At 43.5% G+C, this 72,089-nt stretch overlaps 1 protein-coding gene and 1 long non-coding RNA gene across 2 annotated transcripts; one reads left to right on the forward strand and one right to left on the reverse strand.

The window, feature by feature from the left end:
* Positions 1-38,655: 38,655 nt before the first annotated feature.
* Positions 38,656-39,400, reverse strand: LOC124649394. The gene is made up of 2 exons (XR_006986624.1): positions 39,295-39,400; positions 38,656-38,812 (listed from the first exon to the last, which is right to left on the reverse strand). It is a non-coding gene; the product is annotated as an uncharacterized LOC124649394 (long non-coding RNA).
* A 4,200-nt stretch (positions 39,401-43,600) lies between these two features.
* On the forward strand, positions 43,601-44,484 carry LOC124649393. The gene has a single exon (XM_047189041.1). The coding sequence runs from the start codon at positions 43,708-43,710 to the stop codon at positions 44,482-44,484; it is 777 nt and encodes a 258-aa protein (XP_047044997.1). The 5' UTR covers positions 43,601-43,707.
* The last annotated feature ends 27,605 nt before the right edge of the window (positions 44,485-72,089 follow it).

Raw genomic sequence — 72,089 nt, forward strand, 5'->3', positions numbered from 1 at the left:
GTCGGGTACGATCTGGTGTGGCCCAGAAGTCGGAGCCATGATCCAAAGCAAGTTTGACAAGCACGTTTGATCTTGCGTCAACCTGTTGATCCTCGACAACAACATCCACAAAGGAGCCTACATAATAGAGGTATCATAGTAAGACAAAAGCAAGCAAATAAAGGGGAAGAACATCAAGTTTGCGAAGCATACCCGCCATATCTTGACTAGCAGCGGTCATCAAATCAAGCATATAATTCTCTCGAGAAGAAGCCTGAGCAACATCAGCGACCACAGTATCTTTTAAGGTTAAAGCTTCTTGAGCTCGCTGAAGAGCAATCTTCTCCCGGTCGGATGATCTTCGAAGTTGTTCCATCACTACAAGTGTTTGTTTTTTCATCGACTGAAGTTGTCGTCGAAGTTCATCAAAGTCCCGTAAAGACTCAGGATTCGAAGAATCTTCAACGAAATCATCAGCGGAAGTTTTTCTTGAGTACGAGGAAGCGGGCAAAGCATCTGAGGAACGAGGTGTCGCGGTATAGTTGTCAAAAACCAACTGAAAAGAAAATCTCGACATTAATCATTTTGCAAAATAGCATTCCATTAATCACTCGGATATTTACACGTTCATTACAAGAATTGGTTCTTATCGAACCAATGGTAAGATGCCGCAAGATAGTACTAAGGCGGAAACATCAAAAGAAGCGGAAAAAGAAAAAAACAAAGACAAGATGGTCTACTTGACCTCCGGCTTGGCAGAACTGGAAGGAGTAGTTGGCTTGTATCCGAGGAAGGAGAGAATCTTCTTCCAATGCGGTTTGGTAGCTTTGATCAAAGTTTGCCACCTCTCCTTGCCGATCTTCTTCGTCTCGCCAGCCTTTGCCCAGTCGATGCTTTGTTGGCTCTCGGCAACCAAAGCTATGGTGCCTTCGACGCCAATCTTCAGGTTTTCCTGCCGGAAAGCTAGCCCAAGATCTTCTTCGGGAGTATAGCACTTTGCAAGCTCAGAGAAGGGCTCCGGTGCGCTTTTCTTAGGGAAGAAATAGGGAAAAAGACACGTGAATGCAGGTCGCGCATCAGCAATACTGCGGCGCGCCAGGTCCCCATGAATCTCAAGGAGAGAAAGGGCGTCAAGAAGACGGCCCCCTTCAGGCCTTTCAAGTTCAAAATCTTGAACCATCTTTCCTGCTGAAACAAATTTAGGGTGATTAACAAATACAGGGAGAGCTAATCTTGAAAGGGATCTGAAGAAAGGGATTAATTAACTTACTGACAAAGCGCCGATTTTGCGACTCCAGGCGGCCAATGACATCTTCCTTGCGAGCAGTTTTTTGAGATATATTCTCGCTTAAGGCAATTTCAGCTTGATGGAGTCTCTTCCAAAGATCTCCAACAGAGGCAGCATATTGTTCGCCTTTCTCGCGAGCTTTCTCACTCTTTTCAAGCTTGTTGGCGAAGTCATCGGCTTGCTTGTTAGCTTTGGCGAGAGCCTCTGGCGAAGGGAACATGGTAGAAGTGTTACGATATACATCAAGATAGATCATTGCGTGAAAAATAAAGACAATAGAAAGGTGTACCTTTCAAACCTTCGACAGTATCTCGTTACCCAATAAATTGAGTACCGAGGCTGATGAACTGCTTCATAAGAGTCTGTCGGAGAACAAAAAAGAGAAAAGTTCAAAAAAAAAAACAAAAACTCGACAGATGATAAAATAGTTGCAAGGATACTTACGTCATCCAAAGAAGGAGTCGTCGAGCTCCCAGCCAAGAGGCTCGTTTCTTTGCCAAGTTCAACCCTCGCCCTCTTCGGCGAGGGGGCTCGGGGGCTGGCGGCAGGAGTCGACGCTTCCAGATCTTGTTGAGAAGGCGAAGTTTCTTCAGTTGCGCGACGAGTTTCCGAAAGAACCAAAGTTTGTGACATGCTCGTGGGAGCAGTAACATTGGGAGCAGGTTCTTCTTCTTCGTCACTATCCACAAAAGATAGTATGAGAAAATGCACAAGTAGTATGCAAAAAAAGGAAACAAGGCAGGGTAGCTTACGAGCTCACGAGGGCCTCCTCGTAAGGATTGAAGGCCTCCTCCCCCTCAGGAGCAGTTTCTTCGACAGGTGATCTGCCGGCTTTGGAGGTGCTGGAGTCTTCGATATCACCCCTCTTCCTCTTGCTCCGGGGGGAAACAGCGGAAGGGAGAGAATGCGCTGACTCAGAAGCCTCCGATTCAGTCTCTCTTTCAGAGGAACCCGCGGATTTGTGAGATCCAGCGATTTCACTCTTAGGGCGAGAAGTACCCTGTGCATCGTCGGCAACGATGGCTCGATCATCGACCTCCCCACCTCCAGGTAAGGGAGACAAAGAAGAGGTGATTTAGTGGTCCTGCAAAAGGGAAAAACAATAACAAGAGACAGTTGAGGACGGAAGTCAACAACAAAATAACAAGATAGAAGTCAAAGTTTGAATCGCAGTCGAGAAAGCAATATAAGCGACATAGGAATCAAAAAACTCGAGAAGCATGTTACTTACTTTGGGGAGAGCGTGGTTACAACTGTATGGTTCCACGCGGCAGGAGGTTGGCACTGAATCCTTTTTTCTTAACGATGAAACACGTCGAACAAGCTTCTCCAAATCCTTCACAGAGAGATCTTTGGATAGGCGGTCGACATCTTTCTTGCCAGCATACAACCACATAGGGTTTTTGCGAGCCTGTAGAGGTTGCACCCTAATCCTAAGGAAATAGGCGGTGATTTCGGTACCCGACAATTCTTTGCCTCGGGTATTCTGCAGCTCATGGATTCGCTTCATCAGCGCCTCTGTCGCCGTTTTCTCTTCTTCGGTGGCCTCTGCATCCCAGGATCGGCGGTGAAGGATTTTTGCGCTACCATCAAAGGGGGCAATGTTGTATTCCAGCGAGTCGGAGCACTCCTCGCGGACGTATAGCCATCTCCTGCGCCACCCTTGGACGGAGTCGGGGAATTTGACGTTGAAATAATCGACGTCAGGACGGACACATATAACAACACCACCTATATTGTAGGCGATGTTGTGGGAGCTATTGCGGCGGATGCAGAAAATGCGCTTCCACAGGGCCCAATTCGGTTGGGTCCCGAGAAAGCACTCACAAAGGGTGATAAAGATAGAAATATGGAGGATAGAGTTGGGAGTCAGCTGGTGCAGCTGCAGTCCGTACACGAAAAGCAATCCACGAAGAAATTCATGGATAGGGGCGGAAAGACCGCGGATGAGATGGTCAACGAAGGTTACCCGATATTGGATGAGAGGCGTCGGAAAGCTTTCTTCACTGGGGAAGATCAGCGCCCCCTCCTTCTTCGTCAAGCCAAGCTTCTTCATCAAGTTTGCGTCTTGATTTGAGATCTTAGATCTCTCCCACTCGGAAACGCCCAGATCTTGCGTCGCCATGCTTGCTTCGGGGGTGTTGTGCCTTGTGAGTCTCGCCCGCGGTGGCATTAACAATGGCGCTGGAAAGAGTGAGGATGTAGATGAGCGCAGGAGCTTTTCAGTTGCAATGGAGGTTTTTGACAGAGAGAGGATATGAGCGCGACGCAGCGAAGGGGACAGCAAGAGGAAGAAGAAGATTATTTATAGCAAGCCAAGCGAAATGTCGCGCCGTTGGATGATGAGAGAATGGATTTGATGAATTACACGTGTGTCGAGGGGTAAAAAAGTATTTTTACTTGGAGGTAACTAAACAGGCGCCACAGTGCGCGTGCCAGAAAAAGCGGAGGGCGTGTGTCCCCCACTTGCGTAACGTGTCAAAAACCGCAGACTTTCGGTTCCACAGGTTAGTGACAGGACAGGACTCGCGTTTTTCTGATACAACGATCGTGGCCATCGTCAGCACTGATGTCACTTTAAGGAAAAACTTCGCCTACGGTGTTTTAAAGATTGGCGGCAGAGGAGCATCACAAATAATTTCGAGAGCCTTTGATCAAATACAAGTTTTTGCTCAAATGCTCGGGGGCTACTTTTATAAGGAGTTTGTTAAAAATATGATTCAAAAAAAGACAAAATAATTGAGCCTACAGCTAAGTATAAATACTCGACTGTAGCCTCGGGGGCTACTCCCATCGGGAGCGCCGGTCGCGCACCCGATAAAGATGACATTACTGAAAACGATTAACAATATAGCGACAGAGCTATTGAAGAGGTGAGCCTACAATCAAGTACAAGCACTTGGCTGTAGCCTCGGGGCTACTCCCATCGGAAACGCTGGTCGCGTACCCTATGAAATTTAAAAAGACATAGTGAGCATATGTTCAAGTTATGGAACAACTCTTCATATACTCCCATCGGGAGGACAAAATAAACAAAATACAAATCATCAATTGACTCGAATAAATGTGCTATTCCAACAGCCGAAAAAGGCACTCGACAATATATTCTCAGAGCGCCTCAGTCGCGATTTAATCTCTGAATGCCGCAGAACTTTGCGAAGGTAAGACCCTGGGATCCGTTTGGCGCGGCGTGGCATCGCCTCTGACTGTGTTTTGCTGCTTTTTTCCGTATCAACAGATACAAAGAAAAATCCTAACGGGCGCGTTAGGTACCAGATAAAACATAACTGGAATTCGACATCTGGTAAGACCTTAAGCGGCACATGTCGAATTACGCCAATATCCCGAGATCATGTCCAAGGATGTGATCTTGAAGTAGGTTTTTGCGGGATTGCCACAAGAGCAGTTAACTGGTACCTGATCCGTCAGATGAACCAGCCCCAATTACCGTTATCCCTGTACAATATACGATTGTTTTATGAAAGTTATTTAATGACTCGAAGAAATCATATGATAATTGTAAAGATGGAGATTTTCCCCGATTCTTTGATTCAAGCAAAATCTCGGGGGCTACTGACATAGACATCCCCAATGGGCATGCCGAAGATGGTACCCGGGGTTTGCTGAAGGCCCACAACCCGAAGTTTATGAAGCCCGGAAGCCCAATTAAGAGATAGTTTGAAAATATAGAGTTGTATTAGGAATACTTGACTTGTAACTATTACAGGACGAACTCAAAGGGTCTCCCGGACTTTGTAAACTTGGACATCACGAAATCCTCGGCTCCACCTCCTATATAAGGGGGAGTCGAGGGAGAAAGAAGGGATCGATTTCATTGTCAACATAACCCTAGTTGTCTAGCAGTCGAGTACTTTTCCGGCTGAATCCTCGAGATCTACTTGCCCTCTACTTTCTACTAAAACCATAGTCTACAATCTGTAGGCATTGACAAGTCGATACCTTATCAGGTAGAGCTAAGTGGAAGATGAGTTTTTTTAAAGATAATTAGTTGTCTAATTGGGCTGACAAGTTGGTTAGTTCTCAGACCACTAGGTTTTCTGCCACATCATCACTTACAGGGGGTCCCTTTGTTCGGCCATGCATTGTTCAAAGTCCAAGCAAGTATGTACTCCTTTTGTCCGTGTCTTGTTTTAAATTTAAGCTTTGAAATTTGATTAATCTTGTAGGAAAACACAACGGTATTTATGACAATATATTTGTATTATTAGATCCACTTTAAAATGTTGCTCACAATATACTAACTTGAAATCAAATATATTGCTACTATCTATAAAATTCGTCATTTTTTAAAAATAATTTATGATAAAAGCTAGAAATACATTTATCCATAGACCAAAGTTAGTGTCCACTACTTACTATATCCTTTTAAATAGGAAAATTTGAAGATCTCAACGGACCGAACAAACCTAGTCTTGGGATCTTAGGCTAGACGGGCAGGGGCGGAGCTAGAAAAAAAATGACCTGGTGCACTACAATAGGCTAGGTGTAGAAATGGGAAAAATGACGTTGTTTAGCTTGATTCCAGAGTGAAATTGTCATCGTTGGTGCACTTATGTTGAGTTAACCTGGTGCACACCGCAATTTTTTTGAACGAGTTAGTTGAAATTTTTTCATCACCCTCGTGCATGTGCACCATGCAAGGCCTATGTAGCTCCGCCCATGTAGACGGGTACAATCCAAGAAAGCACCAACTTGGGATTTCGGATGGCAGTGGGTGACCCATCACCCGTTAACCCGGTAGGTACCCGCATCGAATGGAGGAGGGTATGGTGTGAAAAAAACCCGGGTCTCTTAACGGTAAATTCTTTGACCTAACGGGTCTGGAGGAGGCGGGTATGGAGGTTGAAAACCCATACCCGTCAATCCGGCTCAGACAGGTGGATCCCACATGTCACTCACTAAATCGAAACCCAAACAAGACACACACTCTGCCCAGTCCCCAAATCCCCAAACCCAAATCCAAACCCCATTTCTTGCACCCCGTGGCCCATGTGCCACCTTTGTCTCCTCAACCCCGAACCCCAATTTATGTTGCTCTTCTCCCAATCTCCCTCCAGGCCTCCACCCTACTCCCCACTGGCCATCATCACTGCCATGGAGTCCGATCTCATCGAGGCCGAGGAGGGGAGTGACGACGGTGCAGCACCGATGCCACGACATGAGAACCAATCGCCTCCGGAGATCCCGACGCAGGGGAGTCGGGAGCGGCTAGCTTCCTCCTCGGGCCTCGGCGTGCCGCCCTCCCGCTTGAGCCGCAGAGGAACGGCAGGAGTAGGCGCAGGCCAGCGTGTCAGTTTATCGCTGGTTGCTGCCGAAGTTGGCACTGGGAGCAGTCGGAAGCTTTCCCGTGTCCTCACCGATGACGGCCGACATTGGCGGGTTTCCGCCGGTTTATGGGTACACGTCACGTGGCAGTTATGGTGGCGTTCTTGACCCGCCGGCAAGTATGGAGGCGGGTGGTGGTGGTGGGGAGAGGTGGGCGGGTATGGAGGTGATAAACCCGCCTCCATAGCCGGCGGGTTCCATCCGGAATTGGGATCATGTGCGCAACGGTTGCTGTAGATGGCCGGCCGGCATGCGCGAGCTAATCTTGTGGAAATTGCCGCGGTGGGCTCCGCTTTATCGAGAGAACGATTAGGATCAGGGAGGAAGCTTTCAGTTCCAGTATGATAATAATTGGCCAGCTCTGGCCATTTTGGTGGCAAAGCGTCACGATGCTTCAAAAAAGATTAGGCTTAGCTAATCACTTTCTCCCTGTGACAAATAAGTCTCTGATAGCCCGTGGTACGATAAAGTTTAGACAGACATCGCAGTAAAGGAACACAGCGGTACTACCTTTGTCGACAGTCGATGCAAGGAAAAAAGGGACCTTTGTCGGTAAATAATGGTAGAAATAAATACTCCCTCCATTTTCGTTAGTTGTGGAAGGTTAGTTGTGGCAGATTCAGACATATAGATATATTTAAATAGAAGTGGCGGTTTTAGACTACTCATAGTGGGAGTAATATAGCAACTAACATCATATAACTCAAGGCATTTTTGTGACATGACATGACAATGCATGAAAAAATAGAGTAAGGTGGTAACTAGCTTACCATAACATCATACGTACATCCAAGACAAGATAAGTTACTACCTACTATGGAGGTAGTAACTTAGATTAGTAGGAGCAACTCCAATAATGAAACCAGTTGTTGACTATAAGCAAGATATCATGTCATCTATAGTCAACTTGTAGCCAATAAGTATAATAGTTAGCTATAAAAATACACTAACTTCTCAATGGATGACCCACCTTTCATTGACACAACTTGCCTAGGAGCACGTGGTAGAGCTAGCTCTTGCATGAGAGTCCACTTACATTCTCTCTTCTCCAACTAAACATAAATATATTTTATTTTAATCCTTGTAGCTAGCTGACTAAAACTAATATATGTCATGTTAGTAGTCTAAATTAATTTTCAGTATGACTAAACTAGTCTTAGGGTGTTGTCTTTACTTGCTTCGGCGGTAGAGCCAACAACTTGGAGGGTGCATGGTCTTGGGATCGGCGTGAGTTTCGCTGATATATCGATTTTCACCAGATTTTTCGTAATTAACTGGGTAATTTTTTTCTTAATCGCCAAGTCTGTCTAGCAGCAGCACAACACGATGGAGAAACAGAGCCGTGCGCCGGTCGATCGGAGGGGACCAGCTACCGAGCTGAGCCGGTGACGGCGCCGCCGGCCGGCCGGCCAAGCGAGCGAACTGATGTGTTGGCCTGGAGACCTGGCTGGGCGCGAACGTTGGAATGTGTGGCATTCCGTGGTGTACGGCTGTGTGATCGATGCAGCACTGTGCTAGATTAGGCTGCTGGGCAAGGTCCAAACTGCTCGGTAGCGCGGCTGTGGGCAAGGTCCAGTTTAGTTGTTTCGTTCGGTATGCTCAAAAAAAAAAAAGTTGTTTCGTTCGGTGGAGCGCACTATTTATGTGAAAAGGATATAAATGGTGAGGACGTAAAGACTCGATCCTAGGTGTCGTGGGTGAGGAGAGTGGTGCTAGCCACTGGTCAGCTGTCTTTATGATTGTAAGAATAGTGCACATCACTATTTATTAATGTTCGGAGGCGAGATAAACCACTCTCATGTCTTCCGATTAAGGTGGTTCTGGTGGTACCTGTCGTTAATTTGTTTCTTCGTTCACTCTTGCACTTTTTCGTGATGTGAGCATTCTTTTCTTGATATGTGTTGCTTCTAGTTTTAGATATAGATTTTTTATTACTTTTTTCTTTTTATATATGTTTATTGAACTCGTTTTTCTTTCTTTAACATGTTTTTTGTTCCCTATTGGTAATATATTTATTTTAAAAAGTTAGTTTTCTTTAACTTGGGAGAAAATATTTTTGTTTGCTGAATATACAAGATTTGTTCCCTAGACGTGATGTTCGTGTTCCTTGCTTAATGAGATATCTTCCTCGAACGTACTATTCTTGTTCCCTACGTAAACCGGATGTGTTTCTCAGATGCAATATTGTGTCCCCCCGATTAGATGAGATGTGTTCCTCGGACGCAATATTCTTGTTCCTTGAGTAGACGAGATTTGTTCCTCATACAGAATATTCTTGTTCCCTGAGACAACGAGATGTGTTCCACATGTCTAAAATGTTGTTCCTCGTGTGAGTTCGATTTGTTCCACGAGCCTATCAAAATGTTGTTCCCCGGGTATATGCGATTTTGTTCCACATATCTCATTGTTGTTCCTCGTTTAGATGTGATTTGTTCCAGCAGACTAAACTGTTCGTTCTTTTTGCACATGCAATTTGTTCCACATGTCTAAAATGTTGGTCCAGGGGTCTTGTTCCTCTTGTAGTTGTGATTTGTTCCATGGGTCTAAAATGTTGTTCCTCATGTAGATGCAATTTGTTCCACTGGTCTTGTTCCTCGTGTAGATGTGATTTGTTCCACGGGTCTAGAACGTTGTTCCTCGTGTAGATTTGATTTGTTTCACGGGTCTAGAACGTTGTTCCTAGTGTAGATGCCAGTTATTCCCTGGGTAATTGGTTTTTTCGGCTTCGGTTTTTGGTTTCGGTTCGGTTATGCCATCAAACAGAGCTTATGTACCAACCTAGTGCTGATGGTAATTCTATTCCTTCAGGAGGTACTTGGCAATACAATGAGAAAGAAATTAGGGAAGCATTTGCTCGCATGATAGTAGTCGATGAGCTGCCATTCATATTTTCGGAAAAAGAAGGTTTTAGGTTCTTCATGTCCAAAGCTTGTCCTAGGTTCATTGTTCCATCTAGAACAACTATGTATAGAGATGTTATGGCTCTTTACAAATCTGAGAAAGCTAAGCTCAAAAAATATTTCATCGATTCCCGTCAAACTGTTTGCCTCACAACTGATTGTTGGACATCGTCAAAGGCTCAAGGATACATGGTTCTTACTGCACATTACATCACCCCTGAGTGGAATCTTCATAAAAAAATACTTAGCTTTGTGTTGGTAGATGGGCACAAAGGGGAGGAAATTGGGAAATCATTAGATAAACTACTAATGGAGTGAGGCATTGATAAAGTGTGCACTATTACCGTAGATAATGCTTCTTCCAATGATACTTGCTTAAATTACATGAAGAGTTCTTTGACAAATAGGGGCTGTACTATGGCAAAGGCTAAACACCTTCACATGAGGTGTGTGGCTCATATTCTTAATCTTGTGGTTGGAGATGGGCTAAAGATAATGTGCCATCCAGGTTAACGTAGTTCGAAATGCTATCAAATACGTGAGAAGCTCTCCAACTAGGATGACTTTATTTAAAAAGTGTGTGGTAAAAAGCAAGATAGAGAGTAAAGGTTCGCTTCATATTGATTGCTGCACTAGATGGAACTCCACGTATCTGATGTTAAATAGCGGTCAGAACTTTGAGAGAGCTTTTTGTCAGTATGCACTTGATGATCCTAACTTCAAGAGTGAGCTAGCAAAAATGGGTTCGGATAAGTTTCTGCTGAACGCGGTGCTCCAACTCATGGTGATTGGGTATATATCCGTGAGTTTAAGAAGTTCCTCAAATACTTCTATGACCTCACCAATAAGGTTTCGGCACCAAGTATATCACTTCCAACACTTTCTTTGAAGAGATTGCTGCTTGTCGGCTATTTGTTGGGTGAATGGAGTGAACATGTGATTTGTGGTGATGATGAAATCTTTAAAACCATGGCTATCAAGATGAAGGATAAGTATGATAAGTATTGGGGTGATCCGGAGAAGATGAACAAATATATATTCATTGCTGCCATCCTTGATCCTAGGTATTAAATTGCTGCCATCTTTGTCAATATATGGCTATTGTTATCTTTAATTGTCTGGCTGATTATATATTCTTTGCTGCCATCCTTGATCCTAACTTCTCTTTTTTCATTATTTATGCAAGGACCAAGGAGTCTCATTTCTTCAAGGACCTACTTGAGGACACATATGGCAGTACTAAAGGTAACTCAATATTGACTGCGATACACACAGAATTTGTATCTCTTTTTGTAGAATACAAACAATTGTATGGTGCTCCTTCTACCGAATTTGTATCACAGTCTGAAATTACTCAAAATGCTCCTGAGAATTCTCTTATGAGAGAACGATACAACAAGAGAATGCGACTTAATAATGTGGATGGTGCAAATAGCAAAACTGAATTGGACAAGTACCTATCTGAGGATCCAGAAGAGCAATCTCCTGAATTTGATGTTCTTTGTTGGTGGAAGTGCAACTCTGCTCGTTTTCCCGTCCTTTCAAAATTGGCACGTGACATACTAGCAATCCCCATCTCGACTGTTGCATCTGAATCAGCTTTCAGTACTAGTGGTCGTATTCTAGATGACTTCAGAAGCTCTTTGACCCCGATGACACTACAAGCCTTGATATGTACACAAGACTGGTTGCGCCGTAAGCGTATCAATATTGAGGCTGATCTTGCTGAGTTGACCAAGTTAGAGGAAGGTAAAAACGGTGTGCATTTCTATTGTTTATGAATTATACAACCTTGCATACTAATTCTATTCCTGGTGTTATAATGTAGATTTTGGAGTCCTCCAAGTGGATGATGATGAGATAATACCTCTTGAATGATCCTCATGTGTGGAGACGTGGTGGTTGGATGCTACAATCTGCATGTTTGTTCAAAGCAATATAGAGAATTCAATCAGCCGAATCGTTTCTGAACTAGCACAGAGCCACAGACACAAGCAATCTCATGCATCTGCCTGTCATCTTATCTCCCTCCTTGGAGAATATATAATCAGATTTGTATATTCGTTGGAGAATCCTGGCAAGCACGGCTGTGACTGTGATACATGAAACTGTGCTATTTGCTATGTAGTAACTACTAACTAGTATGTACTGATCTATGATGTACTGTGTCTTCCTCATGTTTGCTTGCTTCATTCCCTGTTACTTGCTATACTGTGCTATTTGCTATGTAGTATGTACTGATCTATGATCTATGATGTACTGAAGAATCTGTGATGTATTTGTATGTTTGCTTCATTCCTTGTTACTTGCTAGACTATGAATCTGTGATGTATCTGTGAATTTATTTGGCACAATATCTGTGAATATATCTCTCTTGTTATATATTAGCATGAAGCAAAAAGGTCATGCCAAAATTTTCACTTGACCAATGCACCATAGAAAAGGACATGCGAAAAGTTGTCTGCTGTTCAAAAAATCGCGTCAACTTTGGTTAATTTGGTTATTACCGAAACCGAACCGGATGTTATTGGTTATTACCGAAACCGAATCGTATTCTCGTATAAAACCGTATTTACCGAAGTATTGAAATCGTATTTACCGAAAACCCGTATAAACCGAACCGATTTAACCGAATGCGCAGCCGGAACGTTGACGTGCACATGTGCAGTTTGGATACTCTAAAATTTCACTAGTGAACTATTTCTTTTTGGTACATACTACTATATGACTAACAAATCCAATCAAATACCTGATGATGTGTACCGCTATTTATTTCCTACTAGTAGCAAGCTCTAAAGATTAACTCAATCCGTAAGTACCTTGTTCAAGAAAAAATCTGTACGTACCTAGTACTAGTCAAACATGTACGTGGCTACAAGCGGGTCCAGCCATAAAAGCAAATTACCGCACGCTCGGCTCGGCGTCACCACGCGCCAGCACCTGCCACCTCCATTCACATACACAAGTTATACACAATTTTTTAGTCCCACATCGCCCACGCATGAGAGAAACTAGCAGCTTAAATAGGTGGTTCCGTGCGTCGTAGATAGCGTACAGCTAGGAACCTCGGCTGCTTGCTCACGTAACATTTTAACGGACAACCATTAAATGGGCCGGCCCAATAAAACCAGCTGACCGATTGAAGGCGGGCGCTACGCGTCGGCGGACCGATCCGCGCATCGGGTGGTCCAGAATAAGTGCCTGCTTTCCTTGCTTGCATGCATGCTCCCTGTCGCTTTCAACCGATACCTGCTGCCCTACTGTCTCACGTCAAGCATCGAGTGCCTGCTTTCCTTGCTTGCATGGTACTCTTTTTTTTTTAAGATCTTGTGCATGGTACTCTAACCAGGTCACTTTGCGGGTTGAGCCTGCTCTTACACGGTCATGGCGCCGTGTGTACAAAAAATATATACCATTACAACAAATCATCGCATGATATTATATATAAAAAGCAATGCTACATAAAGTTGTTAGGCAATAATTTTTTACTACAATTGGATTTACAATAAAAACTAACAACAATTTATAAAAATGGGAAACGAGTACAACAAAAATTGCAGAGTATAAGTAAGTGTATAACAACCAAAAATGCATATGTTTGCAAACAATGCAAAGTGGTCTAGCAACAATTAATTTTCTACAGATTGATTTACAACAAAAAAAAAAAATTTTTTTACAAAAGTCACAAACGATTACAACAAACAAAATCTGTATGTTTGCAAATAATGCAAAGTGGTCAAGCAACAATTAATTTTCTACGAATTGAATTACAATAAAAATCACCAACTACTTTTTTCAAAAGTCACAAACGATTACAACAAAAAAAACCGTATGTTTGCAAATAATGCAAAGTGGTCAAGCAACAATTAATTTTCTACGAATTGAATTACAACAAAAATCACCAACTATTTTTTCAAAAGTCACAAGTGATTACAACTAGTTGAATGCCCGTGCGTTGCCACGGCCTCTCGATTCCTCACACCAAATGTCGGTATAATACACGTGAAATTCGTGTGTATATAACATTAGTCACATGATATTCCAAAAAACTTAAGACTTTATTTTGATTCGAGTGTAATTCAGTAGAAGTTACTCCATATAATTTAACATCATATGAATAGAAAGAAAAACCTGATTTATTACTCCTTCCATCACATAATATAAGGTCTTACTACAACCGAGTATATTGTTTCTTATAAGATCTTATCTTATGAAGCGGAGGGAGTATCCTTTATTAAAGCCTATATGAATACAAAGCAAAACCTGACTAATTAACTCTTACTAAACAAAAAGAATAAATCTATATGGGCCCTTCGTTGTATAGTTTTTAAGATTGAGTTTGTGATATCAAACTGTGATTGTGTAACCTTGTACCGCTCAACAATTTTTCTAAAGTATGGATCAAGTTTTCATTGCAATATGAAACTGAAAGGTATATGACCCATATACCTTTTGTACATGACAACATAATTTTTTTTAGCTTCTTGAAGAGGACTATACATTAACTGATGTATCAACCAATGTACTTGGTCAGAAAATAACACACTAAGATTTTATATATGCTCGAAAGAGCACTTGTCTCACTAAGTTGCACACAACACAAAATTAAAGGCAATCAAACCAAAACAGCCGTAGCATAATCTGAGAAAACCCTACAAAGTATGACTTGTATGGACATACAAAGATTACTACCGAAGCAATTGCCATGTGCCGCTGGTACTGCACGGCGAGTAGTTGGCGCCTGTCGTAGCTGCAAAATTTTCACACCACACTAAGGCAACTACTCCTGGAGGCTGGATCCATGTCCCTCAGAGCCGAGATTATATTGAACTACGCTAATCTACAACACTGCACAGGGCTGAAATTCCTAATAGTTGTAGGTAAAAAAACATGAGAAAGAACATGAGTAAATTGAATATGAGCAGAGATTATACTGGAAGGTGTGAAATTAAATCAAGTAATCAACCAGACAATATTTCAGCAAAGAATAAAAAAATTTCTAGCATCACAAGTATTATCAACTATACATATACATCTGCTCTAGTTTACCCCGAGTGACTGATTTGTTTTTGCAGTGGTACCCATCAAAGATACATTTGCTATAGTCCATACCATGGTTGATTCTTGGTGAATGTGTTCCCCTATCTCCTATATTTTTTTAGAGGACAAATATTTCATTCTACTAATTCTCAGGTACTGCAAAACTGATAATTGACAATTTGACTCGTATTTTCCTATATTGGGAGTTGAAACCACAAATAATATATATTGTCCAAACAAATTCACCAAATTGCTTTATCAATGACAATTCTGTAATTGTACCTTTTCTTCATTGTGACGGTGCAGGCAATCAGAAATCTCACTCCAACATCAGGATCACATGCATCAGCTCCTACCGTAGCATGCACATCTGCCATAGCACATACTCTTGTCGGTTAATTGGACAAAGTTCATACAGGAATCTGTGGAGATCCAACATCTTACCGCAGTGCTGCATATGGAGCACGGGAGATAGAAATAAAATGTTGCAGTGTTGGGCTTGGAAAAATAGAAGCAAATGTAATATGTTGGAGATCCAACATCTTATCTGTTACCATTCGCAATGCCCGCCGGCGCAAGAAGGCATCAAAGAGAGAGACGAGACATGAGAGTGATGTACCTGTGACAGTGTCGAGGTAGTTGTAGCTCCTCGAGCTCCTCCACCGGTAGATGGAAAGGCAGCGCTACAAACCCCCGCACCACGAGCCCCACGACAAGAACGGCAGGAGCGCCACTCCAGAGGTTGACCGTGGCCACTACTGGATCATACAAGAGAAGGGGAGCTTCGACTGCTCCTCTTGTTCCCCCAGAGATGGAGACGACACTCCTGGTGGCGGCGCGGTCCTCGCGTGGGGGAGATGGCGGCGGTGATCACACGAGAGGAAGGGGTGAGAGGACTGCTTCCTATTTTTCGGGGCAAGGCAGAAAAGATATTTTTATTACTCCCTCCATTCCCTAGATAAGGCGTAAAATTATTTTTCTTTTTTCACCACAAAAACAAGGTGCATACTTTCACCATTCGCCTGTTCCTCCAAAAACGGACGTGCATTCAACGTCTCCTTCCTTCTACTCCCAACAAATAATTAGTGCGCCCCTTTAAACTGGCAGCTGATTGGGTGGGCTTGCTGTGCATGCGTACAGATAGTTATGGAGGCAAGTGAGGCAGGTAGAGATAATCGAGGAGACTCAACAGAATACATTAGTGAGGCATTTATGGAAACGGGAGATATTCTGGGCAAAGTTGGAAAGTATTTGGCTGCAAATCTCTTCTTATTGTATTGATTGGCGATTTGGTTACCGCTAGCATGGGAAGTGCGGGACGACTTGAGTTAAATTTGATCGAATGATTGTATGTTCAAGCGGAGTCCTTGATATTAGATTTGAGGGTCAGGATTGTTTTAATGATGACCACCAAAGTGCGTTGAGTGTCAAACGACCAACTCACATTTAATAGTAAAGATAAAAAAATCCGTATGTTTTGCAAATAATGCAAAGTGGTCAAGCAACAATTAATTTGCTACGGCTTGATTTACAACAAACAAATTCAACTTTCTTCTACAAAAAATCAAATGATTACAACAAAATCAAATAACTCAGTTATTAGCAATGATTATTAACAACTAAATCCAACAAAATATTTTAGCCGTTTACAACAATAGTCAATGGCAATGTCAATATTATTTTTGGTTGTTTACAACAATAGTTAGTACTGATGAACAACTACTTCCGTAATAATTAAATTCCAATAAATAGTCATCTAACGTCAGAGCATTAATCCCGGAGACATGTCAATTAATTACGGAAGTAGTTGTTCAGGCTGGTAGAGGGTAGCCTGGTGTTGTCGGTCTTTCAGGCTGGCCATAGTGCTAGTATCTTAGGTAGTATCATACATCTTAGGCCCACAAAAATGCTGATGTGGCATCTAATTAATGAGGGGAGACAAGATTAGAGTAACATAGGTGGATACTATATTATAGCGCACATTACGAGAAAAGCTAATGCTAAATAGATCTTGTACACACATTTTGTATTGGGATTCTATAAAACAATAAATTTAGAAGATTATGATACTACTCTATAATACCACCCACTATAGTGATAGTATCATAGACAAGTATCATATGCATGATACTACAATATGATACTATGCACTATGACCAGCCTCATTGCTGCGAGTCTGCCATGGTACAGTGCTTGCATGCAGCCAGGAATGAGGGTGAAGCAGCTAGGCTGCTGCTAGCGCTCGCACAATGAGAATCTAGCAGCTATAGGCGCGCGTGCATGCAGTATGACTGCGGTCTAGGAAAAAAAGGCCCACCAATGCATTCGCGCGAGAAAAGCTGGGTCGCTGCGCGCGTGGGACGACCGATCTTTTGCAGCGAATCGGTCGGCCGAAACTAAGCATTTTTCCCGATTGAAACCATCGTTGCTCGCATCCTCTGTGCGAATCGAAAGAGCCCTGGCGCCCTCAGCTCGCGTGCGCCGCAGCGCCTCGCACGCCCCTGTTCGGCCGGTCCAGCCGCCTAGAAATAGTTTCTCGAGCACTTTTCCAGATTCTAAAAATTTTAGATTTTGAAAAATAAAAAATCAAAGCTGAATATTGTTCCAAATATGAAATTGTTTTAATTTGGAAATTGTACGAACATAGAAAATTATTTGAATTTAAAAATTATTTAAATTTGAAAACCTTCACATAACCAGAATGAGAATTGCGCATCGCATTAATGGGCCATGACCCATGTGGCCACCCCGTGTGTGCGGGGGCATATTCCTGGATGCACAAGTGCGATAAATAGGTCTTTCCAACCTGATCGGCATTTACGGGGCACCACACACACCAGCGACCAGGTGCGGTTGGTTTAGTCGTGGCCCATGATCAGGTATGTTTCTTTTTTCCTTTTTGTTGTTTCTTTTTTGATACTTTTTCTTTCAATATACATTTTTTGAAAAAAACAAAATATTTTCTTAGAACAATTTTTTCAAATGTTTAGTTTAAAAAATGAAATCTAAAAAGTGTTCAGATTTTGATTTTTATAAATTACTTTTAAAATCTAAACATTTTTAAAAATTTGGGAAAAAATATTTCCCCCCAAATTTTAACATTTCAAAGTGTGAACATTTTTCAAAGTTGATCGTTTCTCATATTTGAACATTTTTAAAATTTAAACCTTTTTTAATTTTAAATTTATTGAATCTGAATAATAAGGCAAGAGACCCCTAGTCAGGAGTCGGAAGAGGGACTCCACCAGCTGGAGGTGTCCCCTCGTACTCCTACTCGATTCAAAAAAAATCTCTTTGGTACATCGGAGCTCTTTAAAAAAAACTTATTTGGAAAACTAAAAAATATCTGAAAAATAGACAAGTACATGCGTGAAAGATTACTTTTTCTGATTTTTTAGACACCAAAATAACATTTTTTTTGTACTTTTTAAATATGAAGCTCCATGCGTGCAATGCAACCTCTCTCTATCCCTAGTTTCTTCTCTACACTTTCCGCCGCCATGAGCAGTAGAGCATGGCGCTCGAGTCGCTACCCCTCCCCTCCGCCACCGGCTCACCTGCGCTTGCGACCCCCTCCATGGGCTCCTTCTACCCCTCTCCCCAGTTCAACTACCATCGGCACATTTCAGTTCCACCACCGCCGGTAACTCCTCCCCCTGTAGATCAATGAACCAGTGGTAATGACCTCAGCCATTTGGTTAATTTTAGTGATTTCACCAGTATTGTACTTTGAGAAGAGGATTGTTACTATTAGTCCAATATCTGTACCCAGTGGCGGAGTAGAGCATTCGGCAACCGGGTGCCTATGGGTGCCACATTAGATAAAAATCGTATTTTATAGGGTGCATACATGGTGAAAAACATGCTTATTCACAAAGAAAGCAACATATACCGGATGTCATGTGCACCCCCCCTAGCTACATGTTAGCATCTTGAATCTTTATCACTACTTCTATGGATTACTTGCTGGTGCATCGTGTTTTGAGTATCTGCTTTACACAAGTACTTGTTTTCTTATCTTGCAGATGTTTCCGCTGCTGCCAAGATTCTATCTATCTCACATTGGCTTTTGTTTGTGATCTGCGAAGATGGTTATTTTTCACCGGGTTTTTAGAAATGTAATTGTGAAGACAATCAATTGTTCGAGCTTTGGAATGCCATGTCAGGCTGATGCCGCAGTTGGCTTCTCCGTTGGTGGCTTTGTGTCCACCATTTGTTCAGATACTACTGGATGCTTGCATTGATGTTCTGCTGCCTATGTGTATTTTGTTGTGCCATCAACATCGTGTGTGGCCTTAGCGTTTGTTTAGCTGCAAACTGTAGGCTTCAACAGTGCGGCAAAACTAGAATCTAGATGGATGCATGCATAGGTCAACTAGGATCTGAATGGATGCATGTGAACTGAATAGATGCATGTGTGTACGTGATCTTGACTCTGAATGAATGCATATATGAGTGCGTTACATGACAACATTAAGTTTTTTTTTTGCGAGAGCAAGCACCGGTAAGCTTTAAATCTATATATATTGATGCTTGTGTATGTACATCAGTACTTGACCATGTATTACTTCATGCCACAAATTGGGTACAATATGATCATGCAAATGATGCAGCTAGGATCCAATTATTAAATGGGACACACCAAACAAATGTTGCGTTGGGATAGTTTGTATTTCCAGGATATTGTAGACAACGCAATCTGGTGATCTGGTCAAAGTACTGAAATTTTCTTTCGGAATTCATCCAAATATTTCAGATTTATTGGAATTCATGTGTACTACTGAAACATTTGAATTTTTATGACCGAAAGGCAATCATTTTAGTGTCTACCGAAATACCCAATTTCAGTGAATTTTGATAAAATCTCGTGTCTTAAGCCCATGTATTAACTGCAATTCGCTGTATGCTTGAGATGTTATTAATGGTAAGAAGAATAGGCCCGGTAGTATTCAGCCCTCAGGAGTAGTGGATCGTGTTGTGCTGCTGCTAGACAGACTTGGTTGTCAAGTTGCCAGGTAACAGAACTCGACTCGGATTCCAAACATCAAGCCGCGCGAGCCCTTAATCGATTCGACTCCGACTCCAACTCCAACTCGCACAATATTTGTCGATATAAACTCATCCAGAGACGTAACAGCCAGCCAAATAGCCAGGACTCGAATCGCAAAGCCACGTACGAGAGACTCGATCCCATTGATTGATTGATTCGCGCAACGCTCCACGTCGCCGGCCGGCCGCCATGTGTTCCGCCGATCAAGCCGACCGAGCAGAGCCTTGGTGGCTCCGCGGGAACTTGCTCCCGTACCTGGAGCTCAGCGAGGACCTGCCGGTGCACTTCATCGACGAGAAGGCCGTCACCGTCACCGACCTGGACGCGCGCCAGAACCGGTTCCGCCTCCCGAACCACGGCGTGCTGCGCAACCTGCGTCCGATCCTCACCGCTAAGGAGCGCCAGGCCGCCAACCTGCAACCGTCCGCGGCGGAGGGGAAGAGGAAGCGCGGCGGCGGGCTGCCCGTGCAGGTGGTGGACACCCGCGCCGGGATAATGGAGCTGGAGATGTCGAGGTTGGAGAGCAGCCGCGGCACGAGCCTCAAGGCCGGGGGAGGGGTATATGGATTTCATCACCGAATGCAGCTTCACCGTCGGCGACGTGGTCCAGATCTGGGCCTTCAAGCCTCCTTCCAGCCCCTTGTATCTCGTCATCGCCAAGAAACCCAGACAACGCACTCTGCCCTAGACTCTTCTTGATAGCAAGATCGACCACGTTTGCACGTAATACTCACTAGTTAGTTCCTTGTAGCAGGGACGTGTTCTGGAAGCAAAAAACATTGACAGCACTATTGTATCACCACTGTTTATTTTTATAGGTACTCGAAAGAGTCATTCTAATTTTCCTCTCTTTGGTGTTGTACAATGCGATACTTCTGCAACAGCCACGTACTATTTGCACAATTGCACCGTTGTTTTCCATTGCAGCAGCAGCAGCAAAGTCGACTGAGTCAGGGCCCAAAGCTTTGACAAATTTGTGTTACAAATTAATCTTTGGATGAAAACTGACAACCAGGAGCTATGTTTTCGTCAGCAAAATAATTTACGCAGCCAAACAGCGAATCAATACGTTTCAAGATCGAGATAGGGAGAAGAAATAAACAGAGCTCGCCTATCTCAGCCAAGCCGGCGAGTGTGAAATCCATGGCATGGAAGCCATGCGTCCGTCGATATGCTTCGGATTCAGTCTGGCCCATACACAAGCATCAACATATATAGATTTAAAGCTTACCGGTGTTTGCTCTCGCAAAAAAATTTAATGGTGTCATGTAATCGCACTCACATATGCATTCATTCAGAGTCAAGATCACGTACACACATGCATCTATTCAGTTCACATGCATCCATTCAGATCGTAGTTGACCCATGCATGCATCCATCTAGATTCTAGTTTTTGCGGCACTGAAGCCTACAGTTTGCAGCTAAACAGACACTAAGGCCACACAGGATGTTGATGGCACAAAAAAATACAGATAAGCAGCAGTACAAAAATGCAACATCCAGTAGTATCTGAACAAATAGTGGACACAAAGCCACCAACAGAGAAGCCAACTGCGGCATCAGCATGACATGGCATTCCAAAGCTCGGACAATTGGTTCTAAAAACCCGTTGAAAAATAACCATCTTCGCAGGTCACAGACAAAAGCCAATGTGAGATAGATAGAATCTTGGCAGCAACAGAAACATCTGCAAGATAAGAAAACAAGTACTTGTGTAAAGCAGATACTCAAAACACGATGCACCAGCGATCTCCTCCTGAAACTCGAGCCTCGACGGGCGGGCGACACTGACGTATCTCCTGGACAATCCTGCTGATTCTCACAAGATCCATGTGGTGATGTGACTTCCAAGATCAGAGATCGTCGAGTGTCGGAGCACATTCTTATTTGGAGCATGGTCCTCTGCTGAACTGTAGCTAAATTAGTTGTACTCCTGCTTATGTTTCCGTTTTTCTGTAAGCTGTGGTGTAGTTTTCTTTTGTTGGTATTTCGGGAGTGACTGGGATGACAGTTACTCCCTAGCAATTTTGAAAACTAGGTCACACAAAACCAAAACTTTAGTCTACCTTTCTTTCCAGGTTTAGTTTGAACTCTGTTTTCCTTTCCACGTAAAAATTGGCTTCTTTTCAATGAAATTGGAGCCGGGAGAGATCCATGTTGATCTAAAAAATGTCCGACTCCAACGTTACTTGTATCATGTATCATGGAGACTCCACAAGCTAGCTAAATTTTCCTAGACCCTTACAAATGTGGGATACGACTAGCTCGATGTACCAAAGACAAAGCTAGTAATCATATAGCATGAAAATCCATAGCATGTGGAGACCAGATTTGTTAAAGTATGCAGCTCGACAAACTTGTCCACCTTACGGGGCATGGCTGCGGCCGCTCCTCCTCTCTAAAACCGTAGCACCGGCCGCCTTGAGCGCTGGCACATGCCACCGCCTTCCCTTGCACGGCTGTTGCTATCAAATCGTCATTGATTACACGTTATGTGGCAACCCCCGTATTATATAGGAGGACTAGGTTATAAGAGTCCGGCTCCAACGCTATTCGTATTCTACCCACGCCTAATACAACACCAAGTCCAAACGTAACCCAACTCGTACACAATATTTGACACAAACTCAATATTTTCCTCTATACAAACTCGCATATATGAAGATTTAGTCTCGTCTTGAACGGAAATATCGATTTGTCGATCGGTGAGGTGGATCAACCTCGGTTTTTTTTCCTTCCCTTCTTCATTAGAGTTGTTTTTGTGCAAATACCTCCACGGTTGTTATATAGAGTTTTTTTTTTGTGTGTGCAGATTAACTGTTCAATAATTGAACTAATGAAGTGTGGGATGATCTTAAACTTAAGCTCACCTTTAGAAGGACACTTGATGATATGTTAATGATGCAATGGGTCATCGTTGGCTGCTTAACAAAAGAAAACTCATTACTAGAGACAAACTTGCTAAAAAAGACAAGTTGGTGATATGGTATGCGTTTTTTGATATCAAACCAAAATTTCTCACCATTTGTTTTTCGATTGCAAGTGGATCAATTGTTGTGGAAGGAGCCCGTGGTACCATGTTTGTGAAATTAGGATCTGACTATGAATCTAATGCTAGACTATGGTTTAGTCCTAATAAAATTGGTCACATAAACACGAGATTCCTTCTTCTGTCGTAAAATGTCTTTTTACCCGAAACAAGATTTGTTTTCGGGGTCGCCAGTGGAGCAGTATCTTCCATGTCTGGTGTAGTTTAGTTTTGCTAATTCATCGATGGAAAACACTTTACAAACATGTGTCAAGGCGAAACTAGGCCACTGTAAAGGTCTTTTAGTGGAGATACCAACTGCTATTTCAAAAATTCAAAATTCATAGTTGGGTTAACATCTAGTAAATAAAAATTGGTAAATATTATTTGGGTTAAATTTAAAAAAGTAATATTTAGTACATGGTAATCCACTTGGAAGGATTTTATTAGTTTTACCCATGTTACCATCTGCCGCTGATCCCAAACTAGTTTAGTCCACTTGGATGGATTTATTTGATTCTAAAAATAAAGTAACCCAATATTTACATGAGATACATAATTAGTTCCTGACAGAGTTTGGATAATTTATTATGTGATCCAATGATGAAAAAATTTAATCTATTTATAGCAAACTTTTTTAATTCGTCGTATTTTTCTTGTCATTGAAGTTATGTTGTTTGTGTCGATCAAAATCCGTTGATATACTCATGATACCTCGTTTTCAGATTGAATTTACATAATAAATAACTGATTTAATTATGTATGAGTACACTAAAGTATATATTAGTTAAAGAACTCCATTATTGAAGGTTACAAAGGCATTATCTGGGCTGAGTGTTGAAACTGTATTGTTTAAAAAGAATTAGTTTGGGGGTTTAAGATACTCCCTTGCTATGATGGATTTGGATGTATATCTAAACAACAATACGTTGGTAAGTATTTTGTACCTAAAACTTGGTAGATTGTTTAGACTGTAAGAATCACGCAAATAATATGTGAGAGGATTTTATAGGACAATACTATCAACTTTATATGCAACAAAATAGGTGATTCTAGAGACTGTATGCAGTGCCAATTATCAGCCAATCCTCGAATCATGTCTTCTTGTCTCACTTGGTCGGGGAACAAAATACTTAGCCAATGATACATGTGTGTGATGTGATTTCTTATGACTGTATCACTTCACTTTGAATTTTAATTGCATGTAATCTATCCATTAGGACTAGTATACTAATAACTAATAACTGTTTGGATGTAGTAGTACTTTCTCTAAGGTATTTGTTTTACAAGATTTTTCCTGAAACATAAAAAATCCAACAAAAGCCCTATGTTAATATAGAAGGATCCAGAAAATAGGCAAATGGGTGGCCAAGGAGAGGTAGCAAGGGCCCACACCACCTTCCACATCGAAGCAGTGAAGTGGCCAGCCCGCATAAGTTTGGATGTCGTGCGGTTGGCTCAGCCACCACAAAATGTTGTCTCAAAGAAAAACCAAAGCCCAGCCAGGTCTCTAGCCCGACGCCTCGATCTAGCTAGGGCCCGTTTGGTATCCTAGATCAGTTTTGGGTCTCACTGCACTAGTGAGATGGAATGCCTTTTTCGTTCCATATGAGCTTTGGGATAGAAAAGCCATGTTGTTTGGCAGCCCACGAAGTCATTTTATGCACCGAAGAGGGAAGACGGGCCCCATTATTTGGTTGCCTGCTTGCAACCCAATATGGACGAACTGAAAACACAATTCAGCTGTTTGGTTGCACATATCACAGTTCCATAGTCTTACCACATTTCAGATTGGGTGAGAATACCATGCCATAGCATGCTACTGATCACACACCAAACAGAAGAATAATATTTTCATGATCACGATGATCGGGAAGACGATAATGAAATCTTTGACCCTTCTCTCACGTACCTCCGGGGCTCCTTGTAGAGCAGGCACTACCTCTAGCGGTAGTTGTCGGCACTGGCTGATTGATGGCCTCAATTGCCATGGACTCATCATCCTAGAAGTTCTGGTACTCTTTTTCTGCCTTCTCCAATGTTTCATACCCTATGTAGTTGTTGTTCGAGTAGTCGTTGACTTGGTCTTAACAGATCCTCCATGAGTTGTAGATTCCTGGAACCCTTCCTTGGAACACCACATACCACTAGCACAATAAAAGAAGAACAAGAAAGGTTGTTTATCGATCACAACCATGAACCAAGTCATAACAGAGCAACACAAGTACAAATAAAGTCATAAGAGAGCAACACAAATCTTGACAGGAAATGATAACTAAACGGAGGCATGCATGATCATTGCAAACGTGGATCACAAGTTCATCCTACACTACTATGGTTTCATCCTACCACCACAACAAAAGTAGGTCTCATTCTAACACCGCAAGGTCACCATCACATGGGGGGTTAGTATCTACCATCTCATCATACTTACAAAAGGGGGCCATCAAAAGTCTGTCATCCCTAGCTACAACCAAAATGTACACCATCATCATCACCATCATCATAGTCATTAAGTCATAAGCCAACTCCATCACCTCCATCCATGCATCCCCTCACCCACGCCCTCAAGGGAAGCACTACAAGTTGTAGTTGTACTTGGCAAGGTAATTCCTTAGCTAGAGGGTGCGGTGTGGGTCATTCATGCCCACAAAGCTGGAACCCTGGGCCTTGTGGTTGATGAGGTGGCTCAGTTCTGCCATGAGATCCTCTTCGGTGAAGCCAACCAGGTCCATGACCGCGTTAGGGTGCATGTTTGTGGCCTTGTTGTCCCAGATGGCATGTGCGACGTCCTTCACAACGACAGTCATGTTGGTGAAGGCCGCCAACCCATCGTTGGTGAAGGCACCTCTCTTCCTCTTGTCGGCGTTCAACTTTTCAGGTGCGTCGGTAGCCTTCTCAGGTTGCTCATCGAGGATGACCGTGCCAGACTCCTGAGTGTCATCGTCCTTAGTTGAAGGCGCAACTGGAGGCGTGCCTAGGGGCTCACTTGATCCCATGGTGAACTTACCGGTGGCGAGGCCGAAGGAAAAGATGGCATCCAACTCGTCGTAGTTTGCAATGGGTGAGTTCAGAAACTCTGCGTCCCTTGGCTGATCCTACCATATGAAGGGGCAATGATGTTAGTTCTGCACGTTTGTAATGAAAAGAGTTAGTGAGGCGGACAGAGTGTGCTCACCACGACATGCCCGTGGTAGTGCTCAGCCTCAAGGATGATGCATTTGCTCTCGTCGCACCACTGAGCTCCACTTAGATCACGGAGCCTGCTAATGATGAGCCACCTCTGCCGCTACTTTCTTAGGTGGTTGTACACCTAAGTGGAGCTAACGTCTACACCACAATGTTCAAATAGGGCGGTTGCCACAACAATCAGATGGACTTCCCTGAATCATTTGTCAGCTCTCACTCCGGTCTTGATCAACTTGCACATCTTCTCCAAGATGAAGCTAGACATGAAGGGAGCCATTTCATGGTCTCGTTCCCCTTCTGCGAGGCCTTCACAGCCTTATCTGCGTCAGTGCGATTCTTGGCATTGTCCTTGTCTGTGACGGCTATCCTCGCCGGCATCTCTGCCGCTACCTGAGCCACAAGATCAACCACATGTTCATTACTGGCCTGCAAAGGGGTGACCAACACATTGTTCTTAAAGAGCATGATAATTAGCCTATTTGGGACAAACAAGAAATGACAAATGTGGCCAACACAAACTCTAGCAAGATCATGATAAATCGCCCTATTTAGGACTAGGGTTAATTATTGGTTTGCCACTACAGCCCGCGCAACACTTAGTTTTGCCACTAGAGCAGAATGGTTCTCAGTTTTGCCACTAGTATGTGTGCAACGGCTCGTTCCGTGAGCTGCCGTTTCATTCAAGTCAAACGTCCATGACTCGGCTGTTTCAGGTGGGACCAGGCGGAGACGCGTTTGAAAAGAGGACCGTTGCTGGCCGTTTCACGTGGGACCCACAAGGTTTGGCTTTGGGCAGATGAGAAGGGTGTTTAAAAAAATGGTGAAAAATGAACAAACAAAAAAAGGGTGCGGTCGGGACTCGAACCCAAGACCGCTTTGTTTGGTAGCGTGAAGAATTGCTCTAGTAACCAGTGGGGCAGATGGAAAGATATTGAAAACCGAAAGGAAGAAATCTAACTATAGTTAGTTCTAGTTCGTGACTTGGTTTATGGTGTAAGGACGTATATGTTTGTTCTTTGTGTTTATGCACGCTGCTTAACCAAAAAAAAGGGTGCGTCTTTGTTATTTGAAGCATTACGTGTTTGTGGTTTAGGTTGAAAAAATAATCAAACAAAAAGGGTGCATCTTTATATTCTTGCGGGGAAAATGGTGCATTTATCTGATTTCAAGCATTGCGTGTTTGTGATTTTTTGTTTCATACTATGGGTACCCTAGTTATAATACATCAAAGTTCATACTTGGATCCATGTTTGTGATTTCATGATTCATACACCCTTGATATATTACGTCGAAATCATAGAAAACTAAGATATATGAGATGCAAATATTGGTAGCCAGATCATCACGCAAAATAACTTAGATAAATTCGATACATAAGATGCTTAGTTCCACCATTACACGGAAATAACTTAGATAGATAGATAAGTTGAGTGACACACGACTTGACACGACTCAACACGGAACCACATAGAAAATGAAAACGTAAAGCTAAAAAAACATGACAAGGTTGACGAGAACACATCTTGGCCGCACCACCTGCCGCACCACCTGCACCGCACCACCTTCTTCACCGGCGTCTTCACTTGTAGTACGGGAGGCAGTGCATAGGTTTCCCGGAGAAGAAGATGGCGTCGCAATCGGTGAAGACGTTGTAGGTGGTGAAGAAGATTGACTCGCAGCCGCACCGAGAAGACCTCACCGAGGAGGGCGTACGCGTCAAATCGGTTGGCGAAGGTGACCGTGAGCAGCTTGAGGGCGACGCCTTCACGAGACTCGTTGACGTAGTACATGACGGGCGAGCCCGGTGGGAGGTGGGAGAAGCCCTCGTCGAGGAAGTCTCGAGTGAGCTCGACCTCGGTCCTCCACCTCGACTTTGCCCACACACGGAGCGTCTTCTCGACGAGGACGTCCGCCGGATAGAGTAGCTCCGTCGTGGTGCGCGGACGGCGGAAGGTCGGTCCCGTGTACTGCATCTTCGGAGAGGCGAGAGAGGCTCGCTTGGGTGCGTGGTGCTTTGGAGAGGGAGAGGAAGAGAGGCTCGCTCGGTTGGTGTGTGGGAGAGGAAGAGAGGCCCCTTATAAAGAGGTTGGCTCATAATTGGGTGGTTCCTAATGAATTAACGCGTGGCTAGCCGTTTTCCAAAAATAATTAAGCGTATTGACGATGGCAAAACTGATGCCGCTGCATCGGCTGCGAGAGCTGAGACGATGGCAACGGCGAGACGCTGCGTCGATGCATTAAAAGGCGTCGGCGAGTGAGGTACGTGGAAAGGGCCGTTGGCGTGGCGCACCGCATGGCGCATGCATCGCAGGCCTAGACACGCGGGACGGCCCAACGGACATTTCAGTGTTCTTATAGCCCACCGTACGCGTGGAGAAAGGAACCAATGAGGTTGAAGAACGAGGGTTTCCATGGATCGGCCCCAAAACCTTCTAGAAGGCTAGATCGGACGGCTGGCGTTACCGCGGTGGAACGGTCCACAATGCAAAACGAGCAACCCACGGATCGGTCCGGTTTCCTTCTAGAAGAATAGGGTTAGGCTGGTCAAAATTAGGCTTTGACCAAACTTGAAATGAGCATAAAAAATTCAAAAAAAATCGAAAAAATGGAAATCCTTCTCACATAGACTTTTTATGTCATATAGTACCGATTCTAGTTGATAAACATGGTCTACATACTGTTCAACAAAAAAACCATGTGTCTAATGTGATATCTCAAACACTGGGGTACAAGTTCGAGGGTGAAGACAAGAGGTTTAGGGTTTGGAACATGAAAAGTTTCAAAAACCTCACCAAAGCTTCATTTTGGAGTGAATAACAAGGATCCATGCTTAGTTTTACAATTCCATGTTTAAAACTTGATAAAATGATGGTCAAAGTTAGGTTTGACTAAATTTGAGATGAGCATAAAAAATTCAAAAAAAATCAAAAAAATGGAAATCCTTCTCACATAGTCTTCTTATGTCATATACTACCCATTCTAGTTGATAAACATGGTCTACATGCTGTTCAACAAAAAAACCATGTGTCTAATGTGATATCTCAAACACTGGGGTACAAGTTCGAGGGTGAAGACAAGAGGTTTAGGGTTTGGAACATGAAAAGTTTCAAAAACCTCACCAAAGCTTCATTTTGGAGTGAATAACAATGATCCATGCTTAGTTTTACAATTCCATGTTTAAAACTTGATAAAATGATGGTCAAAGTTAGGTTTGACTAAATTTGAGATGAGCATAAAAAATTCAAAAAAAATTAAAAAAATGGAAATCCTTCTCACATAGTCTTCTTATGTCATATACTACCCATTCTAGTTGATAAACATGGTCTACATGCTGTTCAACAAAAAAACCATGTGTCTAATGTGATATCTCAAACAACTGGGGTACAAGTTCGAGGGTGAAGACAAGAGGTTTAGGGTTTGGAACATGAAAAGTTTCAAAAACCTCACCAAAGCTTCATTTTGGAGTGAATAACAAGGATCCATGCTTAGTTTTACAATTCCATGTTTAAAACTTGATAAAATGATGGTCAAAGTTAGGTTTGACTAAATTTGAGATGAGCATAAAAAATTCAAAAAAAATCAAAAAATGGAAATCCTTCTCACATAGTCTTCTTATGTCATATACTACCCATTCTAGTTGATAAACATGGTCTACATGCTTTTCAACAAAAAAACCATGTGTCTAATGTGATATCTCAAACACTGGGGTACAAGTTCGAGGGTGAAGACAATAGGTTTAGGGTTTGGAACATGAAAAGTTTCAAAAACCTCACCAAAGCTTCATTTTGGAGTGAATAACAAGGATCCATGCTTAGTTTTACAATTCCATGTTTAAAACTTGATAAAATGATGGTCAAAGTTAGGTTTGACTAAATTTGAGATGAGCATAAAAACTTCAAAAAAAATCAAAAAAATGGAAATCCTTCTCACATAGTCTTCTTATGTCATATACTACCCATTCTAGTTGATAAACATGGTCTACATGCTATTCAACAAAAAAACCATGTGTCTAATGTGATATCTCAAACACTGGGGTACAAGTTCGAGGGTGAAGACAAGAGGTTTAGGGTTTGGAACATGAAAAGTTTCAAAAACCTCACCAAAGATTCATTTTGGAGTGAATAACAAGGATCCATGCTTAGTTTTACAATTCCATGTTTAAAACTTGATAAAATGATGGTCAAAGTTAGGTTTGACTAAATTTGAGATGAGCATAAAAAATTCAAAAAAAATCAAAAAAATGGAAATCCTTCTCACATAGTCTTCTTACATGGAATTGATGTGTTGTGAACTTATTTGGCCAATTTAGACAAGATCAAAAAAACTTGCTTAGAAATGAGGCCATTTACCCTACCTTTGGAGCTCTTTTTTAGCACATTTTGACATGAGTTTCTCAAAACATGTAATCTCATCATTCCAACATCATTCAAACATAGTTCAAACATGTACTCTAATAATTCCAACATCATTTTGGGAATGTATCTGCCTCTTTTTGCTTGGCCACATTTCTATGCATAATTTTGGGAATACTTCAGAATGATTATTCAGAAGCATGTCACATTTTGGGAAATCATTGAAGAAAGCTTTAATCCATGTATTTGGCTGCAATTCCTCCACCCATGCCCAAGCTACGCACTTGTCCGCTTTCATTTTTTCCATATTTCTTTCCCAAGTTGGAATATTTGTAGACCTTGCAGCTTGCCCATAGATTATTCGTCGAGTTTGCCCGTTGTGTTTCTTGTGAAAATTCGGTAAACGTGTCTCACACGGTGCCTATGTTACGAATCGGGGAAAACTTTCTTCACTGCATTGATGAGGCCCTGTAATATAGAGACAATGTTAATCGAGAGAATATTCTTGTGAATATGGCGAGGTCGGTCGAAAAGTTAATTATGCCCAAGCCCAATATAGAGAATATTCTTTTCCCTTTTACGGCTAGACATTACGGATCAAACTCAAGGACTTGTCTATATGTGTTCAGCTAGTGTGCCTTCGTTCAGCTCGTGTGCTTGATGCCATTGTCTTGCATCCTATAAATGGCATCCATCTACTGAACCGAAATGCAAACAAAGATGGACAATGCCATGAGTTGGAGGAGGAGCACGGCTCTGCTGGTGCCTCGGCTCCTAGAGATGCCTCTCTGTCCAGAAGTGCTTCCATGGCTAGGGCGGACAAGCACTTGCTAGTTTATCGTAGGAGAACCTTGGAAGAGAGGAAGGCTGGCTGCGCAAGCGCGAGGAGGAGGAAGAAGGCTGCTGCTAGGCTGAGGGAAGAGCAACAAGCAGGCTGTTACCACTGAAGCAGACTAGGTGAGTGCTTTAGGACTACACGGGTCATCCAACTTCCAACGGACGAGACCAAAACCTACTCCCAAACCGAGAAGGTACCATGTGTCACCAAATCTTGAAGAAAAGGTGAAGGCTGGAGTTATGTTGTCTTTGGTGAAGAAGGGCATGAAGAAGATGAAAGAGACAACGAAGATTGGTAGAGGCAAGGACAAGGGCCAAGTTTATCATAGGAAAGGTTAAGGGTTAAAGCATGGCATGTAGTTTGTTGCTTGTTTCGGTCATGTAGTTTGTCCGAATAAGAATGTAAGGCCGTCGCCGCCACTAGCCATTTCGTCGAGCGGGTGGAGGGCGTGCGGCGGAACGAGCGACTACGTCGAAAGATGGTGGGGCAGAGCAGGTGCTCCTGGAGGTGGTGGCGGTGGAGAAGGTGTCCACGCGGGACGGCTGCGCGGCGGCGCAGGTGGTGGCGTCGCGAGGTGGTGCCTGCAGGGGCGCGGATGGTGGTGGGTGCGGTGGATCGGTGTGTGGCTGTGTGGCGGGAGCGAGGGTAGTTCGGTCTTCACCTACACCTATTTGTCATTGCGCGGTCCTACCTGTAAGATCCGGCCCCACTTTCGGTAACGGCGAGAGACGGAAACGTTTGAAGCCTGGCCATTTGGCCTCGATGGAGCAGCTGCGCCAGAAGCGGTGGCAAAACTGAGCACCATTCTGTTCTAGTGGCAAAACTGAGTCATGCGCGGACAGTAGTGGCAAACCAATAATTAACCCTTAGGACTAACCCTACAAAGGTCAAACCCTAGGCAGATCTGACAGCCTCTAACCAAGATCTAACCATAACCGAGCAATCGGGGGTGAGAGATTCCTTACAGTCATCGCCGAGGTGAAAAAGTGCTGCACGGGGAAGAAGATGAAGCTAGCCGAGATCCGGTTGCCGCTGCCGCCGACTGGAGATCTATCTGCCGCTTATCTGGTTGCCGACGGGAGGTGGAGCTCAAAATTTGGGGAGCGAGTGGTGGAGGGGGTAGAAATAGAGGAGGGGGCGCGGCGGGAGGTGACGGAATTATTTCCGTCCCCTTTTCGCCGTTGCGCACCATAGCTTGCACCATCTCCCTCTTTATCCCCGCTCGAGTAGCAAATGATTCGCTTTTGCATTAGCTCCATGCGAGATGGCTCGTTAGAAACGGTCGATTCGGATGTTCCTTTCGAGTTAGGCCTAATAATACTTTAAGAACCACGATATGCAACAACATCTATGAACCCAGTCAACCAAACAGGCTATTTTTGCACCACTCATACGAGCAAAGGGGAGGCCCAAGCTATCAAACACGCCCCTACCTCCCGGCCGTTCTGCCGCGCCGCCGCTGCTGGCCACCTCCGATCGACCAGTGCACTGCGCACGGCTCCTTTTCTCCATCACGCGGCGGCGCGGCGTCGCTTTGCGTCTGTCGGAGGCGGTGCCGCCGGTACGTACGAACGGATTTCAGTTCGGTTCAATCAGAGAAGCGTACGTGTCGTTGTGTTTAATTTCTTCGTACGCTGGGTTCAGTTTCTGCTAATGCGCATATGCAGGTTGCTTGAGCCGGCGCTTTCGTACGTGAGAACGCCGTGTGGGAACGCATGTGGCCTGTCGGTCCTTAATTATGCACGAGAGCGCGATGCTGATCGATATCGATGGGTCGATGTTTTGATCCTGAAACGTGTCAACAGCAACGGATCGACGAGATTGCTCCGGCTAGCTATATAGCTTAACTGTGTCTGTTGATGATCGGTCAATCGTCCGGACGACGGTGATCGTGGCGGGAACGAGGGATCAGGAAACGTAATTGCAGTGGAGGGTTAACTGCAGCAACACGAACACCAACAATCTTCTCTTCCTCTTCTTGTTAATTAGCTTCTGGATGTGTAAAATATCATGGAAGCTTTATAACCATGGTGTGAAAGTACATTCACTGATTCACCCGAATAAGAGACCATGAATGTTTATACTCACGGTATCTCTCCATTAGGGAAAATTATTATTGGGAGCAAAGACTGAAGCTAATTATACCCTCTGCACTATGAAACTTGAACGCTGACGTTGAATTCTTCAGAACATGTTGCTGCGAAATCATCCTCGGCAATGTTGAAACATTTCTCTGTTATTTTTCTTTGTTTTTGAAACGGAGGGAAAAGCTCTGCCTCATCTATTAATTAAGTAGAAAGTGCCCAATATTTTGGAGAAAACCTAAAACAACAGGGCTATCATGGATTCATGGTATGTGGCCAGCTGATACGTAGCTATCCTGGTGATTGAATTGCACGGAAGGTTGTTGAACTTGCCAATTTAACCACAAATCCAAACCGGTGAAAAGAGATTAAACAGTGTACGTAGTTATATTCAACACTCCTCACGTCTGGCTATTTTAGTGTGGTTCGATGTGTGGCAACTGCTCAACCCTAATAAACCTTGTAACACATTTTTTGAAGAAGAATGTGAGAGAGACGAGTGGAGAGAACAAAACGATTTGGTTGGGTCAAAGAAAGCCACTGACATTCTCTCCTCTCTAAATTGCCAGATTTCTTTTGCTATGTCATTTGATCGTAAGAAATGAAAGACTCAGATTAGATGGTCCTGCAACACTTCCGTGCTTTTATAACTAGTGGATCTAGAGAATGACATTAATCTAGTTGAGAGAACCTATTTTTCTACTAAAAAACCGGTGTATGTCTTGAATTATCTACCGGCTGGCTACTTACTAGCTAAGCCTTTGCCAAATTTTATTCATGAAAGGAATTAGCGGTACAAACCTACCTTTTTTTGTTCCGAAAAAAAATCAACCGATCTATTGATAAATATTCATGATAGTACAAAGAATCTAAAACGTAATCAAAATCACAAATAAGTCTTTAGATTACCTCACGACGAACTACAAACACTAGCATGCGCCAAAGTCACGCCGCCGTCTTCGGCCCTCCATCACCAGAACCGGGCAAAGCTTATCGTAGTAGAGCGTATTGTAGTAAACAAACGGAAAGTCATCATGCTAAGGTCCCAAGGACCAACGCACCAGAGCAACAACCATCGATAAATATGAGACCTGTAGATCAGAGTAGCCAGAGCAAAAACCACATCAACAAACATGAAACCCGATTGGATCCCAGGAGATCCGCGGAATGCACGTCTCCACACACCCTCCACCGGCGCTAGATGCACCACCGGAGCAAGGATAGGCAAGGGAATACCTTATTCTTACTTCAAGATGTATCCGCCGCCTCATCATCTTGAATAAGACACTGAAAGCAGCTTGAAAAGGAACGGGAAACCTCCTTTCGTCGAGAGACCATGATCCGCCACACATCCAAGGCCCCAAGGCCATCGGAGGTGGAGCGGACAAGCGTCATCGCCGACGAGGGGGACGAACACCCAAGATGGGTTCTTTTTGCGCCCGATCGCCTCTCTCCCTCACGATAGTCGCATAGTGAAGGTTGGTAGTAGATACATAGGGATCGACCAAAATGAGATAAGAGAAAAAAGATAGATTACCTCTTTATATGCACTGTGTTGCTTTGTATACTTTGAATATGTTTTAGCGCCACCACGAACTCACCTTCAATATTAAAGACTTTTTTCATGATTCGACATATAAAGGGTAAATATGGTGGAGTATATCTATATCTATTTAAACGCAACACATACTACATCCCTACTCTCCCGGTAAGCCTATGTTTCCACCTATTCATCATCCGCCTCTAATAGATCCATGTTCTAGTATACAATATTGTTTCGACACATGGTAGCTTTACATCTTGTTTAATCTGTATTGGTATTTTTGTCAGTTTATTACAATCAAGCTTCTGATATTTACATATAAATGTACATATTGAGGCTCTTGCAAAACTAGATTAACATTATAATATTTCAATGAAAAATTAAAACTTTTCCCTATGTATACTAAACTTTTTTTTACTTTTGTAACCATAAAGCTTGAAAAGGTAGGCTGTTTTTTATGATCACCATCGTTTGACATAGTATCATAATACTATTTTTAGATTAAAATAGCCAAACTTTTGTTATTACGTGTGTGTACAATAAGATACATATTTCTCATAACATACTACCATCCATGGTTACAAATAAATTTCCTAGTGCTTAATTGAAACCACGTAGTATATTTTTTTGGATGTTTTTAAAATACCCCTCGCTAAAATGGTTTTTGAAGTAAATACATGCAAGTAGCAATATTACCATTTGGTGTTTGTATGTTTTTCCACATAATATATAAATGTCTGCAAAACATGAAGGTTGTTTTAGAGTGTATGAGTGTAGCAAATAACTTGGGCCACCTTTTTAGGGTACAGTGAAGTATAGATGGTTCTAGAATGAGTGAAGTGCCAACTATTAGTTAGTCAACGAATTAGGTCTTGTCGTCTCGCTTGCGTGGGCGTGTGTTTTGGGCTAGCTTGCAAATACCTCCTAGAAAGCAGTATTTATCTCTAGGTCACTAGGATGTCATCTATAGGATTTTTTTGAAAACATGAAAAATAAGAAAATATAAAAGTACATGCATATTTAGAAGGATCTAGGCTACGCACGATAGTCACCGAGAAGCAGTACTAGAGGCCAACGGGTGCCAGCCTAGTGTTCCCCATGAGATTAGCCTTCCAGAGCTGTTGGACCATCTCGAATGGGCCTCTAGGGTGCTCACGCCCCCCCTCCAACCCCCACTCCGCCCAATGGAAAGGACATATCCACCTTGGGGCATTTGTGTCATTTTGGCTATTTTATGTACATAAATTGTAACACAAATAAATATTCAAATGACATAGCTCACACAATAAATTCAAAGTTGAAATCTAAAAATGAGGAGTAATCGTTTTCTTTGTAGATCCAAATTTTCTAGTCCAAATCATTTTTAAGTTAACGTGAGTATCCCGGTCAAGGATTTCACGATGCATATGGAGGAAATTTTCAAATTTTTCAGACCCCTGAAAGCCCTACCCACCTAGTTTATTAGCTGCGTCATGCTCATCCTCCACATTATGTAGTGCATATATAATCACATAAGCAGTCATCATCTCCCCAGAATTCTTGTTTGTTTGTTGCTTGTATGTCATTACGGCCTTTTAGTCTAGCCATCCCGGGATCGGAGGATGCTTGAGACCTAGGGTAGCTATATATCTTACTCGTAGTCAGAGTTTTTCTTCGATTTTCTAATGAATAAACTGTGTTTGTGTGGTCGATTGTCCTGTCTTCCCTTGCAAACCGAGCCAAATTCTATTTATACATATACAAATGGAAGACTTTGAAAAGGTTGTTAAAAGTAGTAGTTTTCTCCATAAGGATCACATAGCATATCGGTATTCAGCAAGTTGAACAACAATGTCAATTTCCATGCCATGATTTTGAGCAATCTCGTAAAAGTTGATGAGTCAGGTAGGCTAATGTGATCATACCCTTATTTGTTTTTAAAATGGGGATAAACACTGGTCCTACATTGGTTGATGCACGCAAAGCATCGTCTCTTTGATTTTCCTTGTCTCCTTCAACAAATTAAGACTATCCTACGACTCTTATTGTATAGGTTGCCATGATTTCAACAATCTCACAAGAGTTGATGAGTCCGACAGATTTATCAAACTGTTATTTAATTTTTAGAGGAGAATAAACGCTGGTCCTGTATTGGTTGATGCACGCAAGCAATCTCTTTGATTTCCCTTGTCTTCTTCTTCTTCAACAAATTAAGACTATCCTACGACTCTTGCAGATTGCCTCGATGGCTAATCTAGAGTATATAACCCTAAAGGAAGCGTGGTACTGCCCTTTAACGAACTTTTTTCCATGAACGGAATCACCATATCAACCTGAACAAATAACAATGGTCGTTTCCAAATGCAAGCGATGTTTGGAAAAGGAGACTTGGAGTCCAAGTGAGGAAGGCCGCTTTAGACTCGAGTGGCACCGATGGATGATTGCTCCCCGCACACACAAACACAAGTCTGGCGCAGCGGGGCCTGCAGATTCATCCGCGTCGTTGATTATTCCCGCCCGCGTCCACGGGTCAGTCTTGCCAGTTAGGTCGTCGTCACTCGTCACCGATATATTGGTGGTGCCCAACCAGTGGTCATTCAAAGTTTCAGCTAAACAAACCCCGGCACCACGGTCAAATTAAGAACACCTAATTAAACAACTCGAGCATGCACCTCTCTCACACCTAGATCGTCGACCGTTAAGTTGCAGATAAAGGACACCTAAAATCAGTTATCCGGTCTCATGTTTGCTTGGTAACCGTACTAGAACTTGTAGATTTTGAAATAAACGACTTCGTGGTAGAATTCCGAGCATTCAGACGCTCATACAAAGATGCATACATCGATCAGTTCATAAAACTACCAAAGTGCGGCTCCAAGATACCTCACCGAAGCCTACGGGCTCGGTGGCGATGCGGTTGGTGATCTTCACTCGCTCGCTGTTGGAGCTGAGGTTGACGAAGATCCACGCCTGCTCCTCCGCCATCCGACACGACTCTTCGTTGCCAGCCAAGTTCTCCTTCGACGAAGAGAAGGTTGTCCAACTCCTCCTCCTTGCCACGACGCTTGGCGGCCCGTCTATCCGCCTACCTATGCTTGGAAGTGAGACATGACCTGATCCATGTTGGCATCATCCACAAAGTCCTCCGATCCGATCTTATCGTCGGCGACGTCGTCGTCGGTGGAGGCCCGTCCTTGATTTTTGGCGGCAATTGTGGGGAAATGTGCCTCGACACGGTGCGCGAGCTCCCCGCCTCCACGGCATTGGCCTTGCGATGAAAGAAGCCTATGTAGGTGTGGGGCCGAGGGTGGTGCAGCGCCTCATGCCTTGCTTTGAGCGCCGCTTGTGTTCCTCATCGGAGTGGTGGGCGGAGGGATTTTGTGACCGCACGAGAGTGCGGAGCAACCCACCCGGTAGTCCCCCACTCCGACTCACGAGTTCCTCGACCACATCGCACTGCATGAGTGTTGGATAAGAGGTGGGGGAAGCAGATTTGGTCAGCGGCGACGGATTGCCACGAAGGCGCGGAGGCGGCGAAGGGGGAAATGACAGGTCGTGGGCACGTGACCTATATATCACCCTCCGATCTGTAGATATAGCAGCTAAAAGCTCACGTGCGCTAAAAAAAAGCTAAAAGCTCATGTTTTCGTTGGCTCACAAAACTTTTAAAAGTTTGTCGAGTGAACTTAGTTGCAGTACTACCAATTCTTACATGATCTGCTACTATTGACATGAAGCCCTCCGTATCTTCTTTACCTGAAAAATAATGCGTGGTCTCATGGCGAGAATCCTTCTAGAAATCGCCGTACATACTGTCTTAGTAGAGGTGTGATTAGACCTGTATCATTTTTATTTCTCTTTTCATGACCGAGCAGGCTACTGATCACAAAAAAGTAATTCTATGAAGGACCTAGCTACACAGCGGCGCCGCATATTTGCTTTGGCGTGCGGCGGCTGGTGGTCCTCTAATCAGTCTCGTCTTGCGCGTTTGCAGCCAAAGCAACCATGCTGTGACCGCACAGGTAAAAAGAATTAAGCATGACATTGAAAAATGCTTAAATACAGTAAGGTGCACATCGATAATAAATGTCATGGCTCTAGTCTATTATTACATAGGTTCAGTCTTGCATCATTCTACGACATTATCAGCAGATTTCCCCAGTCTTTGATTTTGCTCCGTTGCTAAACATTATTGCCTACAAAAAATCAACATTGTATTTGTAAGAAGCAACTACGAGATTATCCGTAACAAGTATCAGATAAATTAGACACAATTATCAAGTTAAATATGAGGTTAACCTGGTAGCAACTGGCCATAGTTATCAGGTTAGATATCTACAACTATCATGCTCTTTGGCAAAAGCACAATTACCAGATTAATTATCCACGATTGCCATATTAATTAACCATAATACAGATTAATTATCTACGTAGACAATTACTGTATCATGTTCTTCAACAAAACAAATACCAGATTAATTAGTCATGACTGCCCTATTATTTAGACACGATTGCTAGATTAATAGGTTACTAAACAATTACTATGTTCTGTGATAAAACAACAACCAGGTTATCAGTATAAGATTGCCCGATTAGTACAATTAACAGATTTCTGCTATGCAAAAGTATCAGGTTGCATCAAACAAGTTTAACTAGCAGGTTTCAACAATACAATTACCAGATTAAATCCATGTAGAAAATCCCCCGTACTCAGCAGAGACGCGAAAACAAGTTACATGGATGAAGGCGGATGTGAAGGGCTTGAACCTGGGGAGGAATACGGCGACCTCAGAGAGAGCCCCGATGTGAGCTCGGCGGCGGCGTCCCGGCGAGGAAGCAGCCGTCTCCTCGCACTCTTTGCGACAGCTTGAGGAGCCCTCCCCGCTTCATGCCCGTCGACGGCGACGTCCCGCAGTAGGGACTAGGGACGGAGGTCCTCTCTCCTCGCGCTCTTCACGGCGACGTAGAGAAGGCCTCCCTGCGCCGCGCCTCTCGAGCTCAACGGAGGAGGAGCCCTCTCCGCTATGTGCTCATCGTCGCCGGCGTCCCCGCGGTAGCGGCGGAAGCCCTCTCCTCGCGCTCGTCCTGACGGCCTATCGGAGAACTCCCTGCTTCATCTCGTCGGCTCGCAGCGTCCCCGTATTAGGGATGGAAGTCATCTCCTCGCGCTCGTCGCGGCGCTTGGCGGAGCCCTCACAACGGAGCCTCCTCGAGCTCGACGGCGGAGGAGCCCTCCCTGCTGCGTGCTCATCTCTAGCGGCGTTCCCGGCGGTAGCGACGGAAGCCCTCTCGCTCGCGCTTGGCGGCAGCAGCCTGGCGGTGCTCCTTGTGTTCGTCGGCGACGGGGACGCTCTCCCGTAACGATTATTTCACATAGAGAAAGAGAGAAAATGAGCGGACAGCAAGAGGATAAGGCGAAAGGGGAAGAGCTTGGGTCGGGATACTCTTTCGCGAATCCTAAAGCGCCGCCGCACGAAGAGACAGACGTGCGGCGCTTCTGGTTAGAGCATCCCCACTCGTTGGCGCTCCCCACGTCCAAATCCGGTGAAATTTTCGTCCGGATTGGAGGAAGATTTGGCGTGGGGAGGAGTAGTTTTCCAGTCGTGTGCTCCCCAAGCGGCGTTTCTCGGGGAAAAAGAGGATGGCTCGGGGAATCCGGACGAAAGAAGAGACACGTGGGCGTGGACGGTTGGTTTAGCTTCATCCGGAGTCCCCGGGAGACCCCCGGGAAACCGAGGATGGCATGGGGAGTCCGGACGGAAATAGGCTCAAATCCGGACGAAAACGAGGAACCGGGGGCGCGACTGGGCCGAATTTCGCCTTCCGGATGGAAAAAAGTGGCCGTGGGGGGCTATGTGGGGAGACGAGTGGAGATGCTCTTATATTTTCCCTTCTATGAAATCTGATCCACAAATTCACATGTGTGAACCGGGTCTCCATCAGGGCCCCAAAATTTCTGATTTTGCGTTGCACCGTCGATACTTCAACATCTATTCACAAAAGCTTTTCAGGCCATTTGGTACTCGTCCATGAGTGTTGATGTTAGGATAACTTGGATTAGAAGATGCAAGACCGAGTTTCTGCACGCACCTTCTCCCTTTCTGTATTTTCTCCTATTTTTGCCACTTCGACTCATGGCTGCAAACCAAGCTGCTCTTTTTTGATAAAGGGCGCTTTATTACTTGAAGAATCAAGCATTACATCTAGCCTTTGCATAGCTAAGATACACACAGCCGTTTATGAATCCAGTATTCAAACATAAGAGTAGAGAAATGATAAAAGGAAAAGAGGCAACTAGTCGACAGTTTCATTGGCTTCTATCCTACGGTTATGCAGCCACCCATGTTGGGTAATAAAATCCTTGGTCATATTCTTCAACCGTGTAGATACCTTCATAAATAGGTCCTCGAAGCGTTGAAGTGGTGACCATGAACGGAACATAGTCGTACACCTGTAAATAACCTGCATAATAGAAGAATTTTTGTCATTAAAAACCTTGTCGTTTCTACACAGCCAAAGCGACCATACAACTGCAATCGCTCCCACTCGGATAATCGTTTTATACCTAGCTGGAATCCACTCCGTTTAACCAATTGCCAAAAATATTGGTAATACTATGGGGTGCGTACAGGGTAGAACCTATCTGAATGATTGACCATATAGATCTAGCAACCCGACAATTGAAGAAAGGTGTTTTATTGTCTCATCTTCGTGACAGAACACACATTTTTTACAACCGTTTTGCAAGGTTATCTTTAGTAAGAATCACACCTCGACGAAGATACCATGCAAAGACCTTAGTTTTTAGTGGTATCTTCATCTTCCAGATGGATTTATTGTTTAAAATCGATCGAGTAGGAATGCAAAGGGCTTTGTACATGGAGGCTACCGAGAATACACCATTCTTGGTGAGACTCCAACGGAATTCATCGGTCTCCGTAGATAACTGTATTCAACCTAACCGCTGAGAAGCAATTCGTTCCAAGAGTCAAGGCGGGGACCAATAAGATCATGTCTGAACGTTACCGAGGGTGGAGAAGATTCCATCACCTTCTCCAAGGTGTCCCCTTTATAACGAACAATATTGTACAAGGCTGGATATTGTTCACGAAGAGTGGTTCTTCCCAACCACTGATTCCCAAAAACGTATCTCCGCCCTATTCCTGATGGAGAAGGAACCAAATGGAAAGAAGTATTTCTTGCCATAAGAAGTGTGAGTCCCCTGGTTTCCAAAAAATCTGGGATATCGCATTTGAGCCTACATACTTTTTCCGTAGCAGTTGTTGCCATACACCGTCCTCCGTTAATAACATAGCAAGCCACTTGCCTAGTAAGGCCCTGTTTTTAACTTCTAGATCGTGAACACCTAGTCCACCTTGATCTTTTGGACGGCATACAACACTCCATTTTGTCAACCGATATTTTTTCTTCCCGCTATCCCCTTGCCAAAGAATCTTGATCGGAAGTAATCCAATCGATGTAAGACTCCTTTGGGTAACTGGAAGAAATAAATCATATACAGTACCATGTTTGTGAGTACTGAATTTATGAGAACTAATCTTCCCCCAAGGGATAGGATCTTTCCTTTCCAACTAGTAAGGCGTTTCTGAAGTCGGTCTTTGATGATTTTCCATTCAGCCAGACTTAGTCTCCGATGATAAATCGGAATACCAAGATACTGATTGGAAAACAACCAAGCCCGCATCCGAATAGCTCGACATAAAGGTTGGCATCATCTATGGCCACACCAAAACAAAACAACTCACTTTTATGGAAGTTGATCTTTAGACCTAACAATTGCTCGAATGCTAAAAGAATTAACTTCAGATTACGGGCCTTTGCCAAATCATGATCTATAAATAGAATTGTATCGTCGGCATACTGAAGAATTGATAGGCCCCCATCAACTAAGTAGGAAACCACACCTTCAATTTAGCCATCGAACTTAGCACGCTCAATTATAATTGCAAGCTGCTCTGCATGTATAAAACGCACTACCTATTCGTGAAACAAATTTCCTGCTTCAAGTTTTAATCATGTCATAAAAATTGTGTTGAGCTATCATAATTCTCACGTTCGAATTAATGTATTAATCACTGCATTTTCAATTTATAAATTTCGAGTTTAGATTGATATAGTGTTATTATTGCATTCCTCTTATGAGGATAGTTCTGATGTGCTTATCTATGTACATGTACTTGTTGGGATACCTTTACATATAGTATAATGTTTGAAATTACGCAAGTACTTTCCTATTTCTGAAACCCAAACGGTTCAAAGGTATCGGTACCTTTCGGTCTGGTGCAGTTTTCTTTTTGCCAAACCGATCAGAACGATTTTAGAAAATGGTTTTGCCATGTTCCAGTTAACTTTGAGATTTTCTTAAGTCTAAGTCACTTATAAAAAAGTGTTTGAGTTGAACTTTTCTATTTAAAAAATGCAATTGCATTTTTCTGCCAGAAATATGTAACTGAATTGAGTTACACTTTTCTTTGAACTACAGTTGCATTTTTCTGAGGTGACTGAGACTTAATAAAAATATATGTTTCTCTTAAAATAGTGTTTAATACTATAATTTTAAGACGGCTTAAAATCTACGGGCATGGAGCAGTTCTTCAGTTTAAATATCCATCTAATACATATATGTTATAATTGTTCACTAGTTATACTTTTCTACTCCGAAGCTTGATTAGCCTTCATGTTAGAATTTTGCACACGAAATTCCCGCGAAATTCGCCCGTCCCAGACTGTAGCTCAGCTGAAATGGAATCCGTTGGTTCACGAGGGAAAGAAATCCAAGCAGAGTCCACCCTGCACCAAACTGAGCACTAGCGACCATCGAGACTCGACTGGAGGGAGAGGGTCTTCTCGAAGCGACGGCGATCGCCGCCACAGAATTCAACCCTCCATCATCCTCACCACCACCTTTATAAACGCCGCTCCCCCATTGGCCCTCTCCTTCCTTCTTCATCCTCCACCCGGAACGGAACCCTCCTCGCTCCATCTCATTCTCCTCTCCCCCGACGTACGCTCCACACCACACCACACACAAACACGTTGCAAGTCGATCGTAGCACCAGCAGCTGCAGCAATGGAGGAAAGGATCCACCGGCGCCAGGAACCGCGAACCACCGCCGACCCCGCGCTCTCCTCGGGGGACGACGAGTCGACTGACGGGGAGTTCGAGTTCCCCTGCTTCCTCGGCCACAACCACGGATCACCCGCGCTGGCCGACGACCTCTTCGCCGACGGCCGCATCAGGCCCGCCACTTTCTACCCGGTCTTCGGCCGCCGCTCGTCGGTAACCCACGGCCTCGCCCCGGCGCCGGCGCCGGCGACAGAGCGGAGGACGAGAGGGCAGCTGGGCCGGCTCTTCCTCGAGGAGTCCCGCGCGTGGAACAGCTCCTCGTCCTCCAGCACCGGCTCGTCCGCGTCCACGTCGTCCTCCGCGGCGACCGACGACCTGGAAGGCGCGGCGCCGGAGAGCTACTGCGTGTGGGCGCCCGGCGCGTCCTCGCCGCGGCCCAGGAAGAGCGGCTCCACGGGGTCGTCCGTGGCGCGCTGGCGCCGCATCAGCGACCTCGTCGTCGGCCGCAGCCACAGCGACGGCAAGGAGAAGTTCCTCTTCCTCCCGGCCAACCCGCCCCCGGCGCCGATCAAGAACCCTGCGACGAAGCCGAGCGCCAGCAAGAAGAAGACCGAGATCGGCACGGTGGGCGCCGCGCAACGGATGGCGACCCAGTACGGCACCGCCAAGGCGGCTGGCGCGGCCACCCCGCGGCGCACCTTCCTGCCGTACCGCGAGGAGCTCGTCGGCTTCTTCGCCAGCGTCCACGGCATCAGCCGGAGCCACCCACACCCCTACTGACCGACGACCAACGAGGCCACGACAACGACGCCGACGCCGGTCCATCGGACAGTAAAATCCACGATATGATTCGAATTACATTCGTGTGTTCAGGCTTGGATTTTTCCTCGATGATCAGTCGTTAGGTAGTAGTGTTAATAGTATATGTGACACTGAAAATTGCGAAGAGTAGTTGGAGCGTGAACAGTGTGGAACGTGGGCTGGAGCGCACCGGCCGGTGTGTGGACGTCGTCGTCGCGCGGTCGCACCGGCGAAGTGTGAACGCCGACGTGTGGTGGCGAGTGACAACACCTCATCTCTTCCTTCTTCTTCTCTACTCCAAGGAATTTTCCTGTCCTGCTTCTGAGTTTGTACATTCCTAACAGTGGCCATTAATCTTTGAGCACGACATCTCCGTTTCCAAAAAGAGTTGCGACTGCATTGCATATCGGTAATAATACTGTGACTGTGTACGCCGGCCATCTGTTGAGCTCGATCGATTAACTGCCTATTATTATGTAATCGATGGACGACAGAGACGAGACGGCGATGCAGGTGTCTTTAGCCGATGTGTGACTCTGCGTAACCACACGTACACATGAACTTCATTCACGGGGAAAAGACAGGGTACCACTTTACGGAGACAAACGAGCGCGACGGGCGGCGACGGACGTGTGTGTGTGTACACACGACGGCGGCAACGGGTGGATCCCCGGCCGTCGACGTGCGCGCGCCGCAGCCACGCACGGCGGCGTCAAGTGCCCAGACGACGCCGTCGACCGACCGACCGACGGCAGGTACGTCGATCATGTGCTGGGAGAACCGACGACGAGTTTGTTTGGTTCATCTCGATTGGTTCGTTGATGGCATGCACTGATACACGTGTAATACTGGGTAGCGATTTTGCTACAATCATAGCTCTGATGCATGATACCTGATTAATTACCTGATACGTACGTACACAACCATAGCCACTTCTTTCAACTTGGTGTAGCTTTCCTGTCAATTTTCGCTACAATCATAGCACTGATGATACCTGGTACGTACACATGTGTACTAATGGCTACCGATTTTGCGTGACAAACAAGTGCTTCAAGGACAAGTGGCGCCTTTGCTTGCACAACAAAACAAAAAAAGAACACGTGTAGTCATAAGTAGGAGGCTAGGAGCATTATGTTTTTGTTCAACTCACTAGGGGAACACACGATGTGCCGACGGTCTTTTATCGGCGCCGTTGGCACAGGACCTAGTCCTGGCAGTCCACCAACGGCGCCGTCGGCACAACTTCTTCACGTGCCGAGAGTAACCGTCGGCACAACAAATCCCGTCGACACAAGAGGATCCGCCGTGACAGAGAGAAAACGGCGTTAGGACTAGACCCTATGCCGACGGCTCAAGCTCTTTTTTTCCTCCACGCACCTCCCCCTGGTGGATCGATATCACCTTTTCAGTTTTAGAAAAAAAATGATAGAAAATTGGAAAATAAAATCTTTCGAGAAATGCATGTGTTATGCCATCTAATTTTAACGAAAATTAACAAAAATAAATTTCGACTTTTGTTTGCAAAATTGCGTCATGTATCGGTAAAACGGGTTTTCTGGTTGTGTACGACCTCCGATGAAAACGTTTTTTATATGAAAATATATGTACGCAAAATTTTACATCCGATTCAACACCTATGGTCGTTTAATTTTTTTTTTTGATTCGTCAAATTCAAAATGGAAACTGGAGTTTTTGAGCTTTCAGTTTTCAGGCTAAAAAGTAATTAAAACATTAAAATAAATTCATTTTATTCTTTTAAGATTTATTATTACTTATTTACTGTTGTTTGCTCAAATAATTGTTTGGAATAAAAAAATAAAAAAATGTGATATCATGGAACAAGGGTTAATATGATTGATACGGTGTTATTGTCAACAAAGAATAGCTTCTCCGCAGGAAGCTCACCAAAGGGAAACAGAGAAGTTAAGTGTGTTGGGTTGGACTAGTGTGAGAATGGGTGACTAACTAGGAAGTTTGACCATGAGCGTAATATGACCTAAGATTAAGTTAGAGTTAAAAATGATCTATGTGAGAGACAAATGAAATTTAAAAACAAAAATCGAGCCAGAATTGCCAAGCAGCTTTTAGTTCTATGCCAACGGCAAATGGTCTCTGCCGAGTTAGATGTCACAGATTTGTCTAGATTTGTATGTATATATACACTAAAATGCATCTAGGTACTTCGTATCTTAACAAATCTGCGACAAATATCTTGGGACCGAGGGATCAGTATAGTATAATGTAGTTTTGTGAGACATTCTATTTAATTAGCCTTGGATGCGCACAGAGTGGTGTGCGGCATCGATGGCAGGCATGTGCCTTAATTCGAAGATGGGTAAACATAAGAAGGTGACGACAACATCTTGAGCGTGTGCAGAGAAAAGTGGTCGTGAGAAACGGCTTCATCCCAAAACATGATAGGCATAGATACATTTGCAAGCAAAGCAAGACCAATTTCAACTATATCGCAATGTTTTATTTCAAGCGAACCATTTTTTTATAGGCCTTGGTATCAACCGTTTTAAAAAGCAATTTAGTTTCTCATACTCAGCCCCCCAATCAGTTTACATAGTAATAATTTTTCTGTTAAACTTGCGTTCAATATATTGTTAATAATTAAGAAATGCTTGATTTTTCGATAAAGGGAATATATTAATATCAATTAATATCAAATACACCCAGTCTCTGCAACAACGCAGTACTCTAATGGTAGTACGGATAAACACAGCCAAAAAAAAGAAAACTAAGAAAAATAAGTCCTCTTACGGTACTCTAGTCCTAGCAACAGTACAACCACCACCAAGACAGCACTTGAAATCTAGACTCTCCACAAGCGACGCCTTCAAGAAGGGAACAATGCACAAACGCCATCATCGCTCGATCAAAAGATCTTAGGTTTTCAACCTCGGGATCCTGCTCTCAAAACAATGCCTTCAACTAGACTATTGTCAGGCACAACAAATTAAGCCTAGACCTTGGATTTTCACCCTGAAAGATAATTCTGAATTTCACCTGTGTTGCTACCCCCGCTAGCATAGTATTGTTACGAGATACTATAGAATATCAAGCAAATCCATCAACAACACCACGACTCGATCCTCCGCTGCTAGTCCTCCAATCCAGCCTTCAAAAAATTCTATGTCTCTAATATACCGTGGATCAGAATATCATCTGCTGGCAACACATAATAGAGCTTTGCATCTCTCCCTCTAGAATCAAACGGTCGTAAGCATGGGTGTGCACGACCGAATACCTTCAAAACCAGCAAAATCCAGGCACGAGTACTGATACATTTGCCAGCGGAGCCTTTCAGAACACAACATCTAGCCAAGTTAAGAAATGCTTGATAAACATCAGAACACCTTTTAAGCAAATAAATCAGAATAAACTTACTAAAATCATCGATAAAGCTTACATACTATGCATGTTTCCCAACATCAAGATGGACATGACCCCATACATTTATTGAATACTTGCTCCAAAGGACTAGTAGACACACCGGTGGAGATATGATATGGGACATAAGGCAATTGATTGCTCTTGGCTAGTTGATAAGAGTCACATACATCTGGCGTAATTTCTCGGGAGTAAGCTATTTTATTTTTTATAAGAACTTGTTGAGCCACAAATTAAGATGGATGTCTTAAGCAACAATTCCATGTAGATGATGACGACTTTATTGTGATGAAAGCATGCTTGGAGGACTCATTTGAGATGGGCACCAAGGGATAGAGACCTCCATAGCAGGGACCCGAAACGGAATTCTTAGTGTTGTTTGGTTCTTGATTTAAAAAAATGAACGGACGAAACTCAATAAAGACGTTGTTTTCACGGGTAATCTTATGAACAGATAGAAGATTCTTTGATGCACTAGGGACATGTAATATGTTATTGAGACTAAAAGAGCTATGAGGGGTATGCAAAATTGAATGACAATATGCATATGTGTGCCTTTAGCAGTGCGAACACGAACGTGTCCATTGCACTTGTCATGTGCAGAGAGCTTCTTCAACTCACTAGTGATGTGGTTAGTAGCACCCGTGTCATAGTACCAGTTCATGTCAACTCCATAGGCTTCAATGTATGCACCCTTCTCCCCACAGTCACCATCATCATCATTGTCATCTTGGAAGCACCACCAACAGTTAATCGCAGGGTGGCCATGAATCTTGCAAATTTCACAAGTGACATCAACAAAACGGGTTGGTGCGCGACCATAAACTTGGCCAGGGCGTCCTTGGCCTCCATCATCATGACGGTGGGGACAGTCTCCGCCATCATTGTGGCAGTCATCAGTTTAGCCGCAACGATCTTCGCGTTCATCATGGTTTCGGTCACTATGCGAGTCACCATCACGACGATCTCGATAGCCACCTCCACCACCTCCTCGTTGGTCCTGGCGCCCGTGGTCAGTGTTGCAGCCACGTGCACGATCGGCGATGCGCCCGCGTGAGCGATAGTCGCGGTCACCCTCACAACTACGATAAGCAATGCTTGCATAGGAGGAAAAGGAGGCACCGCTGGTCTCCTTGAGCGTGTCGTTGCGCATGTCATATGAGCAGAATTTCCCAAACAGGTCATCAAGAGTGGTGTAGGGGTTGCCATTGATGGATGTGACAAGCGCGTTGTAGGAACCATCGAGACCATGGAGAAGAAACCCGATGAGCTCATCATGTTCGAGAGGTTTTCCAGCTGCAGTGAGTTGGACGCGAACCCTTTCATCTTGATGAAGAACTGGTCGGCTGTCAAGTTGAGTTTCTTCGTGTCATTGAGAGCAGACCGTGGATGTTGCACCTTTGTTCGGGAGGCCGATGCAACATGGCGGGGATGGCAGCCCATGCTTCAGCGGTGGAGTCCATCCCAAGTACATGAGAAAATATTAATTTAGAAGGAACCGCAACACCCGTTGATTCCGTGCGATCCAGGCGGCGTAGGTGGGATTCTCCACGGTAATCTTCTTGTTCTCACCTTCTACCTCCAGAGTTTCAGGGCACGCGCGGTCAGTGTGTATATGACGGTAATTGATACAATTGTGTCATGTCTATATTTTCTTACATTCTTCGAGTCTTGTACAAAGTAAGACCAAACTACATTACGTAAAAAATTATAAATGGTCACGAGAAACATGGTGCATGAAGTAATGATAAATCTGAGAAGTTGAGGGCGCCAACAATCACGACACAGACACGCAATAGCCTAGCTATATGCATGGCGCATGTGCATACTGGATAGCGGAGCTCCAAGATTTCCTTGTTACACACAGTCGCTGTGCCAAATTTGTAGGGACATTTATGTGTGATACGTCCCTGACCGAACTCGAGCCTTTAACCATTTCCGTCGAAGTTCTAGTCCCGGCCGGCCGTGAGCTGTTGTTTTCAGTCGACCGATCTAGTCTAGAGCCCAGCTAGAGAGAAAACGAACTGGAGCCTCGGAGGAGAGAATAATAAGGAAGGAGGCTTCGTCGCGATCAGCACGTACAACTGGCGAGGGGGAATGGAAGCCAGGCACGCATTATCCTGAGCGCCACCGCGCGCTGGCCGATCGATCGGTGGAGTCGTCGGCCCGCGTCAACTTGCTCGCCGGATTTTCTTTCATCCATCTTCCATCAGCATCAGGGCTCTAAAAGGGAAACACGATTAGCTGCCACCTGGCACTTACAAACAAGTTCAAGCTGAAAATAAAATATTAATCCGTACTGTAAACTTTTGCTTCAGTGTCTCCCCTCGCTAAATTTTGGCCCTGTGTGCAATCAGCATATATCTCCTGACATCTATGTTAGTAGTAGAAATGTAGCTAGAATCCATAAAAAAGAACAATACCAGTACAAAATCTGTTTCTCGATCGCTTGAGTGATGATCAGGCCAAGGGAAAAGCTGCCTAACACCTAACGTTAGGCTGGCAGTACGTGATGAAGTTTTGGCCATCCTACCTAGCTAGCTAGCTAATTAATCAGTCGGTCATATGGTTTAGTATGATTGATGGGCCGTCACTTGATCGTCCGTTCCATAAAATAGGAAGGGATGCAGTAATATACGTGTCAGTAGGCAGCTTAGTACCGCCTCTACCCGTTGACGGCGAGTCAAATACAGCTCTGAATGATCAGCCCCTTCCTGATAGATAGTTGGTCGGTCAAAGTCAAGTGCCCAACAAAAGAAGCTGCTGTCAGTCCGTCCAACATGTTTGGTGAGAGTGGTGGAATTTTGGCTTGTTATTAGGTGTTCTAGCGACTTCATATGTATCTGTATCTGTATCTGAATCGTTATGTCGAGAAGATGGTGACAGGGACAGAGGCAGGAAACCATCGATCATACGGACGGCAGTGGAGCGGCAGGTCTCTGGAAACTTGGTGCCGTAGAACTGATTACAGAATTTGTGTTACATATACGGGCGCGGAAGATGGTAGGTGTACCGCGCTAGGATCTTTAACGACCCACTCATTAAGCCTTTCAAATTATTTCTCGAATTATGAGGCATCATACAAGATCATAGATGTAGGAGCTATCCGTGACTCTTTTATCTCGGTGACCTAGCTTGCACAAACCTATATGTAAATTTCCATCCATGGTTCTATGCTGAATATTTTCACTTACACATGCAGATTAGAGGAAGCCGGACATGCAGGTTTTGCTGGTCAACGACGTATCGCCTCAGAGATTTCAATGGGAACTCCTTGTGCATGTTGCTTGAATCTGGGAATGCAAAGATAAGCAGACACGGTAAAATGTGTACGAGCTAATTGTTGTAGACCATGAGCTATTCTTTCATGGTCTTATCCACCAAACCTATCTGTGTACGGTTATTGATTCGTAAATATATCATATCATTCCACATTGTGCATCCCCCGTTGCGTGTAATTTATTTCCACTTTTGAAAGTGTTAAGAAACCACTACTGTAAATGTGAAGCATTGGATACGGAATCTGGGCAATGGAGTCCAACGGTGCCGATCAACCCTAGCGCCGCCAAGCCCCGGTCCCCTCCCCCTCCCTCCTCTCTCGCCGCCGTCGCCAGAGGGCGCGACTGGGCAAAGCCCGGCCGGTGCCGGCGGTGGCGGGGAGCTCTCATCCCCTTGCACTACAGGTCTGGCGTGGGCCGGCTCCTCCGATATGGGGCGCTGCGAGGTGCGGGACGCAACGGCGCGGTCACCTCCACCTGTGGCGACACGGGAGGAGGTTGGCGGCCTGATGGGCTGCGCGGCAACGGTGGATCAGCTGGTGGAGGGAAGTGGAGGCGGCTCTGCGGGCGGCGCCCTCGGTGGTTGTTGCCGATGGCGGCCCCAGTTGCTACCGGCGGTGGTGCCTGAGGGGCTGCGGTGTAGCCTGCTCTCCCGCATCCCAAGGTCGTTCGTCTTGCCGGATCTTCGGTGTGACGGGTGGAGAGGATGGTCGTTTGCGTGGGGGCTCGGCCTGGATAAAGGCGGCGGTCCTAGTTTTTCTCACGCGCCAAGATGAAGACCTTCTGGATGCCGGTCCTTCTTCATCTAGCCGGAGTGATGAGTTCCGGAAGGCTCCGCCGACGAATGGAGCAGTGCATCTTTTGCCTGGAGTTTGCAGGATCAGGTGGTATTCGGTCACGCGCACCCATGCTTTTATTCCGACCGTTTGGTTCTGGAGGGAGCGGCGCGAAGCTCTGTTCTGTGTTGACATCAAGTGACTTGTTGGTCCATGATGAAGTCAGAAGAAGAAAATATCATGAAGGTCGGATTGGAGGGCTAGATAAGGGAGATTCAAGTCTTCGCGATGTTGAGGGGCTTGCTTGGTGTTCCAGACTTTACAACAGTGGTATGATAGTGGGGGCGGCAGCACAGGTGAAGTTCAGAGTCCTACCTTTCAGGGTGAAAATCCAAGGTCTGGCCTTCACTGGTTGTACTTGGCAATGACCTTGTTGGAGGCATTGTTTTGAGAGCGGGGACTATCTTCAGTGTGAAAACCTAAGATCTTTGATAGGGCGACGACGACGCTGATGCACTGTTTCCTTCTTGGAGGCGTCGCTTTTAGAGAGTCTGTATTTCAGGTGTTGTCTTGGTGGTAGATGTATTGATGTTGCTATGCTTGGGATACTGTAGCGGGACAACTGTTTCTTAGTTTTTTTTCTCTTTTTTGGTTGTGTGCATTCGTAGTGCCATTAGGATGTTGTGTTGTTGCAGAGACTGGGTGTAATTGGTATCTTCTGATATTAATAAAGTCCCTTTCACTACTAGGAAAAGGGTTATTGCCGGGGCACCAAAAAGGGCTATTGCCAGCGCACTAGAGCCCGTCGGTAGGAACAGGCCGGTGGTAACAGCTTATTGCCGGCGCACCAGTTGGTGCGCCGGCGGTAACTCGCGTTATTCACGGCGCACCTGTCTAGTGCGCCTGCGGTAAGTTATACAAGAAAATAAAAAAATCAAATCTAGATCTAGATCTAGATCTAGCTCGACTTCATCTATATCGGGTTCGTCCTCGAAAACGGTGGCCGTGCGCCGCCTTGTTGTCGTTGCCGCGCCGGTGTAGGAGTAGGAGGAGAAGGAGGATGAGAATGAAGGTCGGAGGTGGTGGTTTAGGAGAAGGAGGAGGATGCCGGAGGTGGTGGTTTAGGAGGAGGAGGAGGAGGAGGAGGAGGCCGGAGGTGGTGGTTTAGGAGGAGGAGGAGGAGGAGGAGGAGGAGGAGGATGAGGAGGAGAAGATGGCCGGAGGTGGAGGTGGAGGAGGAGAAGAAGAAGGAGAAGGCCGGAGGTGGAGGGGGTTACCGGAGGAGGAGAAGGAGAAGGAGAAGGCTGGAGGTGGAGGAGGTTACCGGAGGAGGAGGTCACCGGAGTAGGAGGAGGAGGAGGCCGTCGGTGAGGAGAAGAGGAGAAGGGGGAGAAGTGAGGAAGGAGAAGAGGGAGGAGGGCCGGCTTCAATATATAGTGTAGGTTACCGCCGGCGCACCTAATACGGCGGTGCGCCGGGGTAAATTTTTTAATTTTTTTACCAAAATCTAAAAGCTGAAAAAAGTCATGTTTCTGTTTTGCATTTGATGAATCCATTTTTTGTCGAAACGACCTGTTGATGGTGTAATTTGGCTAACTAGTTTTTATGATCAGCCAAATTAATTTAAAGTGTTTGATTAAACTACTGATTGACATATAAATTTGAACTTGTTGTTTAGTTCAGAATGCAGGCTTGATCAAAGTTTCAATACGAATACTGGAGCGGCTATTCAAACGTATGGAATTATTTACCCATGACAGATATATTGAGTTTTATATGGATTAGCTCCAGCAGGACAAGTCGTCAAGCTGATTCCAAGACACGTTGAGCTCAAGCTGAAGTTACAAAGTCACGTAAGGAAAATACAACAGGGAAAATAGCATACACGATCGAGTGGTGACTCGTATGGTATGAGATCATAATCATCTTGCGTCCTGGCCGGAATACTTTGTTATTTCTGGGCCCAACATAGTTGTACGTGGCTTTATTTGGAGACATCATGTATTGATTTGCAGGTAGAATAGATAGGTATCAATCTATACATGGTAACCGAATCACGAAGGACACAGATCTTATTCGGTTCAGCCTTTGAGTTCTATTACTGTACGGCAAGTTTTGCCCCTACGCCAAGTCGGGCCTTTATAAGGCCACGGCCGATTGAAGATACGGAACCAATCGACATTCATCCAATAATAGGGAGTGGTGTTTTGGTTTCTGGGTCCATATGCTCTCTTTAGTTTGAACTGCAATTTTGATACATTTTGAAATGTGAAAAAATTCCAAACAAAAAATTTACGTGTACATCTTGATATGCTAAATACGCACAAAGTCTTTCCATGAAAAATCTACTTGTAGTTTGACCTGTGTAAAAAGGAAAAAATTTAGTGCTAAAAATAAGGGTTTTTGTGAGACTTATTTTATCTTTTTTACATCGGTCACAAAAAATATCGAATTTTCACGAAACTGCACGAACGCACATAGATTGTCGAGATGTACATGCGAAATTTTTTGTTAATTTTTTTTGACAATTAGAAATATATTTTTTGGGTGGAGGGAGCATATGCACCCAAGAGCCGAATTGAATTTCCGCCAATAATACATCTACTTTTTTACGTATCTTTATTTTTCTTATCGTTCTTCTACCACCGAGCCCTAGCAGCTCTAGGGTTTGGCGATCTTTACCATTTTGCGCTAAAAAGCGGTCGTCTCTCCTCCACGAAAGCGAGGGGATCTTTGTTGCTTTGCTCGGAAAGCAATCGTTCGTCGTCACGAAAGTACGACAATATCGTGGTGCCGCGCGGCAGTTTTGCGTGGCAACACAATTGGCGACTCCGCTGGGGACGAAGCATCGAGCGGTCTCCAGCCCGTTCCTGCTACGTAGGGATCGTCATCAAGAGGCTGCAAGCTACAACGGTAACATGAATTCTCAATATTTTTATGTAGATGCAAATAACTCTTATGTTGATGTTGCTAGATCCTATGATATGTGTACTACATCGGCTAGTCCTATTCCTTATTATGTGCAAATGCTGATGCAAAATAATCTACATGATTTAAATTCTTATAGTTTTAGCAACATGCAACATGTATACTCGAATTCTCATGCATCGGCAACCCCAGAAGTTCATATGCCGATGAACAACGTGATGAGTTCAGTTAACCAATATGAAACACCCAATGTCATAAATGTCAATAACATGCAAAATAGTGTTTCGCCCTTTTATTCATCGGCAAATAACTTGCAGTATGTTGGTTCACCTTCACACATGCCGATGGATTCACCAATTGACCATGTTACTACTAGCTATTTTACTAATTACTCACAGCCATCATATGCTACACCTTATGTTACTAACTTTTCAGCACGGTATATAACTGGAGATATTCATAATTCGGCTACTCACTTTCATAATGGTTACAGCCGAATAAATGAAAATTCATTTGGAGCTCATGTGACTTCGTGTAATATTGTAGCATGTGATACACCCCCTACAGAATTGCAAAATTTCGGTAACACCCAAGTGTCATTGCCGAAAGATACTGACATATATGAGGGGCGATCGTCAAAAGAATGGGATGATATATATCGGAAATCTTGTGAAGATCTTGCAAAAATACTTCTTGAAGTCAGAGCTATGCAAGACAACCAGCAGGAAAAGGTTGACTTGGTCAGTACGGCAAATTCGGCTAAGGCCGGGTTGGACAATACACGTGTCGAGTCAAATCAACACAGGACGATCGACACATCTGTCACGACCGACTTAGTTGAAACTGAATTGGGTAAAGCTAAGTCGGACACACAAGCCGAGTTTGTCAAACTGGTAGATACAAGCTTTGTTGAGAAAGAATATGGTAAATGTGAAATAGCAGTACTTGATTTTTCTGGATGTAAGGGACCTTTCATGTTGCCCTGTGAATTTTGTGCCAAGGAAATTGATGAACATCCACAAGAAGATAATATAGTCGAACCATCTTCGGTTGAAGAAGAGCATCGAAGTGAAGAGGCACAAGATCCAGAAAAGATGGAAGATAAAATGTTGGAAAATCATCAAGAAACAGAGCAAGAAAATGTTCAGATCAAGTCTACGAGAGGAAACAATATGGTCATTGATGATAATGCTGCTCCGAAGATGATTAGGACAAAAGATCCAGAAAGGAAGGAAGACAAGATGTTCGAAAATCATCAAGAGGTAGAGCAAGATAATGTTGTGGTCATTGATGATAATGCTCCTCCAAAGATGATCATGCCAAAAGATCTAGACGTAGGAGTTTCGAATGTTAGTGGAATAAATACTCTATCAACACCAAGATCAAAGCCGACGGTTAAACAGTTGTTGGACAAATATACTGCACGCAAGGCCAACAATGTATTTAGTCGGCTTGGAGGTAGTAATCATCCTAGGTCCGCCTCTCGACATGGAGGTCGTGAATGCCGGCGAGGTAAGCACTGGCGGAGCTTCCTTGGGGCAAAACCGGGCCATGGCCCGCCCAAGATTTCTGCAAAAGAATTGTTAATCCCTACTAGTGGAATGCCCGTGCTTCGCCACGGCTCCCTACTTTATATCTGGTGCCACATATGTCACACATATAAACAATGCACATAAATATTTAAGTACAACGAAAAATAACATATATTATGAATATTTAAAATATTTAAGCACACCGGTTTACTTCACATAATTCAATATAATATGTATAAAATGCAAAGACAGGCAAATTTATTATGTAAAAGCCAAATTCCACTCGTGAACATCGTGCTTGTGGGGTCATTGGCTGGATGAACCTAGAAAATTTTATTATGCAAAAGCCAAATTCCACTAACTGAGTCATCAAGCAAAATTATCATGTGTTGATACGGAATAACATAAATATAAGGGATTTTTTAATTTTATAATTAGGTGCCGCCAATGTTGTCACTAACTGAGTCACCACAAACGATGTCATCATCCTCTTGCTTCCTCATAGCCTTCGTTCCCTCGTTCCCCGGCCTTCTAAAAGCTACCCGCTCCATCTCAAAAATGTCGTTTTCTTAAATTTGGAAAGATCCTGAGTTTGGTTAAGCTTTCCTTTATATTGATGATAGAAGACACATGAACCGATCATGCAACAGTATATGTGATGCAATAGTTGTGACCCTTACCTCCTATCACGACAACATGATCTAACCTCTCACATTGAATCATGCATATGGATTTTCCTGCATAAAACATCATGCTCTCTTACTCCACACCCTTGCCTACATGGCTACACAAACACAATACTGCAAAGATTAGTTTGCTATCTCTGTCGTTGTGTCAAGATATCACTTCAACATTCGTTAGTGTTGTGAATAAGATTTCTCCATATCTGGTTTACTTGTAATCTTTATTGGTACACATTATAGTTTATCTGCATTTCATTTTTATTTTTTGGTGAGAGTGCAATTAGTATTATGATTCTATATGTGACATGGAAGGATTATTAGAACACCCGTATGTTTTGTTCACGCGCATCCTATATAAATTCTACTACTTCTAATTTATATTGAAAAGACTCTGGATCCTATGTTACTTGTGTTATTTTGCATATCAAATCGGGACAAGGAATTAAACAAAATGTTTGGCCGAAAAGGAAAATTTTACACTGAGTACTTTGTTTGTTTTAGAAGAAGAGAGTAATGTAGTACATTTCATTTATCTTAATATTGCAACATCCTAGCAACTATCGATTTTGTAGTTCATGCACGAGTATACGCAGCATAAATTTGGGTGCTATAATAAAGCAGTAATAATTTATGTGCCAAATGAAGAACTTGCAGATTTTAAATAAGTGACCATTCATCCACTTTTTCTAAAGGCCTCGATTCATAATTATATTTACGATAAACATATTTATTAGGGAATATGAAGGAAAAAAAAGAGAAGAACCGATCAACAGCATGACCATCGCGACTCCACATCCTTCTTCGCCAGCCTAGTGTCTCGCCTTTTATTACTCCTTTGTAGCAGTCCGCATTTTCTCTCAGTTCTCAGATGCCTAGGTTAATCACGTCCTCTTATGTCGATCTTTATCCCCACTATCACCTCCGGCAACGTCAAGCTAGGGTGTTGCTGAGCCACAATAAGGCATACTTCTAAAGTCGTTGGGTATTTGTCGCCAACTCCAAACCTTCGGGAAGAAAGAAATTTGAAGCGTGTATCCAAGTAAGTAGATTTAGATTATGCAAAAGTCCTAGGTTTTTTTCTAGGCAAATGCTCTAAAAACTTCTTCTCTATTAATGAAATAGCAAATATTTTACCTTGGTTCAAGAAAAATTATAAAAGGAATGACTGTCGAATCGATTTGATTCGGGTAAGCTTTGCATACTATTCAAAGTTGACAATACAGTCCAAAACTATGAATAAGATAGATGGAGGAATTAATATACTTTTCTCATGCGATTTGTGAATGAGAAGAATGCCCAAATTAATCTATCTATGTGGAACAATATTATCAATACTCTAGTTTCCCCTCCAATTTCTTCATCCTTCCTTTTTTTCCTCATCTACCTCCTCTCAGCGGCGGAGCCTGGTCACTCGTAGATCGACTGGGCTATCCACCTCGCCGTCGCTGATTCGTCGGTTCTCTCAGCCTCCGCCGGCCACTCCGGCGGCGGGAGGCTGGGGGAACCCTGTCTCGCGGCGTGTATATAGTGTAGGAGTGCTAGGGTTACCGGCCGGTGGCGTTGGGGTGGAGATGAGGCCAGTTTGGAGTTTGCAGGTGGTGGTCTTCCTCCCCGATGGCGTCATTCCCTGGAGCTTCATCCTCGTTCCACCGCCTTCGTCGCGCTCGCATCTCCCTGGAGGTGTGCTGAGCGATTTCCCCACGCTGGGCTCCATGAGACGGAGGAGACAGCAAATCGAGATCTCGAAGAAGAAGATGCGGCGATTCGGTTCGTCCACGGGGGCGCTCTCCGGTGTAGGTCCTCCGGGACCGGTGCTCGGCGACTTCCCGCTCGCCTGGGGACTGCCTCCGCTCCAAGGCGTCAAGGGAGGCAGCGGCGACGGCGCGCCACCGACAGCAACGACGGGCCGACGACGTGGTGAACTTGCAGAAGGGCTATGCTGTATGTTTGCGTTTGTTGGGGACCTTTCTGTAATGTTTCCGAATTAATGCATTTTCTTTTTAACCGCAAAAAAAAACCGAAGAATCAATCAAGTCATAGTAAAATTAACAAAGTGTTTGCCATAGTAATCCCAGGCAACTGCTCCTTCTTCCTCATTGCAATCACCATAACGTGAAATTCCAAACATTTAGCTTGTAAGCCCTCAAATGTCTCGTGTCTTTTTGAATATTAGTAGTACTTACATGGGAAGAGATTGGAAGGTGTGTAATCGATCAGTAATTAATAACACACAAGTCAGGGATAATTACAACATGAGGAGTAAGCTTGACCGGGGCGACATATTGGCAGGTGTGCTCACCGAGCTCAGAGAAATCATTGGATAGTTAGAGTAGAGATGCGAATACATCTCTGAATTATCATAGATTGCGCCAACTTCCATGAATCCCTACTTTGCTGCTATGCACGGCCATCTTGGGAGTTCTCTTCAGATGGAACAACTCTTTGCTGCAGGAGAACAGTAGTAACATAAGAATTACAGGCAGAAGTAAGAACTAAATTAAGCTCAACAACAGTATGTAGTACTGTCTTTGTACATACACAAACTAATGATCTACGGAGCCACATCTGTTTTGCATGAAATAAAATAATCACATATTCAATTTGCTAAAAGAGTTTAGTATCCGACTATATATAACATGAAACAAAATCTCACGGTGGCAAATACGCTTCTATTTAGTCACAATAAAAAAACCTGCCTGGGTGGAGGCGGTGCTGGCCGGGGACGTCGAGTCGGAGGCAAAGGCCAGCCTGGGAGGGGGTTATGTCAAGGAGGGTCTTTAGCCGTTGGCAGAGGAGCCAGTGAGTGTGGGATGGAGCTATCCGGCGGGGACGATCCTCAGCCTGAGGAGATTGGCGTCGAAGGCGGCGAGGAGAGAAGATGCGCAGGCTAAAATCAGGTGAGGCAGCGATGTATTGATTGCATCATGCTGGAGCTCTACCGTCCTGCTGGATGTACCGCTGTGGCCGCGCCGATCGAACCTGCTGATCAAGAGAACAAACATACCAGAGGGTCATTCGCGAGCTCGTCCAAGCCAGAAGGTCCAAGCACCCAGTGATGACGGGTACAACTAACCCCCTTGCCTGGATCATTTTATGGATTGAAAGTGGAGAGTTCGCGGACGTTGCGGACTCCGCGCTCTGCGGACGCATCACCAATCCCGCAGTTTCTGTAGGGAAGTGATTGGTACGGCCAACGGGCAATCCTTATCCGAGCGTGGGGGGTATTATTGTCCATCCTAAACATGTGACACCAGACATTCACCAGTTTGCTCTTAATAGTAGAGATTCAGCTGAGGCCCAGCCCATCCCAGTAGCAGGCAATGCCCCTCTGTACGCTGCCTTAGGCTCGTTCTTCCTCGATCTTAACTCTCTACACGAAACCATGGCCGTGAATCGTGAAGCACCTCGGTAGGGTTAGCGATTTGGACAGAAATATAAGAGGAAATAGATGGAAGTAGTGGAGCGAGGAGGCATAGAAACACCGCACCACGCCGCCGGCAGGGGTCCGCCGCACGCCCGCACTTCTGTAGGCCACAGCCGTAGAGACAGACAAGTTGCTGGCAGAAGCTCCAGCAGCTGGTAGCCGCAGGCATGGGCATGTCAACGGGGCCGGAAGGAGCTCTAGTAGTTGGCAATCGACGCTGCGACCTAGGGACTGCTAAGACCGGACCAAATTGTTCCCCTTCTTCTCGTCTTCAACTCTCCTGATTACTCGGCTACTCAACTTGGTAATATTCAGTCAATTTTTTTTTTATTTCTTTCCCCAAATTTCTAATTAGCAATTTATATCATCTATTGTTCACTGAATTGTGATTTTTTCCGTCAAGTTTGCAAATTGTAACTGCCAAGTCAAGGGAAAGGCCACTCCGAAAAGAATTGTCTCTGTCTTGAAAAGAAAAAAAGAGCATACAATTGAAATAGTATGGTTTAAAACAATGTTTTCGCTTGTTTTTGTAGCCTGGCCCGCCCTTGATTTGTTTTCAAGCTCCGCCACTGGAGGTAAGTCATATGTCCGGCAGCCGTATTTTGCAATAGAGCCGACATATTGGGGCGATGCACCTTCTGTATATCCGAAATTTCCTCCGTGGGGCTGTAATCACAGGGAGCCATATCATACAAAGCCAATAGCTAATTTTCAGCTGGAATATATTTCACAGAGGAGACCTATGTTGAGACCACACTTGCATGAGAAAAGGGTTCAGTTTAAGCATGAAACTAGACCACGTGCCTTTGTGATTCGTGGTCACGAGGAACCAACTTTGGGATTTTTCAGTCCGCGCGGGAGCCGTGGTGTCGGTGATAAAAGTTACAAGGGTGGCCGCAAGTTCGTGTGGGTACCGGTGATTCCTGCTGAACTTAAGGCTAGTACTACAGTCGTGAGTAAGTGTGGAAGAAATTTAAATGGTACTGATGCTGGTCATGGTTTGAAACCTGGAGGACAAAAAATAGCTGCCGGTGTCATTGGTGTACCACAGCAGCAAAAAGCATCTGTTCTGGTTCAAAATGAAGTTACGTTGGAGCTTAGCTTGGAAAACAGAGAAGACAGTATAAGCCATGCAGAAAATACTGTTATGCACAATGGAGCTAAGCCTAGCTGCACTAAGAATATTGCAAAGAAAGGTACTAGCCAAAATGCTTTTGTGACACCTAATCTGCAGACTTCAGAGAAGGTCGTTGTACGTCCTTGTACTAGTGACTCAGCTCAAGCATCCTCTTATCTATGTGCGAGAAGCAGCAGGAAATTTAATCAGAAGAGAAATATTTCGGCCAAGGACAAACTGTTAGTCCCAAAAACTGCAATACATCAGCAGTGGCTGAGAAACTGCGACGTCAATGAAGTTGGTTGTAGTTCTGTTCAAGGAAAATCTGCTAGTACAGAAGCAAAACCAGCAAAAAATATACTCGTTGCATCCTCTAGTACAAATACAACTAAGAAATCTGAATCAGCTAGCATACATGCCGTTTCAGCTAGTTTTTGTCGAAAGGTTGTCAAGTCTAGTACAAGCACATCTACACGACGTTGTGATTCAACCAGTAGGAGCGGCCAGAAACGTATTTGATGAGCACAGAGTATTTTCGGCCAAGCAGGAAATATTTACCCCACAAACAGTAGTATGTCAGTACAGGCCGAGGAACTCGGGGGGCAACAGAAGTAAGTCAGTTGTAGCAGGAACTAAACCAAGATCTCAGTGGTGCCCAACAGGACTCACACATACTCAAAAACGACGCGTACAACGATTACGAGTATTGAAAATTAGAGAAAAGTCAAGATAAACCAATGGTGTCTACAAAGAGGATATCTAGAGAAAGTACATCATTGCATATCTAAGCTGCAGCTTACTCGACGCCGAGAATCGGTACGTGTTTACTGAAAATTTATGTGCAACTTTATATTATACATGTACCAATTTTCGGCATTATCTACTTTCTAGTATATGTGTGCAAACTTGCTAGCCGACGTGTTTAACTATTTATGTTACATCGACCGATTTTCAATAGTAGGATTAGAAAGTGGGCTTCGCACTGATATAATATGATTTAGCATATGAATCGCTGCGTGCTATGAAAGGTGAAGATATCGCCGATTCTATTTTTGGTCATATGACTAAGGATGAGGAAAATATTATTTTTGTTGGTGTTTGCCCAATGAGAAATTATTTTAATGGATCGGTTTGTAGAGACGGATATGGCGTCGGTAATGTTTTAATTTCCCCTAATAATATAGCTTATAGAACATCGGTCTGTTTGAAATGTCCTTGTAGTAATAACCAAACTGAATATAAGGTTTTGGTTTGCTCTAGAAAGTTTAGTAGACATGGGTGTTAAGGTTACAGATGCTTTTGGGGATTCGCTTCTGGTAGTGCACCAAAATAAAAGCGAATTCCAATATTTTGATGAGTTACTAAATAGCTGTTTGGACCGATGTTTAGATATTGTTAAGTATACTTTTACGATCAATCATATTCCTAGATAAGAGAATTCTAAAGCTAATTATTTAGCACAGCAAGCATCCGGTTATCTTATTAGCATAGGGAAATTTGTCATACTTGAGAAACCGATGGTAGCTACTTTTGAAAGTAAGACCGATCTGATTAGGATCAATTCAATGCGCGGTGCAGCAGTTTTTGGTTCGGTCTAGCAGCAAATAGTGCAGAGCAATGAAAAATCGGTGGATGGGTCACAAACGACCGAATTAGAGAAAAACTTAGAACTTGATGATTGGAGATTGTAGAGTCCCAGTAGTTAGTTATTTAAAGGATCTAAGACAGACTAAAGATCGGAAAATTCGGTGACAAGCTTTAAAATATACTTTGCATCGCCAAACTATAGATGGTTTGCTTTTGATTTTCATGGTTTCTGATCAAAAGAAATTAGCTATGGGTGAAGTGCATGTAGCAATACGAGGGGCACATCAGTAGGCTCATAACATGCGATGGTAAATAAAAATATCAGGTTTTATTGGCCGACATTGTTTTGAAATTACTGTCGGTCCTAGAAATTCATATCTAGTGTAATCTTTACAAGACATAATATGCTGGAAGAAAATACTTGGACATGTATTATCCTAGCATGTAGCAGGAGGTTAAATGATATAATGGCTGATATGCTACTTGAAATATCGTCCTAAGAAAAATTTGGCCGATGTATTCTTCAGACATCGCCCTGAGCAAATGTGTGGACGATGTGTGATTTACATCGCGCTAAGGTACCATACTGTAATAGTGTTTTTGATAAATATACAATTGTACCAAAAACAGGGGGCATGTGTCGAATGCATAATTTGGTTACTAGGTGTTTAAGGACCAAATTAGTTTGTACGATCATGTGGTTAAATTATTCACTCACATAGATACTTGGACTTTATGTTTAGTTCAAAATGCAGGCACAATGAGATTCCAATAAGATTTTAATACAAATACTGCAGCGGAGCGGGTGTGACAACACTAGTAGAAAACCTCTCATCCATCTAAGCCTTTAGTACCGGTTCCTTAACCGGTACTAAAGGGTGCATTAGTACCGGTTGCATTGTCCACACCTTCAGTACCGGTTCCAAAGGATCTTTAGTACCGGTTCGTGACACGAACCGGTACTAAAGGGTTCGCGTCAGCTGAAAAACCTTTAGTACCAGTTCGTGACACGAACCGCTACTAAAGGGTAGACCTTTAGTACCGGTTCGTGACACGAACCGGTACTAAAGGTTTTTCTGCTCCCCCACGCAGCTCCACACACCCCCCCCCCCGTGGATCGCCTTTTTTGACACTGTAAAATAGAAAAGAAAATGATAGAAAATTCAAAAAATAAAATGTTTTCATATTCTTGTATGTTATGCAACCTACTATTAGGGAAAATTAACAAATTTGAATTTTCACTTTTTTTGCAATTTTTTTTTGAAAAATGGTAAAACCGCAATAACTTTTGCATACGACGTCGAAAAAAAACGTATAATATATCAAAAAAATCCTGGGAAAAAGTTACATCCGATTTCACCGGGGTTTACCCGGTTAGCCAATTTTTAGATTCTCAAAATTCCAAATGAAAATATGAAAGCAGGAAGATTTTAGTTTTTTTTTCAGAAATTTAGAATTTTATATATTTTTATTTTTTTAAAATTAAAATATTAATTATAATATTTTTTGAGTCCTAACATATTACTATTACTTTTATCAAATTATAAGATTTTCAAGTTTTAGGTTTTGCAAAAAATATTAATTTTTTAAAAAATAGTTAAAAATAATAAAAATTAAAAAAGTTAATTTTATTTATTTGTTCAACATTATTATTACATCATTACTTTTGTTTATTAAAATAATTATTTGGAATTCAAACGATAAAAAGTGTGACATCGACCAACATGTTAATAGGATTGATATGATACTACTATCACATACATGCGCGCAAGCACTTGGAAGTGGAACGGGATGGAACTTGGAAGTTAAGCGTGCTAGTGCGGGAGTAGTGTGAGGATGGGTGACCGACCGGGAAGTTTGACTACGGGTAAGTAATTTGACTAGAGATTAAGTGTAGTTAGAGACTAACGAAAATACTAGTAATTCTGAAAAAAAAAAGTCCGTGAAAAAAAGGGTGTGAAAAATAATTAGAAAAAATGGAAAAAAAAATTAAACAAAATAGGCTTTAATACCGGTTCGTGTTACGAACCGGTACCAAAGGTCTCCAGCCCCACGGGTTCCTCCGTGCCCACGTGGAGGCACCTTTAGTACCGGTTCGTAAGGAACCGGTACTAAATGTGGGAGGCTTTTAGTACCGGATAATTAGTACCGGTTCCAAAACCGGTACTAAAGGCCCTTTGGAACCGGTACTAAAGGGGGGTTTTTCTACTAGTGCAAATTATTTATTCAGAGCAAGGATATAAAACTTTGCATGGTTAAATAGCCAAACTGGAGATATAATTTGGCTAGTTAATTCGTATAATGGGCCAAATTAGTATAATAGTTGATGCAGATTATCAACTAATATGTTGCTCAAGTGTTAACAGGTATTTTGCCTGGACTAGAAGCTACATAGGACGTGTACGTCCTAGACAGAATCAGCGGTGTTTCGAGCTACAACGACAAGTCCAAGCAAAATATCAGATGCCAAGCTAAAGGTACATGTCACGGAAGGGGAAAATGCAATAGGAGAAGTCACGTTTGCGTGAGTAGCCGCACTAGACCAAACAGCATTTTATACGTGATATGGTTTAGATCTGGAGCTGTTAGTACAAGTTATACATGGTAACCGAATCATAGGAGATATCATGTTCGGTTTCAGGTTCAGTGTTTCAATCCTGTACGCCAAGTCCTGCTAAGCCGTGGCATGTAGTACGCTGAAGTCCACCGCCTATATAAAGGCCATGGCCGATTGTAGAAACCCCCAACCAATCGATCTATCAATATAATTTACCTTTTCTTTTTACGTACTGTTTTTCTATATCGTCTTCTCCACCATGCCCTAGCAGCCCTAGGGTTTGGTTTAATCTTTACCGTTTTGCGCTGAAAAGCGGTCGTCTTTCCTCTCCAAAATTGAGGTATCTTTGTTGATTTGCTCGGAAATCATCCGTTCGTTGTCACGAAAGTACGACGGATATCCTAGTGTTGCGCGGCAGTTTTCCGTGCTAACACGACCATAGGTCGTTGAATTCGGATAGGAAATTTCGCGTTGATAGATTTTGATATACCTGCAGATTCGCGGGGGGGGGGAATCATGGCAGCCCTTACCGCCGGCGCACCATCATGCTGCAGCGCCGGTGGTAATTTATGTACCTGCAGACGATTTGACCGACCCTGCTCCTGCCACAACATTTGCACATTTGGATGCTACTACCGTACTTTCCAGAGGATTAGCCTCCAAGGGTATTTATCCAGCAGTAGATCCTTTAGATTCAACCTCAACTATGTTACAGCCTAGGATTGTTGGCAACGAACATTGTTGGCAACGAACATTATGAAACTGCGCAAATAGTTGAGGAAACTTTACAACGTTACAAAGAACTTCAGGACATTATCGCTATTCTTGGGTTGGATGAATTCGATTTTTTTGATATGCTCTGGTCCTCTTCGAACTTAATCGCCGGTGCATCTTTTTTGCTTGTGCGCCAGCCGTAAGACACCATCGCCGGCGCGGCGACATATCGGTGCGCCGACACTATTTTCCACCGGCGCATGGTTGAGCTGGTGCGCCGGTAGTGCTATTTTCATCTATAGGCCTTTTCCTAGTAGTGTTGATCGAAAAAAAACTACTGTAAATGCTGATCGATTAATGACTCTAGGCATGTGCTTCGCTTTCTGAACAAAAGAACAGACATAGTAATGCTTCTGAATCTGTGGTTCCCTTTCTGTATAAATTATTTACCTTATGATGTTATTAACAAATAATTATCACAAGAAGTAATTCAACAATATATGTATTATTTATATATGGGTTCGCGAAATGATGTATTCCTCTACCTTACACAAATTGTTGCTGCTTGCCTTCTGATTCTCATCCACAAGAAGTGTCATTTTTAACATTTCTACTGCATCTATATGCCTGCAGCTGACTGAAGTCAGAATAATGTTAGCTCATTCATTTATGGCTTAACAATGAACTTTTCTTAACAACAAACTTGTCTGCTCATTTATTTTAACTTTTTTCGAGATTTTTTCCTAGACATAGTCTTCTCTTTCTATATCCATTTATGCCATAGAAGGATCACTTCTTGAATATCTCCTTCCAAATTCATTGACAAGTTATTCTTTTTCAGATTTATTAATCTGTTTTCCTGTACAACTCTAAGGCCAGGTTCGAATGCTTCCATGCAGACTCATGCAGGTATGTCCTATTTTGTTGGTCCAGGGCATTAACATATTGTGTTCAAGATTCGATTTAGAAGTTATTCTGCATCACATCAAGACAAATATCACCTTATATTTTGTTTTGTTTGGGGCTTATAGGTTATTTCTTATCGCAGATTGTTGTTAACACACCGACAGTTGTAATTCAAGAAAGTTGTGTTCATGGAAATTGATAAAGAACGCCAATATAATTTACTATTTTTTCCCTTCTATACTTTGGGATTTTAAAAACATCTTTATTGTTAGCGATTACCATACGAAAAATGGTTATATGATATTATTTTCATATCCTTTTTATTTAGAAACTATCACATTGTTCATTTCAATTACTTACTTCAAGTTTATTTCTAGAGCTGCTAGGATTATTTTGTGGCTCCTTACTTGCATCCAGACTGGCCATAGATTTTATGCTACCTTCTTTGAGCATACTGCAATGATATAGTCTTAATTCTTATATATAAATGTTTCAACTCGGCTCTTCGAGCTCTTATGCACTACACTTTCCAATTGGTGCTGAGACTAATGTTTTGTCAGGTTCTTCGTTCTAGTAGGTGTGTGGGTTTTATGTTGTCTTGCACGATCCATGCGGTGTTAGCGGATCCAGCCCATATTTTAGAGTGGGGCAAGCCTAAGTTGGGTTGAGCCTTTTTGCTTTCCTTCTTCTTTTCAGCAGAGGATAAATAGGCTGGGCCAAATCTTAGCACCACCCTTACACCCTGCTGGCTCCGCTGTTAATCAAAGTCAAGACATTGCCGTCTTGAATATGTTGTTCGCCATGTCTAGAGTTCTGACAGTTTCAAGTATATGAGTCAGCTTTTTATTCTTTCTATCCTCTTCCTTTGAGGACAGAGCATTTGTCCTCATTTCTGTACTATTTTTTCACACCCAACATTTTCATGAGAGGTCGTTATTAGCAAGATGAGGTAGGATAAACTTTTGCCAACCGTAGGTATATAAAGATAATAAGGATGGGAAACAGTGCACCCTATATAGGATGGACCTTCCTGTTGTATTGTGATCCAAATTCATATACTAAAGGGAGGCTAACTTCTGACGAGCGGAGCGAGACCCGTCGCCGGAGGCTTGGGCCGAAGCCTCCGGCGACGGGCCTCTCTCCGCTCGTCAGAAGTTAGCCCATACGTCGTGCCCTGCAGGGACGCCTGCGAAGGGGGGTGCGGGGGGCGGCAGCCCCCGCGGTACGGTACGGATCGTTGGCACCGCCTATATATACATCTTGTAAGCCGCCGGCTAGGGTTTATCAGATTATAAGATAACCCACGGCGTTTGTAAACACCTTCCGATATAGTGAAGTTTTGCTGGCTGGCGCCCGTGGTTTTTTCCCTTCTGTGTTGGAAGGGGTTTTTTCCACATTAAATCTTATGTCCCCTGTGTGTGTTCTTGTTTCGTTCTTCGTTATTTGCTTGTCGCTTTTATAACACTTCCCAGGCGAATAGGGAGCACAAGCACCTCAAAAGGTAGAACTCATTTTGAGTTTCTCAGAGAGCCGTTAGTCTTGGGTCCTAGGTGTAGAATTGACCTGTTCATTCCTCATAGTGCAAAAAAATAGTTTGAGATTTTGTAGGAGCAGAGATTTAATTTGCTCGCTTTAGGACATAATTAGTATTTCTGGTGTTTGGATAATGATGTATATGTGCCTTGCTATTTTAGTTTTGTAATGAGCAGTTGCACAAATTATTGAAATGTTTTTACATTGCACTTGGTTCTTAGATTTGCTCTTATTTTGACTCAATGGTGTTGTGTCATCTACTGTTCCCTAATTTGACAGATAACAACTTACAAAATCAAGTACTAGCAGATAATCTATACTTGTGTGAACACATGACAATACCAATTTCTGTAATATTCGAAATTGGTGTACCTGTATAAGAAGTATTGTTATCAGTTCAGCTATAACAGCTCCGTTGATACCATTATTTTTATATAACAACTGTACACCAAGTTGAATAGGAAACACAAATTTTTTTATTGAGTGCAACCTTCGAGTGTATACAACAGCTCATCTAGCTTTGCCTTCTCTTTGCCTCCTAGAACCAAACATAAGAATTGGTTGACATAACCAAAAGATTAAACTCTGAAAGTGAACACCAGATTTTCCAATGTATACAACACATTTGTTTGAGACAACGATACAACTGATTTCCTAACAACAGTTTGGTGTGGATGATGATAAAGATAAGACATCCTTGGGCTAGATGATCAGCTCGCGCCTCCAAATTGCTGTTAGTGGCGGAGGGAGATGGAACTTATCTACAGATATACCCTTTTTATATCAGGCCATGTCTTCATGTCAACTTCCTAGTAGTTATAACGATATAACGATCCGCAGGATATATAGGATTAATTGCTTCATAAGATAGCCTACGATATTTATAAACACTTTTTATATAGTGAAACTTTTTGAGTTTTTTTCTCTATTTGCTGGAGAGGTTTTGCATGTTAAAATCTTATGTCTCCTCTTGTGATTACATTTCCATCCTTCTTTATTACCTGTCGCCGTTTATAGCATCTTTGTTGACAACTTAGTACATGAATTTGACATGGACGTGTTTCCCGCATCGTGAAAGAGTTGAATAAGTCAACGCCATGCTTAGCCCAAAAGAAAACGAAAAAAACTCCAAGCTGGACGCACCAGCTGCCTTGCATCCTACGTATGCATGGAACATTGTTGCTTTGTTAATTTCCTCATTAGTTATGCAACGTGGCCTTTTGACTGCATTGATCGACCTTCTCCAAGTAACTTGTGAAAACCATCGGTCAATAAACCATTTTTATTACCGGCGCTTACACTGACGTTTGCATGTATGATTCATCTGTGTCGATTGGCCGCTTGCGTAGAAACCTGTGTTTTGTCCAATGTCCAGTAGATACCTTGGCAAACAAGTTCATACGTGTCTTCTGTTGACCAACAAAGCAGAGTTTTGTCCACGTGTAGGGACAGCTCCCACCATGCCACCATCTACCTTGGTCGCCAAGAAGCATGCATAAATGGTTAATTACTATCTCACCGTGCTATAAAAAGGCTTGGGGCAGCAACTCGTTGATACAAGAAACAATAGCACTAATGAGATCAAAAGTGAAGGGTAGAGAGGTTTTGTTACATCACTGCTTCGCTCTTTTCTTTCATAAAAGGTGTTACTCAGATCTCTCTATCAATTGATGCACACGGGCTCTCACGTGGGGGGCGGTAAGAAATCCGGCTCTGGTTTCTGGTCGGTGGTGATGTCCTGGTTTGTGTGCTTTCGATCGCCGAAGGAGGCAAACACCCGCTACCGGGTCCGGGGTACATATGATCCTGCCGGCGAGATGGTCGCAGCAGGCAACCACTTCTCAAGTGCTCACAAGATAAACTTTGTCTGATATGGTTGTGCATTGCTTTAATGTATTTTTAGTTGGAGAGAGACTAGTAGTACCTTGTACAGTCATCTAAACTATACTTCAAGTCTATCATATTTAATGTTGTTCGATTGTTGTTATCACCATCACCGAATAGATAAGTTTAGTCCTGTAAGTACGACTGATGGTAACGTTCTCTTTGTAGAGTTTGAAGGTGGGCTCTGCAAATTACAAAACATCGAAACGCTTCTTCGATTTCCGTCCACAGTGAGCCCTTTATTTTCAAGGAAGGAACGCCTCTGGACATGAGAAGAGGCCACAACTTTCGGGTGTTTCAGAAAACTGAGAGCACTCTGAACCAGTTCCTCCCTCATCGGTTCAGAGGTCGCAGTGGCCACTTCTCCTTTTGTGTCTTCCTGCTCCTTGGTGTCTGGCGAAGCACCATGAACAGCTTTTGAGCTAACTAAAGCGAAGGCGAAAGTTCGACGCTCTGTTAGCCGGTTTGACATTTCCACCAATCATCAAGAAATAGGGCATCGCCTCACATACCGGTATCTAGCTCCACAACTTCTCCATCACCACAGCCACAAAAAACTCGCGAATTCACTAGTAGAAAAATTATAAAAACTTAAACAAGCTAGCAAATTAAGCAAGCAGTGCCGAACTGTCCATCAATCTGCTTGTCTCTTCCATTAAACCCTTCTCCGCTGGATCAGAGATCGGTAGAAGAGGAAGGTGGACTGAAGAGGACTTGTGCCTGTAACCGACATAAGGGGCCGGCCAATACCAGTCTTGGGCCAGGCTCTACTGGGCCTTCTTCCATTTCCATCCGCCACGCCTCTCTGCTTCCAAACCGCACCGCCAGTCCGCCGGGAGCTCCTCGCCACCGACCTGGTCGGTGGGTGGAAGGCACCGCACACCCCCACGATCCAGTAATTTAGTGGGCCGCGGCCCATTGCATCAGGTGAGTTTTTTTTCTTCCTTTTTCTTCTTTCTTTTCTGTTTTTTCTTTTCTATTTATATTTTCGTTTTTTAAAATCTAACACTTTTAAAAACTTTTTTCGAGAAAAAGTTTTTCATAAAATTTGAACAGTTTTCTGAAATTAAAACAGTTTTTAAATTTGAACATTTTTTTGGATTTGAATATTTTTCAAAATTCGAAATTTGAACAATTTTTTAACTCGAATAATTTTCTAAATTGAATGTTTTTTGAATATGAACAAATTTCGAATTTGAACGATTTTTCGATTTGAACGATTTTCATATTTGAACAATTTTCAAATTTTCAAATTTGAACGGTTTTCGA

This window comes from Lolium rigidum, chromosome 4 (assembly GCF_022539505.1).
Source record: "Lolium rigidum isolate FL_2022 chromosome 4, APGP_CSIRO_Lrig_0.1, whole genome shotgun sequence".
In the NCBI taxonomy this organism is placed as follows: Eukaryota; Viridiplantae; Streptophyta; class Magnoliopsida; order Poales; family Poaceae; genus Lolium; species Lolium rigidum.

Excerpts from the sequence above, each read along its gene's own strand:
- LOC124649393 (XM_047189041.1), top strand. The coding sequence starts at position 43,708 with ATGGAGGAAAGGATCCACCGGCGCCAGGAACCGCGAACCACCGCCGAC.